The sequence below is a fragment of the Pyrus communis genome, chromosome 10 (genome assembly GCF_963583255.1).
Source record: "Pyrus communis chromosome 10, drPyrComm1.1, whole genome shotgun sequence".
Taxonomy (NCBI): domain Eukaryota; kingdom Viridiplantae; phylum Streptophyta; class Magnoliopsida; order Rosales; family Rosaceae; genus Pyrus; species Pyrus communis.
Window position 1 is genome coordinate 9972066 of NC_084812.1, and position 72089 is coordinate 10044154.

Consider the following 72089-nt stretch of genomic DNA (forward strand, 5'->3'; position numbering starts at 1 on the left):
TTGATGTTGAGGCTTTTCGATCCATCATGATGACGTGTATTATTCTTCACAAGATGATTGTGGAAGATGAGTATGATTATGATGCCGTCGATGAATACGAGCCGGATACGATGAACAACTCAAGAACACATATCTACTATGCTCATGACCGGACCGAAGATCCCGTGCAACATGAGCCGTTGGAACGGGATGGATGTCACAATCAATTGCTTGGTGAGCGGTACACTTCAGTGCAAGAGCCATACTGGCACATAAGCCGCCAAAGTGACTTGATTGAACACTAGTGGGGATTGCAACAAGGTGAATATAATTAAAATGAGCTTATGGTTGAAGAATAAAGTGTGTTTTTTTTTAAGTTTATGTAATTTTATTTAGTGTGTTTTTTTTTTTTTTTTTTAAGTTCATTTGGTGAGGTTATGTAATTTTATTTGGTGTTTTTTTTTAAGTTTATTTGGTGAGTTTATATAATCTTATTTAATGTGTTTAAATAAAGTACAAAAAATAAATTTGAAATTACATAAAGTATTAAAATAAATAAGAAATTACACAAAGTACTAATAATAAATAAGAAATTACATAAAGTACTACCTATAAATAAGAAATTACATAAAGTACTAAAAATAAATAAGAAATTACACAAAGTACTGAAAATAAATAAGAAATTATACAAAGTACTAAAAATAAATAGGAAATTACACAAAGTACTAAAAATACATATGAAATTACACAAAGTACTAAAAATAAATAAGAAATTAAATAAAGTACTAAAAATAAATAAGAAATTATACAAAGTTTGAGGAGCTAGGATATGTGGTGCTGGGATCTTCATTGCTAAGATCTGTGTAGCTAGAACCCCCTCGACTTGTTTCCTCATCCCTTGCACGCCTCATTCGTACCATGTCTTGTTTTTTCGATGTTCAAAAATATTTAGAATTTGGAGACATCCCTACTACAGACTTATTCATAGTGTCACGATCTACTTGAGCCGTCATTTCTTCTCTAAGCATTTGATTTTCTTGATTAAGTATTTCTCTTTGTCTCTCCTTAGCTATATTATGTCTCTCAGTAGCTGCTAATATTGCTACCATAGTTGCAGCTTTTGCCTCATCTCTAGCCACTTCCTGTGCAATGTTCAGTTCACTATGGCGAGCAAGTTCGTCCATATATTTAGTATAGTCATTTTTGGAAGAACTACCTTTATTCTTTGCTGCCTTTTTACCTTTAGGCCTGAGGGACTGATGAGTCGGCTAGGTCTCCAGCACTTCTTTAGGCGTCCATTCCGTATCTTCAAATGTGCCGCCTTCTTGTTCGGCCGTGTCTGCTTTTGGTGAACTGTGTAGACCCATGCTATGCATGACAACTTCTAGACCGGTTGCCACAATTCTATATGTGGGGCAATCTTTGACAATTTGCCAACATTCCCATTTGTTGAATGATTTGTTGTGGTTCTTCGCATTGTAGAATGCTTGTGCTTGTAGTGTCTATAAATGTGGGATAAGACAATATTATAAAATGTGGGTGTAACACAAATAAATAAAAATAAATAAAAATATTATCACCTGATTCGCTAAACTTGTCCCAGTACGCAGATTACCGGAAGCATGAGAGATAGCGTTTTTCCAACAAGTAAAGGATGCGTTGAGTTTTTTCCAACAACCTTGACTACTTCTGGTGCCTTTTCCATGTACATCGCAAAACGCTTCCGTAATTTTACTTCACATTTCTCGCTTATCCATCTCATTACCCATAATCGAGTCATGAGTAGTTTGAACCCAGCATTCACACAACGTAGCATCTTCGATGAGCTTCCACGGGTCTTTTTTTCCATGAAAAAATATACAAAAACTTTGGTTGAAAGTGTTGAAAATATTGAAATGTGGTGTAAGGTGGAAGATGATGGTTAGTTATTTATAGAAAAAAATTAAAAAAAATTAAAATTTTTTCTATATTTTAAAAAAAAATTTAATAATTTTTTATAATTTTTATTAACTTAATTAATATAGACCGTTGGATTTGAAAAAGATTGAAATCCAACAGTCCAGATGTTGATACGTGGACCAACAATCATATTTTTGATCATTTGTTTGTTTGTTTTTTATTTTTTTTGGGAATGAAAAATACCGACTGTTGATCTCGGATCGGACGACCCAACAATCGCCACGTCAACTAGTCGTTATGTTTGAATTTGATTTTTTTTTTTACCGTTGAAAATGCAACAGTCTATAAAACTAGCTGTTGGAAATCCAACGGCCCATAACGAGCCATGTGGCCACTTAAGGGTGCAAATTGGTGCGCTGCAACGGTGGGCCCTACGCCTTTTTTTTTTTTTTTTTTCTGTCGGGGACGCGCCCCCACTCAAGCGTGTATCACACGCGCCTGACACAAAAAAAATTTCAATGGGATTTGACGTTAGGCTGAAGCAAGCCTGACGTCAGATGGCCCGTCTCTTGGGTCTGTCGATTTTGGGCTACCTTATGGCCTGGCTTGGGTTGGATGCCAGCCTATTAGGCTGGGGTGGAGCAAAAAAAGGAAGCCTAGTCCATTTTTCAAGCTGGGTGCTGGCCTATTGGTCCCTAGTGGACTTGCTCTCATGGTGGTGGTGGATTTGCGATGGCAACCCATCTGTTGTGGTGGAGGCATTTGTGTTTCGAATTCAGGGTTTTTGTTGTTGGGCTCTCTCTCTTTAGGTTTTATGTTATATTTTCTTTTAGGCTATACTTTCATTTGGTTTGCTTTGAGCTTCCTATCTCTTGCATTAGCTTTGTTTTTGTTTTTGTTTTTTTTTTAATTGTATTAGCTTTTTTTAATTAATGAAAGTTATCTAATTTGACCAAAATAAAAATAATTAATTCCCTTTTTTCTTAGTAGACATTGCTTTAGTGCTATGCAATTCAATGCAGCATGTGGTTAACTGCATTGACTAATTGAAAGCCGATCTTCTGAGCATGCATTTTGACTTATTATTAACATCTCACGAATGACATTGCTAGTGTTACATCCTGTTGATACTCAACCAAATAAGACATACAATAGAGAATGAGAAAAACCAATTGAAAATACAACTTACATAGTTTTATGATGCATATTGTGTTATGAAAATTTTCTTTTATTTATTTTGATTTCACATAAGTGATTTGCTACCGTCCAAATTTTTTTTTATTTAGGACCAGTTTGGGATTGTTGTGCTTTTTTTCTAACAACTACTTCTATTGTGTTTGAAGAACATTCAGCTGCAAAAAAAAAAAAAAAAAAAAAAAAAACCAATTAAGCGTTTGATAAATTGTATTTTAAAAGTGTTATGAGTATGAAAAACAATGTAAAAACGTTTGGTAAATTTTAATGTAAAAGTGATATAGTTGTGTATAATGATAAAAATGGATATGATAGTGTGGACGATGACAACGACAACGGTGGTGAGGGCATGATTGTGATGGTAGTGGTGGTGGTGCCAATAGAGAGGTGTGGTGGTTGGGCTACATAGGTAAAAATGGTGGTAGGGGTAGCGACAACAACGATGGTGGCAGTTGTGGTGGCGGTGGTGGCATCAATGGTAGTGGTTGTGGTGGTGGTGGTCTGGCGGTGAGATTGTGGTGCGGTGGTGGTGGAAACAATAGTGGTGGTAATGACAATGGTGGTGTAAGAGGTTAGGGTTTGTAGTGGTAGGTGGTGGTGATCACTTTGTTTTTCAAGGATAAAATGTGTCTAAAAGAATTAGCAATGTAATTTTTCAAAATTAATGAGCATATTATAGAAATTAAAAATATTCATTTAATGTTCAACTCTGCTTTTTATTAAAGCAGTTTTAGAAAGCAATTTATGGTCTGCTTTTAAACGTACTGTTTGCTTTTAAAAATTGTTGTCTGTAGGTCATTGATTTTAAAATAAACAAGATATTTTATTTTTACCGAACACTTTTACTGCTTAACTTTAAAGTGAACCAGCTTTTGGCGAAAAAAAAAAAAAAAAAAATCAAAACTGGACCTTATTCCAATCGTTTCTTTTTTCTTCTAACAAAATTTCACTACAGGGAAATTGGGGAGGCATAAGTTTTGTTAAAAATGAATTCCTTTTGCATGCACAGGGTATGAGATGATGATGTAAAATGTATATGTAAAAATAATTTCTCACATTGTATCAAAATGAAAAAAAAAAAAATTTCTTGCCGTGGAAAATCCCCCAGTACTTATAGTGATAAAGCATTACATAAAACAATAATGATAATAATTTCTTGCATTTTTTTTCCCTAATTAAGACTTGACTTCTGGTGGTGAGAGCTGGATATGTATCACGTTAATTTTATGTTAATGCATTAGTAGGATGCTTTGTTTGCAATTCCTCTCTCGGTTTTTGCATTCTTCTTTAATGCATTAAGTGGCGAGTTTCTCTTCAACTTGGGCAATGACTGAACTAGATGGTATTGGTATCAAGGAAGAAAAAGTGAACATTCAATCCCCCCAGTAATACCGAGGTCGGTTAACTTGTGTTGAGCAATTGGAGCTTAGATTGTTTTTCATAGCGGGTTCAAATTCAAACAAACGAAAACAGTCACACCGAAAAATTAGTCAGCGGGGGCTCCAACAAAGAAAATTATTTGTTGGTGGGCTAGTACTTTTGTAACTTTGTAGGAGCTGAATAGTTCTTGGTTATTTTGACAGAGTTTGATCAGTTATGATTTTATATTTGTATTATTAGTCAGTCGAAGGTGGTTTGAATTTGAACACCTGTGACGGTAAGTCTGGAGCAGCTTTGTACTGAGCAGTGCCTTTTGTTTGGTTGGGTCTCTGAGTGTATTTTATTTGGTTCAGTTCGGTTCAGTTTTCATTATGTTTTTGTTAAAACCAAACCAAACCAACCATCAATTTGTTTTTTTGTTGAACCATGAATCTAGGGTTAAATCGACGCAATTTGGACTGTGCTACGAAAAAGGCCTGTAAACATTTCCTTAAGTTTCTGAGCAACCAAACAGAAGGATTATTTTCCTTTCCTTTTTTTTAGAAGAAATTGCTACGATGCTATATTTTGGTTAACTGTGATGACTTATTCTATAGAGGCAGGAAAACAGAGAAGTAAACATTGTACTGGGGAGTATAGAAGCACATAACATAATAGAAAATGAACATGTAAGAAAAATGAATCCTATATAGGATGTGGTAGCAAGAAATCTAACACAATGACCCTTTGAAACATCTTATTTCCCTCAATCCTAAGCCTGTTTCCCCATTCTTTTTTCACAGTCACCCTCGTAACTGAAACTTAAGAACTACCAAATTTAAAAAATAAAAATAATGAAAGAACATACGGAGAGTTACATGATCAAAGGGTAAATAAGTTTGCTATCACTGCTGCTTGGCCTTGCCACAAAGCAACGCGTTCAAAGGCATATCGTTCTCAGTATAAAGGCTGTGTACATTGTTCCAAACTCTGATGTATAATTGCTGCCCCAAATACCTCTTAGACCAGATTGCAGATCTTAAATTCCACATTCCCTTGTTGTCCAAGGAGACTAGCACAGCAGTCCAACCAAGTGGATATACCTGTAAGTTGTGTACACCAATTAACGTTGATCAATATAGAACGATAAAATCTCAGAAAGTACGCATAAACTGGATGAGGTTAAGTTCCTGTCAATTACCTGAACTGTGTGTCTTGGTACAGCATCGTCCAAATTGTAACCTCTCGTCATATTTAGTGTCCATTTAGCGGCAGAGCCATATCTATGAAGACCAACAAATATTATTAGACAAATTGTTACAAAAATATGACGTCTAGGCAATAATTTGTTATATATATGACAATTGGTCATAGAGCTTACCCAACAACATAGGCGCTGTATCCATCCAGGTGCCAAGATTGAAGTTTAGGCTCGGTGTTCTGGAAGACGATTTCCACAAAATCATGAAGGGCAGTTCCTATGACAGAGGCGCCATATACTGCAGGGCCTGGAGTAGGTGTGTCCTGTATCGTGTTGAGGTTAAACACGCCGGAGATGTTAAGCCAATCAGCGAGCTGCAATGGGGTCTCCGGATCAACATAGGAGACGTTGTTTACGGCATATCGAAGCATTCCATCAATCTTAGTAGCAGTATTGGCCAAAAGTAGTCTCCTGACAACTGGAATAGTTCCATAATGGAATGAGCCCTGTGGGTTAGGCCTGGCTGCATTTGCCGTCAAATTCAATCTTCAAGTACAAGAAAGGAAAAAAAGTTAATTCCATATATAATTAAAAAATCATTAGACAATAATGCTAGGCTCACCAAATTTGATTGCTAAATTAGATACTCAGACACTGTCACATCATTTGGTGAACAAACTTTATTCGCCAACTATACATATGCTTCCAAAAATGGAAATAGAAAAGTCCATAGGAAGTGATTGCTACCTGATTGTCCTGGCTTGCTTCATAGACCAGTGAATCTGATAGGTTGGACCAATTGGCAATGGTTTTGAAGCAGGGGTGTTAGAACCAGCGTAGCGGAGATATCCAGTGGTCGTGAGGACTGGCTTTATGAATCGGGTAGAGGCAACGATGTAATAGTCCTTGACTGAACCGTATAGTGTGACCAAAACAGCCACGGATTGACCTGGATGAATGTCAAGTGATTCATACACCTCTTGCAAGGTATTAGCTCCTTCCACTTCAACAAGTGTCATTGCATGGTTCTGAATCCTGAAGTTAATTGAAGTTTCTATGCCCACATTTGAAACCTTGAACTTGTAGGTCTTTCCTGAAATAAACCAACAGAACTTTGACTACAAAATCTTCAAAAACAGATATGGTATACAAACACTTTTGAGAAGGTCTAATGCATACCCTTTTCGCCAGTAAAGACTGTATTTTCAGGAAGCCCGTTGATAAGAAGACCATCAGGAAGTGGAAGATTTTTGCCAGAGTCCAATATTTGCTGCAATTCCTGAAAAAATAAGAGCATTTATCAGAAAGTTATTCTGTTATATGGTTGGTAACAATTACACTCCGAAGCTTTATGTTGCCAGCCTGTAAATATGGACCACTAACATGTCATGCTATATCCAAAAAAGAACATTTCCCTACTGCTAGCATCGACGCCTAAGAAAGAATAAACGAAGTGAGGAATATCTGTTACTTTATGAATTACATGCCTTGTGGCCAGTCTTGTACCAGTCACCAACAAGCAGGGTAAACTCTCCGTCCGGAATAGGATACGGCACTGGAATGACCGACCTATTTGCAACATTGAAACCCCCAAAACCTCCAGCAGCTCTGTGCAGTTTAGTTGAAGGGAAGTAGGAGTAGGTTCCAATCTGATCTTTCGTTTGAAACTTGTATGTCCAGTTTGTGTTTGGAGGAATCGGGCATTGGGTTCCAAGCACTCCGTCTTGCCACGTGGTTTTTCGCTGTCGGATTCCGTTCCTGATTTCCCACAGCAAAAGAAATAAGTCCTATGACGAGCCGTGCATTTTAAATCTACAACCATTACAACTGCCAATAAAAATCCTCACCATGTAATGAGGAAAGGCTCATCCAACATGTTAATCACGTTCACGATTATGTTGTCATTTGTCACAGCTTCAATATTTGGCCCAGGAAATTGACCATTAATAAGGATACCCTGCATAATTAACCACAATTGCTAGATTAATTAAGCAGAAGTCATACATACAGAATTATATAACAACATTATCTTCATGAAGGATCAAAACGCCAAATCTTTTGAGGAACACCCAACGGAGAAATGGTTCCATATGTTACGGTCCATGTATAATACAAATATGGATCTTCTGCATTAATGATGCAGAAAGAACTCAAGTAAACAAAAATTCCGACGAAAAAAAGCACGAAAGTGGTTGGCCACATTGTGTCAGCTCCTATATGTAGACCAAATTTCAGATTTCTGCACAAAAGAACAAGTTCAGGCAAAAGATACTAATTAGTACATATTGGCAAAAACTACGCATTCAAACTTATGGAGTATGTTGTACTAAAAAAAAAAAAAAAAAAAAAAACTTATGGAGTATGTACGTAGCAAGAAATTATGAAATACATACTCGAATTATTGTCAGTCCTTCCCCAAGACAGATGAGGAAGATTGAAATGATGAAGTGCAAGTGTATTAAATACTCGTAGCTTTGTGGTTGAGCTGTGCAATTTCAGAGATGGAAGGGATTATATATAACTGGCAAGTGGCAAGGGAAGGATGCAGCCGTGAAGAGCCTAGAGGGGCAATGCCAACGTGGATATGCGGATCTACGCGAAGACCGATGAAAAATCGAGGTTCATTTGCGGCGCACTTCATGCACAAGCAGTCAGCTACCTGCGTATGCTACTATTTCACAACTCATGGTTTTAGCTCACACATAATGGATGATTAATTATATTCATTATATGTGTATAGTAAGTATTTGGTGTAATACCTCTATGCTACAATTCATTTGATAGAGTTAATTAATTGGGAGGTTTCCATCGATTTACTCCCAAACTTGTAAGTGCTATTTTCTACACTAAACTTTAGTTATCTTAATAAATTTTTACAAATAGCCACCTCATACCTCATCGTTAGATTACTCAACATTGCATCCTAAATTCTGCCAATATTTGTCACGTGAATAGTGTTGGAGCTAATAAAGAGGGTGAAAACTTCATTTTTTAACACTAGGATGAGTTGCAAATATAAATAGGTTGATAGATTAGACCTGCGCAATTTGAAGGAAAATAGAATTGATTTGCATATGTGGATTTTAATAAAAGCGAAAAGTCATTATAGTCTCTTAAGTGGTTCATAAGATATACACGTGATGCATGGAAACTTTAAAAACTTAAGGTTGCAGAGGGAGTTGACTATTTACAAATAGTTCATGAGTACATTAACTAAAATGAAATCATGATGAAAATTACTAAACATATATATTTAATTTCTTAAATTATGTGAAAAACCGACCAATGAATGAATGCAATGTTATTTTTTAAACTTTTTGCTAGTGATGAAAATGTGTTGTGTACGTGAGGGTGGTGATGGTGGTTTGGACTTTGGACTCATGAATTCGTCGGTGGTGCGCGGTGGCGGGAAGGAAAGAAGAGATCAAGCGGGAGCTGCGCAGCTTAGAACGGATCCATCATCCGTATTAATTGCATTTAATATATGATCAGTTTACTTTTGGGATGATTATAATTATAATCTTAGGTTTCTTTGCCTGAATGGTCTTTGTGGAGTTGAATTATACGACTTCTTAGATCTCTCACTCAGAAACCCCACATGATGATGAAAACAAGCAGAAAACCGAAGACAATGGAAGGGCAGAATGGTCAATTTCCACCATTGTCATCTGTTTCTTCACAGATCACAAGTCTCTGGTTTCTCATTTCCCGCCTTGTTGGCCGTTGACAGTTGACACAGGTGCAACCAAGCAAGTTGAGCTTCATTTTCAAACCAATCTACACATTCTTGTTAGACGTTTTTAACTGAGACACTCGTGCTAATACGTGGTATTACTAATTTATTCACGTTACAACATGTGAGTTTAATTATTAATTATTAATATTATATCATAGATTTATTATTTATTAATATTATATCATAGGTCTATAACATATCAAGTATGTCAATAATTTATGTTATATAACATGAATTAGTAACACTGCGTACTCTTTGAATTGTTCTTGAGAGGTGAGAATAGGGCAACTTGTTTGAAATTTAGTTGATGCCATTCTCATCTTCAAGAACAAACCGACCTAAAGCTAAAAAATATGTCCGAGGTGGTATGGAGTGGATGTAGTGAGAAAAGTACAAGATACAAACACTGCTGGTGGGAAGCTTCATCTTACTGAGACTAGGTGGGAAGCTTCATCTTACTGAGACTAGGTATAGTGTATTGATCAAACGTATGTTTCTTACTTAAAAAAAAATACAAGTCAGCAGTAGCAGAAAATACGCGTATAAGGATGCTCTTTTCTTTGTGGCTCAAAATAAATAAATAAAGTGAAGATCCAACACACATCGATAACTTAGGACATTGAGAAGTATATCTTTATGACATTATTGGTTGTATTCTATCTATATTGTACAATGAGACTTACTACACATGAATAATGCTAGCTACCTTTTGTTTTGTTTAATTTAAATCCACAGTCAATTAACTACCTTATTAATGCAAGTGTGAAAACCCTCCATAGTACATGTGCTATAGAGTCAATGAAAAGCTTTTTTGATGGGCAAGTCAACTTTTATTGTAGAATTGGCAATGGATCCCGAGGAGAGATCTCATAGGGAAAACAAGAACAACATCGTCCAGTATTTGTTAAATAATGAGTTTTGGGGCCAGGAATTAAATTACACATGTCACATGTAATCGAATTCAATTCCAGCACTCGTGAAGTTCAATTCTCATCATGTGGCCAATCCAAAATACGGGTTATAGTCTTTCTCTATCTAGTTGGTGTTAAGCTTTTTTTCATAACCAATTAGTATTAAGTCTCTCTAGTTGGTGTTAAGCTTTTTTTCATAGCCAATTAGTATTAAGTCTCTCTCTCTCTTGGTGGCGGCAAAGCAGTTTAAGACCCCTCACATTGATAAGGTTATTAACCTATGATTATGAAGAACTAAAGGAAACAATGGAAGCAGAGGGATTGACAAGCAAGAAAGATGAAGAGAAAAGCTTTGTATCGTCGAAGAAGAACTATTACAATATGCAGTAAATGGTTCTCACAACAACCTTTTGTAGTAACTGATCTCTATTACAAAATAACTCAATTACCCTTTCGAACAACTTTATACTAACTAACTCAATCCATTTAACTACTTAATCAATGATATAATGCCACATAGCTCAATCACATGATGTACATATGGTTATTACGCCCCCCCCTTCAAACGAAGTTGAGCTACTGAAGCTGTGTTTGTTGCAGAATTCAACCCCAATCCGTCTTTTACAATGTTTGAGGAAAATTGGACTATGCAGTCCTTTTGTGAACACATATGCTACTTGATCATATGTTGGAATGTAGTGAACCATAAGATCTCCTTTTTGAACCTTTTCACACACGAAATGATAGTCAATATCGAGATATTTTATTTTGGAGTGAAAAACAGGATTTGAAGTCAGTGCCAAAGCTGATAAATTGTCCCAATATAAAGAAGCTGGTACTGATATGTGTTGAATGTCCTTGAACATTGAACAAATCCAAAAGACATCAACTGCACAATGAGCTAAGGCTTTGTATTCAGCCTTATTGAAGTTCTAGACACAGTGGATTGTTTCTTTGATCGCCATGAGATTGGATTTGCTCCTAGATATACAACAAAACTTGTAATTGATCTTCTGGTGTTAATGTCAGCTGCCCAATCCGAGTTTGAGTAAGCAGTGAGATTGAAATCCTTGTTCATTATATACTGTAGACCGTACTCAATAGTACCTTGTGTGTGTGTATATATATATATATATATATATCAAGATTCTCTTTACCATAAACATATGTACATCAGTTGGTTATGTCATGAATTGAAAAACCATTTTCACTGAATGAGCAATATCATGCCTTCTAATTGATGCTATGAAGTATTGTTATTCATCCCATTAGTCTCACATATCACTTGATTATCATCACTTATTGGAGAAAATATTGTTGTCATAGAATGGGATAGTGAACTCTGTGACCCTGCATGTCTTTCATTTTGCTATCGATTTGAAACTGGTATAGGTATGATGACAAGTAAAGATCTTCATTCATTATGTCTAAGCGTCATCCCATTACTTCCATAGCTGACCATTTTTGCAGGAAAAAAAGATTCATTAAAACACATAGGTTTGGATATGATAAATTTCTTGGTTTGTATATTACAGCAGATAACCCCTTTATTGCACTGTGAATATCCCAAAAAGACAAACATCACTAACCTTGGGTGTAATTTGTTCACATTGTATGGTTTTAACCATGGGAAAATAGCTGAACCAAACATCTTTAGTGACATTATATCAAGTGCTTTCTTATATAGAGTCAAATAAGATGAACTGAAAGACAAGCTTTTTGCAAGGCATCTTGTTTATCAATAGCACTGAATGAGCACATGCAAAATACCATAACTCAGAGGGCAAACTAGCAGCAGCAAGAAGAGTGATTGCAGTTTCCAGAATGTGCCTATGTTTCCTTTCTGCAACTCCATTCTGTTGAGGAGTGTAAGGACAAGATATTAATTGCAAGATATCTTTATCAACAAGAAAATAAGTAAAACACTTGCTTGTATATTCACCCCTCCATCTATTTGTAAAGACTTGATTGATGTACCAAATTGGGTAAGAATAAATTTGTAGAACTTGACAAATATTGTAAACACATTAGATTTATTGCTCGTATGAAAAATCCAAACATATCTTGTATATTTATCCACAAATTTTACATAGTATCTATATCCTTCTAGAGATTTTACAGGTGATGGGCCCCAGATATCAATGTACACTATTTAAAAGGAAATGTACATCTATCAATTCTAACTAAAAGGGGAGTCCTAGACATCTTGCCTTCAATGCAAGAAATACAAACATTATGCGTATTATCTGATTGAACTAAAATATTAGACTGTTTCAACATTAAAGCCATTATATCATAAGCTAGATGTCTTAGCCTTTGATGCTAGACATTATTCTTCACTACTTTACCCAAATATATTGCTGGATCCTTTGTAATGAACTATGAACCTTTTGTATTTGTAACCACAAGGATCTGGAATACCTCTTCAGGCCTACTCTTTCCTTAACTTTTCAAGCCTACTCCTCTCTTTACTTGGTACAGTATCTCCCTTATCTTCTTATCCAGCACAAACAATTCAGATTCATCACATAGAAACCAGCTTTTGTTGTCAGCGCACAAATGTTTCACAAAGAGTACACTTCTAGCAATGTTAGGTACATGTAGAACTTTAGTAAGAATCAAAGAGTGTGTAGGAGTCTGAAGTTTATTAAGAAAGTTGAGGTTCCACCATAAAACCAATTGGTAATATGGGGAGTAACCTAACCTCTTATAAGCCTATATAAGGTCCCTCATCCCATCAATGTGGGACTCATTCTTAACAAGCCCCCTCAAAGTTGGGCGAATTTTCAAGGCTAACATTTGGACAACACAACGGAGTGACGTGGAGCGCGTGTAGCCGTTTGACTTCACATGTTAGATAACCTGCTTTGATATCATATTAACCTATGAAACTATGAAGAACTAAAGGAAACAATGGAAGTAAAGGGATTGACAAGTAAGAAAGATGAAGAGAAAAGCTTTGTATATTTCGAAGAACAGATATTACAATATGCAGTAAATGGTTCTCACAACAATGATATGGTAAAAATTAAATCACAAATTGAACCCTCTTTTATATAATTGTAGTATGTGTAAGTAGGGATCGTTTTAGGCTGGGGATTAGAAGGGATGCTAATCAACACAAATTAGACTTAAAACACACAAAACTAAACTCAAATACACAAAACTACCTTAGACTGACTCAAATAACACAAAACAAGCACTAAGGGGTGTTTTGGACGAAAATTGAAGTAAATTGACATGAAATACTAAAGGGGGGGGGGGTTTGGTTAGACAAATTTTAAACTAAAACTAAGTAGGTTGCAGAAACTAAGTAAAGGTGGTACAAAACTAAGGTAACTTAAGAGGTGAAAGGCTAGCTAGAGGATTCTTCTCCACACATGACACATGCATACAAATGATTTCTAGTTATTATTCTTATAAACCACAAATGACAATGCCCCAAATTAACCATGAACTGCACAAATTAACCCTTAGATTTTCCTAAATTCATTGAATTGGACTCAGCGACGCAATCAAATTATTCTTATCAAGTTCTCTATATAAACTGCATGATAGAGATCAAAGATCATTAAGTTCTATGAAAATCATAAGCATTGACATGGCATTCGTAACTATGAACTGCATGATACTCTTGCTAGGAACTTACTTAACACAATCATGACTAGTGATTTCCGCTACTTATAAATATAAGTTCATAACTATTAGGTGAAATTCCCTTATATTTTAGCATCAAATTCATGCATGCAAACTAAGTGGGCCCCCTTAATCAGCATACAAGAATAAGTTATCAATCAAACATTTAAGTAAATTGCATTCACGATTTATGAAACTTGTAATCAATTCATATCACATATATGTTTATGGCTTTGAATTCACCTCTAGCTAAAACGAAATTAGTTCCACATGTTAACAATTAAACGAAACCAATCTAATTTAAACATTGAACTAACTACTAAGGATAGAATACACCTAGAAACGCTCCAGCAATCCAATAGCCTTGGATGGCAGGTCACGACACAAAGCTCATCTTCCTTGCAAGCTGCAGCACTATGTGTTTATTCCTCTATAAAAACACTCTGAAAATCTCTCCCTCTCCCTCTCAATGTTGCGGCACAATGTATGCATATATATAGGGCAAGCACGGCTCCAAATCCTGAAGGAAAGGGATAGACTAGGCAGACTTATAGGAGGAAAAGGGTTAGTTGTTTGCATGATTTTAGGACTCCTTAAATCAAATGGAAGGATTTAGAATAGGATAAGGACTCCTTTTGTAGCTGGAAATAATCTAAGACAATGTTGGATAAATTGGGATAATGTTTGGATAAGATGAGATAAGATAGGATTAGATAAGGTTAGTTTGGATAAGATTGGATAAGGTTCATTCTTTTCAACTGATTCCTTGCCTTAATTAATTCTTCCTGATTCTTTGCACATTCCTAGCACCTTTTAAGCACCAAAAATGTCCATTCCTTGTGCTTCATACGCAAGCTATCCATTCCAGCCCAAAACTACCCCAAATTACTCCAAAATGCCATTTCTTACCACTTTTGCCATTTGAACCTACAAACACACGAAAATAGCTTAAAACACTCTAATAAATATAAACTAACTGAGTAAATGCAAGGAAATAGGTTAACAAAGTCACACAAATATACTCCTATCAAACAACCTTTCGAAGTAAATGATCTCTATTACAAAATGACTGAATTATCCTTTCTAACAACTTTATACTAACTAACTCAATCCATTTAACTACTTAACCAATTATACAATACAATATGGCTCAATCGCATGATGTACATACGGTACTTAAAGGTTAATATAAAGTTTCCTCCAAGGCGACCATTCTAACAACTAACTACAATACTTAGAAACAATTAATATGATTACCATTTGACACTTAAATATGGTTCTTGAATGTCATTGCAATATTAGACCATCTGATAGTAATTGTATTAAGTATTTGTAAGTATCATAACCAAATTATGATCAAGTGAATCTAAATTTTTTTTATAGAACGATATATTTACATTAAGAGGCGAGGAAAAAATTTGTTTCGAACTCGCTATTTGACCTAATACCTCTTACTTACAAGTAAAAAAGTACCACTAGACCGTAGTTCTAAGTTTTTTTATCTTTTTATTTTTTATTTTATTTTTATGTTTGTCAATATCCATAGTTCTAAGAGTGTATTTGTTTGGGCTCACTAAGTTTCATTTGACTAGACTAGACTACTTATTAGTGTAATCCAGTGTTAGTTAGGCACAAGGATTAAGTTTAGAACCCCCAATTATCACAGGATTGCTAAGCCCGTCTTCTTGCTCCCCTGTCTTGCTCGTCCTTGTCTTGCTCCTCATCTAGTAAATTCTATATCTGACGATCTATGTCTTCGATTTTTTTTCTTTTTGTAGATTGTGAAATTATTACTGGAGTCCGATCAATTTTGTTGTTTTGGGTTTGAAATCTATGAAAATTTTGTGTAATATGTTATATATGTTCTATAAATAGCTTTTGGTGTAATATTTATATTGTATTTATTTTCAAGTAGGCCTTGAGTTTCAAGCATTGGATGTAAATTTTATCAATTGATACAATTTTTTACGGTGTGGTATTCCAAATTATTTTGGTATTAGATTTCTTTAGCTAAAAAAAATATATGATTCATTTTTCACTGATTTATATTATCATGCTTATTAGGCCGATATAGCATCAAATGTTTCACTACGTTAGTTCAGCTTAGTCTTTGAAGCAAGTCCAGTCCGAAAATCTGATGCAACAAACGTACACTTTAAGTGGCTTAGTGAATATAACTTCGAATTCAAATAACATGCTTTTAAAATAAAACAAATTGGATTATACTTCTTAAGCCCACCATACAAGTAATACTGGATTACAATACCCATTTGTAGACCATCATCTAGCTCATGTGTAGCCCAACTGTCTTATTTGGGCCATAGGATCTGCAAAAGTTTTTGGCACACCCTTGGATGATCCACTAAGTTTCTCTGATAAGACATAATTTTTATTATTTTTTAACAAACGATATTACCTATATTAAAGGATGATAATGTGATTTAAATTTGTATTTAACGAGAATCGAACCCAAGATGTCTCACTTACAAGTGAAGAGGGATACCACTAGACCGTAGTACTAAGTGACTACACAATTTCCTTTTTAATTACAATTCGTAATCAATTAGGCTATGTTTGGATAAGAGATTGATAAAGAATTTCCTTTAGAATTTGGAAATTCTTTATCAAAATATAGACTTAGAGTAGTTCAGTTATGGAACGGACATCTGTCCTTCAATAATAAGCTAACATATTATTAATGTATTTTTTAGAATATCGATGCACTCATTTTTTAATAAAGAGCAGATGTTTTGCATAAAGAAATTTGGCTAAATAGCTAAAATGGTCCCTGAGATTTACATAACACATTACTTTGGTCCCTGAGATTAAAATCAATAGAAATGGTCCCTGAGATTGTCCACCCTCCATCATTTTGGTTATTCCATTAAAAACTCCGTTAAGTGTCTCAGAGCTCTTGGCCAGAAGTTTGGGCAATTTTCAAAGCTTCATAAATCAATCGTTTCTTAACCAAATTTGACCCATAATATATCAAAATAAAGATAGGAAAGTTTAGGACAAGATTATACCTATTTGGAAGCCCAATTGTTGCCGGAAATGGCTGGAAAATATCCTCAAGGTTGACTGGTCCGCTGGAAAATTGGAAAACTTGCCGAAAACTGGGTAAACTTTAAACCTTCATAACTTCTTCAATACTAAACGAAATTGAGTGATTCACAAACATAAATCATACTTCTCAATGAGACAAAGAGAATGATATCTTTCTCGACGGTTAATTCACTGTGGTTTGGCCGGAAAACAGCTCGAAAGTGACTACCTCGAAAATAGTTTGTCACTTTCAAGCCATTTTCCGGCCAAATCACAGTGAATTAGCCGTCAATAGAGGTACCATTCTCTTCGTCTCGTTGAGAACTATGAATTTTTTTTTTGAATCACTCGATTTCGTTGAGTATTGAAGAAGTTATGAACATTTAAAGTTTATCTAGTTTCCGGCGAGTTTTCCAGTTTTCCCGCGGACCAGTCAACTTTGAGGCTATTTTCCGGCCATCTCCGGCAACCATTGGGCTTCCAAATAGTATAATCTTATTCTACACTTTCCTATCTTCATTTTGATATATTATGGGTCGAATTTGATTAAGAAACAATTGAGTTACGAAACTTTGAAAATTGCCCAAACTTCCAGCCAAGAGCTCCGTGATACTTAACAAAGTTTTTAACGGAAGGACAAAAATGATGGATGATGGACAATCTTAGGAACCATTTCTATTGATTTTTAATTTCAGGGATCAAAATAATGTGTTATGCAAATCTCAGAGATCATTTTGACTATTTAGTCAAGAAATTTTGTCAAATAGATGGTTTAATAATGCTCATCATGTTCATGATTCATGACCATCTCACTTATCAGGTTCCATGTGCTAATCATAATTAAAAAGGATTTAATGTGACAGATGATTAGTTTTCCTTTTTGAACAATATATATAACGTGCATCATAGTTAAAAGTGTTAAGTGAAACTGAACTTGCAAGGCAAGAAAGAGAAGTGTAGAAATTAGAATTTGATAGGATTTTAATATATTTTGAAATTTGGATATAATTAATTAGGATTTTAAAAGACTAAGAAATCATGATGTAGTTAAATTAGGATTTAAGAGGATTGTAAACATACAACCAAATCCACTGGTAGTTGATTAGGATTTTTAAAAAGTCCACACATGTCTAGGTGTAGTGAAAATGTCAAATATTTGCTAGGAGTTTAATATGTGAGGAATTTTGATGAATTTGAGGTGAGTGGTATACTAAATACCAAATGCCTCAAGCAATCCACCCTTCACCCCTAGGGTTTCATTTCAAGACCAGAAAATTCCCTCTGCATAAGAGGAACATTCTTCCACCAATTTTAGCCCTGCCTGAGATCCAGTGACCCTCTCAGAACCTATACATATCAGGTCTCCCAATTTCCCAAAAATTCCTTTCGCCACCCGTCCATTTTTGCATGAACATATTGCCAAATCCTGAAGAGAGATACAAAATTCTAACCACTCGGTAGGCTTGATAATTCAAGACAATTGTGAATAACAATTACAGAGAGATGGGAGGCCCTGTGTAATTGTAATTGTGATTGAAATGGACGTTACTTTATGGCAACCCTCTGTAATCAATTTCTTAAGAGAGACGAGGTGGGACAAACTTTGCTCAAGGGAGAAAGCCCGGCACATATGCTGCCTTTTGCAGTTGTGAAAGAACACAGCATGTATCTGCTAATGCACCGGTGTTTCTTATTTTCTCGTATCACCAACTGTCAACCAGGGCGGTCTTTAAGATTTTGGGTCCTGTGCAAAATTTATAAAAACGTCCCTCCTTAAGATAAGTCTTAAAAAATGTAGAACAATGTATTGACGTTAGAAAACAATCTTCAACAACCAAACAAGAAAACAAACTTCAAAAACTCTAACTTTATAGTTTCACTTGAATATATAACATTATTATATAATAATATTGAAAAAAATACCGCCTTTTATGGTGTATTATTGACACTCAAAATATCTTATTGTACTCTAAATTTTTGTATTTAGAAAGGAAAAAAATTACCCTTATAAGGAGTGTAAGATGAGATTTTAAAGTACTAACAAATTCAATTTTTGAATATAGAACATTATTTCATAACAAAAGCAATTTTAAATATAGAATATTATTACATATAAATATTAGGTGACAAAAATTTTGGGGGCCACTTCAAATTTGAAATCCTGTGCAACTGTACCTTTCGCACCCCCTCAACGCCTCCTCTGCTGTCAACTGACAATCATGGGTTCCACAATACAGATCATCAAGTGCAACGCACGAATCTGGCTATCATCAATAATAGATTGGATGCTCGTTGGTCTTTCTCCTGCAACCCCTTGTGTCCTCAGCGAGATAAAAATGGAAATCTAGCATTTAGAGAAGGCAACAGTCTTGCAAATACAAACAAAAAATATCATATTGTGTATGTCATATCAAGCAACAAAACGCAGAAAGTACCTCATGCTTTGAAGTTACAAAATTTGTATTAAACCTACCGCTGCATTGTGATCCTTATAACTGAATCTTATGGGACAATTTCGGTCTTCGGGGACTAAGACCTTTTCTTACAGTTTGAATCTAAGGAATCAGTGCTGAAGTAAATAGCATTAAAAATCTTATGGTTTGTTAAGTTCGTTAGTCATTTTCATGTCTCTGATTATCTGAGACTTGCAGATATTGCTTTAGTGCTGCAAGCAGGTTGGACACCACAGTAAGAAGACTTGCTCAGCACTCTTTTGATTAATCAGTCATGTCTATCGTTTTTTTATGTCGTTTTCACTTTGGGTATTGTTCGGCCTTGGATGTGTCTCACACACCTCCTCCTGTGTGTATGGTGAAAGTGATGATTAGCTTGAAAGATGCCTCATGCCTCTGCAGGGCCTATGATTAGGCTCCCAGACTATCTAGATGAATGTTGAGCGTACCACTATTGACCAAGTGGTGATTTCACACTTAACCCTATCCAAATTACGGGGTTTTATCCCTAAAAATGTGTTTTTGCCTTCTGCAAAACCATTTGCTAATGACCGCTATGCCTGCCTAGTTGCATAGGTTTGCCACCCAGTTTTGGCACGTCAGTCAATATCTTGACTTCTAGGCCGTGATTCCGTCTTCAGCCTCCTTTGCCTTGACGGTCTAGTGCTCTCTTGGGGCTTTCTATGTGATTGGGCTGCACTTCAGGCCCAATGTCCAATTTGGGTCCAAACAAGTATGTTTTAAACTGTGACATATATCCACTCTTTCATTATGTAAGCTCATTTAGTATCCAACAGTTGTCAAAAGTGAATCATGTTTTTACTTGGAGTGATGTGCACATATGCACCAATCCATAGAAATGCTAAAAAATCCATGAAAACTCTAAAAATCCTAACAGATCCATGAAATAAGTCCATACATTTGTATGGACTTCTTTCATCATAGAAATCTATAATAGAAATCCATATAGAATTGTAAGTCTATTAAAATTTTTTATAATCTCACTTAAAAAGTCTATTAAAAATCCTGCCAAATCCAAATTGACTACACCCCCTAAATTCTATATATCGAGAGAAATTATATAGCTGTAGCATACAATAATATTTTGTAAAAACGCAGACGAAAATTAATCTAAATTCAGAATTATACAACCAAGGGAAAAGAAACATCAAATTTGAATCTTCTCTTTTGCTTTCTTTGCTGCAATCTGTCTTCCATTTAGCCAAACCTTCATTGTCGATGCAATTTTCCGCTTCACATTCATGACTCAAGAAAACAGGCTCTGAAGAGTCGAAGGTCGCCCTATGTGTTTCGTCCAAGAGCTTTTCCACACAGCAATACATTTGAAGGAATGTTGTATTCGTTATAAAGGCTTTGAACTGGGTCCCAAACCCTGAGATAGAACTGTTGGCCAAGATACTGCCTTTCCCATATAGCAGATCTCAAGTTCCACATTCCTTGGTTGTCAAGTGACACCAAAATAGTTGTCCAAGAGTTTGGATACACCTTCAAAGAGAAAAAAGAGAAAATTATCTAACGAAAAGTCGAAATAAGCATGTACTAATCAGTAACAGCCTTTATTTACCTGAGCAGTATGTCGAGTAAGAGCATCGACGAGATTGTAGGTTCTCCTCTTGGCTGGCGTCCACGGTCCGGAACCATAACTGCATTTGTTCAAACAATAAAGATTATAGTCTACCCATTGATCTCGTAAGAATTTAAGCACAAGAAAGCACATTGGACATACCCAACAACCCAGAAATCATATCCATCTAAATGCATTGATTGGACGCTATTTTCGTTGTTTTGGAAAACAATTTCAACGAAGTCGTGGTGTGAGACCGGCATGACAGGGGCACCTACGAATGCAGAGCCATCTGAGGGAACGGTTTGGATGGAATTTAGGCTGAAGACTCCAGGGATGTTGAAGTAATCAGCAAGCTTTAGAGGGGTATCGGGGTTAACATAAGAGACCCTGTTGAATGCATACCGCTGCTTTCCATTTATCAATGGTGCTGAATTGGCTAACACAATTGTCTTTGTTGGTGTGACATGGCCGTAATGGAATGAGCCCTGAGGATTAGGCCTGGCTGCATTTGCTGTTAGATTCCACCTGTAAGAAAACAATGTTCAAAAGGGTCAAATTAAATCATTATAATCGTACGAATCTAATGCTCATTATGATTGAATTTTGCATATTTGTACCTGAAAGTTCTGGCTTGCTTCATAGACCAGTGTCTTTGATAAGTAGGACCGGCAGGCACAGGTCCAGAAACGGAGGCGTGCGAGTTTGTATAGTGTATCACTGAAGTAGCTGTAAGAACACGCCTAGTGAATCGTGTGGATGCAACGATGTAGTAGTCCTTTGGAGCCTGATTGAAGGTTACTAGGACAGAGACTGACTGGCCAACATGTATGTCAAGAGAGTCGTAAAAGTTCTGAATTGGGTGAGATCCTTCGCATTCAACTAACTTCAGTTTGTGGCCTTCAATCCTGAAGTTTAATGAGGTTGACAAGCCAACATTTGAGATCCTAAACATATATGTTTTTCCTGAAATCATAATACGAAAAACATAGTTCAACATTAATCATTTGAGTAAATGGTTAAACTGGTTCCCCAGAGAACTAAGAATAGTTCAAGTGTTTGAGGAATCAAAGATCGAGAGTTACCTTGGTCACCACTGAAAGTGTTACTAGTATGGCCATTTATAAGAACACCGGAAGGAAAAGGAAGAGATTTTCCAGAGTCCAAAGATTGCTGTAATGCCTACAAAAATCAAAACAAAATGAAAACACAACTGCATTAACATACAAATTCTTTTAGCTAACACTTTCAAAGTGCATGTAGAATGGCAGTCGTATGTTTTTCTTACCTTGTGGCTGGTATTGTACCAGTCGCCGGCAAGCAAAGTGAAATCTCCATCAGGGATTGGATAAGGGACTGGGATTCGAGGTCTTGCGTAAACATTGATCCCTCCAAACCCTCCAGCAGCTTTGTGAAATTGAGTTGATGGGAAATATGTGAATGAACCTATCTGATCCTTGGTCTGAAACTTGTAGGTGTAGTTTGAGTTCGGCGGGATGGGACAATTGGTTCCCAAAACCCCATCTTGCCAAGAGTTCTTCCTCTGTTTAATCCCATTCCTGGTTGTGAACAAAGAAAATTTCTTATTATGCAGATATCATTAGAATGAATGCAACAGCCAAATATTCAGACATTGAACAAAAGAACAGAAATGAAGAGCTAATCTCGCCTAATTCTAAACAAAGAAGTACATAATGGTTTCATTTGATGGCACACAATGTAGGGGAACATACTCAACAAGATTTTCAAGCTCAGATTTCTCATTAATTAAAATCTGGGAACAAATTTCTCCACTTAAGTAAGCTTAATGCAACAATTTGGCTTAAGTTTTTACAATTGCCCTTCTACTTTCTTTGAAGCTTAACCTAAATTAAATGGAAAAATATTGCTCCTAAACGGCAGTAGCCATTTTTTTTATCAGATACTGAACCAACATTCTTCAGAAAATGAAAGTTCTTTAATCTAAAAACAATGGAAAACAGTTATAAATATAAAAATAAAAATAGAAAAGGACAAGAGGTTAGTTGGAGGATGAACTCACCAGGTTAAGAGAAAAGGTTGGTCCAGCTTGTTAATAAGGTTGACAAAAATGTTGTCATTGGTGACAACATCTAGTGTAGGGCCAGGAAATTGGCCATTGATGAGAATTACCTTCAAATATCCAAAACCAAAAAATAAATAAATAAAGAAAAAACCCGAAAGCTCAAAAAATAGAACTGAGATTGCAAAATTGGCAAAAAACCCACAAACCTGTTGAGGGACACCAAGAGGAGAAAGAGTCCCATAAGTCACAGTCCAAGTGTAGAACTTATATGGGTCTTCTGCTTTCACCACAGAAGAATTCAGAAACACTGCCAAAACCCCACAAACCAAGTGGAGCAAGAAGCCTGCTTTTTGCTTCATTTTCCCTCTCCCTGCAAAATGCTCCCCCCTAAACCACAGATTTGAGTTTTGTTCAATTTATTTATTTCCTTTTTGGTTTGGATGGCATTGGATTGAGTAGTCAGTGATACCCCTTTATAGCAGCAGCGCGGGAAAAAGTGCTCATCAGATATGTCCTTTTACTTCACTTTAATTTTTTTAAACGAGAAAATTCCACATTTGCCTCTAGATTTTGGTTTAATTAGAGCTTAGTTTATGAACTAAAAGGTTATACGTATCGATTATTGAACTTGTGACAATGCAGAGTAACCAACTTTTCAGGCAATACTATTAGAATTTTCATTAGAATTTTAGGATTTAAAAGGATAAGTAATGTGCCGAATTTCTAACTTAGTTATTCCAAAATTATTGTTGTTCGTATTTTGACAAATTCAAAGATTAATATGCACAAATTTTCTGTCTAAAGGCCAAAGTTACAATTAAACTAAAATGCTCTAATTAATTGTTATATTAACAAAACTGCTTTTTCAAAAAATAAAGTCTAGTTTGGTGAAAAAAATAAATAAATAAAGTCTGGTTTTATAATTGTGTGAAGCCATCAATGTTCTGGTATTGGGCACAAAGACGCGTTTTCGCGTGATGATAATTCTCGTTTGCTTAGAACAAAAGCCAAGTTTAAACCCATCATTCAAGAACTAAAGTGAAACAGCATGACACACTTTCTTCATAAACCCGCCTCTAATTGCGCCTTTGATGTTGCAATTATATTACTTTTTCTCCTTTCGGTCTGTTTTTCTTTTTTGTCTAGGGTTTTGTTTTCTCATAAATATTGAACATTAAAGTTTAGGGTTTGCTCTTTCAAAAGAAAACACTTTAGGATTTTCTCATAAGTATTGGATAATGATAGGTGGTATATTCATGATTCCACCCCTATATGAAAGAACAATTTGCTCAGCCAAGTAAATGTAACCCACTTGTTTCTTATGAAAGTTTTTGTAGTTTTGTTGAGAATGCAATGAGATCCTTAATTGGTGTCACATTCAGCTCATATTGTTTTGTCATTTTTTTCTCAATTTTCCAATAATTCTGCAACTTTGGGAATGGCTGTGGCCGGTAAGTCTGTAACAGAAACATATATATAATTGCAGCATAAAAAAATAAACCTTTAGGGTTAATTATCCACTCTCCGCTAATATGGGTGTGTGACTGATTGTAGCATTATAATGTATAATATTATATGACATGCATTAGCTGATCAGACAATGTACCAAGTCATGTGTTAATTTACCATTACAATAATCGATGTACTTAACAGTTAGATTAAATTGATCTTGCAGTATTTATACTGATATATGCTGGTAAAAAGTTGGAGCATTATTTTGTCTCTATGGAACATAAAATGAGTTGACAGGCCATTTATATATAAGAGGCAGCTAGATATACTTGTCATCCCAGTACCATTCAATTTTTTCATGGGACTTGTGTTTGGGCAGGAAATTTCCTGGGAAGGGTCCCTGGCTCGAACACACAACTCCTTGAGAAGTTGGCACTTTGGTTGTTTGTCGGGATGCTGCAAGAGGAGGACACAATTAGTTATGAAAGGTGCATTTGTGGAGCCTTAGGTGTAGGCCTTAAGGCTCACAATCAAAACTAACTAAGTGCGAAGGCGTGCCACTGCCATCTCTGTATGACAGACGTAGAACAAGTGTATTTAAGCCGATTACTTGCGCCCAAGTTATTCTGAATTCTTGTTATCAAAGGATTGTCGTAGATGGGTTAAGTCCACATTAAGTTCTTTTCTATGCCTTGAGACTAAGGACTTTTAGTTCGTTATCTTGTATGCTTAAGGGGTGAAGGTCCAGATTTGATTAAGTCATCAGTTTAATCTATTTCAATCTTCCTATGATGATAAAAACCATTAAATGAACTAGATCTGAGAACTGATGAGGCTTTGAGTCATCAAAAGACCGAAAACTTGAATATAAACTGGGGAATGGATTATAACACCAGATCTATTAATTGAAAGACAAAACGAAGAGAGTCGGGCAAGATTTCACCTTGTCGGGCAAGGTTAAACATCTTGCAGTCTTTTCTCTTGACAGATATGAAAGAATTATATGTTAAATGGGATGACTGGAAAAGAATTTATACATGGGAGATCGAACTACATCATTTAGGAAAATGAAGCAGAGCTTTTACATAGACAAGGGATGTCTTTCTAAGGAAATATAAAGCTAAAAGGGTGCAGAATCTGGACAAAGCACGACTTTCTGAGTATTTGCTTGACTGAGAGGCAAGTTGTATATTTATTTGTTTGATTGGTTGAGTGTCCTTGTCTTTGGGCCATTTTCCTCCTTTTATAGACGAATTAGCCCGACTGCCTGTAGCTTTGTTCTTGCCTGAAAGCAATTAAAGGGTAGTGACTTATTAGTAATTTACTTGTATTGCCACTAAAAAGTACTTTTGGGCTAAGAGTAGGTTGATTTCCATCAGTTGTCACTTCTCTCATAAACACCTAGCCTTTGCATTAATGGGGGAGCGTCAATTGGTCTTGAGATGGAAGGTCTAGGTTTGGTGCTGGGGTCCGGGCAAAACCTCTTCTTATTCAACTCTTTTAGGCTTTCTCTCCTCTAAACCCAAAGTTAAACATTAACCCAAACAACTTGTCCTCTTCCCTTTGCTTTTGCCAACATGTTATATATATATAATTGGGTTTAATTAGTATGTGCATGACATTCTTGAATAATGCCGAGTCCAGCTCATAATTAGGGTTAAATTAAGGTATAACTTGGTTCAGTTTAACGATGGATTGACTAAGGCCATGGATGAACAAATCAAATACAACATTAGAAGCTGGATCAATCATAACATGACCTTTCCAGGTCTTGTTGAAGCATATGCTCCGTATATATCGGCAACTTCGTGAAGTTCCATTCCCTATATTGCTTATTGGGCTGCATATACATGTGGTACAATTACTAACTGCATCCAGACTTTTTATATAGTTTCATATAAAAATTTAAAACTAGCTTAATTATAATGCAGTGTACAATATAATGAAGTTATGTGCATGCGCATGCACAAGATTTTATCCCACTGGCTCTCTTGCAAACCCTCAAAATGTTTAGACTATAAATTTGGCTAAGTCAACCGATCCCCTGTGGGAAAGCAGCTAATTGGGTAGGTAGTATAGCGGATATAAGAGTACTGGAGAAATATAGATTCAGTGATGGTATATCCAGCCCCATATTTTTAAGCGCAGTCCAACCTTTTCAACTTGCTTAAATTTAAGCCAAATCTTTTTTATTTAAAATTGCTAATAAAAATAACAAATATTTACACATCTGGCACGCAGCGAACTGACCATTTTATCCAGTCACTTATAAGTAATGTCTGATTATCTGTATTTTCATAAGTATAATGTTTGGTTATCTGTTCATCCTTAATTTAAACCGAAAAAAGTTGAAAAACTGTAGGGCGGAGACCCTCTAATCCTGTCACCCATGTGATATTCAGCAATTGCCTGGGCCAGGTTAAGTCGGTACCACTCAGCTCTTGGCAGAAAACAGAGAAAACGATGAAAATAAATTAGGAAAACGGTGGTATTGCTACCACTCGTATTGCCACTGTATAAAAGAGAGACAGGGAGAGGAGATACGGCTGTGGGATTCTGATGACTTTATCCGCAAAATCTTGCAAGGGGGAAATGCATTGGTTGGATTATTATTTTGGATGAATCAGAATAATGACAGTAGTAGAAGTTCTACTACCACATTCGATAAAACATAATATACAGGTTGTTGCTAACCAATAGAACTAGGGAGGTGTTGGAACAAATTCAATATTTTATGAAATAAACTATAAAAAGGCATGAATTGGTTGAAGCAATAAGTGACATTGTACATTAGCTTTATGATGCTTAATTATCGTGATGCCGTGATGGAATAAAAGTGTTCGAACTGTTGGGAACGACATGGACCACAAATAATGATGGAAGACAAATCACTGCCGTTGGTAATAAAACAGAGAAATTTTTAGAAGAAAGAAATTTAGGAGAGAATAGAGGAGTACTATTGAGAACATCTTAATTACCATCCAAGTTTGGTTTTAATGCAACAATTCGTGTTAGAAGATTTTATATGTTTACCATCCTAATTAAGCCACAAACTTTGATACACGATTCTTTATTTTAATTTTTTTTTTTCATACAAGCAAATATTGGGAAAGCAAGAATTAGAACTCAAGACTGAAACTCCCAATAATATTCTTACTATCTAGCGGTTGAAAATGTAGTTGATAAAACAAAAATAGCTTAAAAATTAAAATGGACTTTGTGTTAGTTCACTTGACCAATTTAATTCTTGTGCTTTCCTTAGGTCTATTCTATTCCGACATATATCCAATCAGGACGTGTCGGAAGATTTGATATCAAATAAACATCACCGATAATGTTCATATTTACCACCTATTACTAGGTGTGAAGTTTTATCATAAAAAATATCAGTTATATTAAGATTACTTAATCTTTCATATATAATGTAATACCCCGCAATTAAAAAAAAAAAAAAAAAGTTAAATATATGTACGTGTATGTGGGTAATTATTTTTACGTAATGATTTTATTAGATTTCTTTTATGCAAGAACTTACTTTCAACATGCAAAATAGTCTCAACATAAAATCCTTTTTGCTACAAAATTATTTAAAAATAAATAAATAAAAAAGCTACAAAATTATTTATAAAAAAAAAAAATAAAAAAAAAAAAAAAAAAAAAAAAACCTAGCTAGTATTATTTCATGTTTATATGTAATTCGAGATAGTTTTAGTTTGAATTGGAGAAGGGGATTACGATGAGTTTGACTTGATTTTTCTAACAAATGCTAAGTAGCATTTTGCCAACCATTAGAGAATAAAGAGGAGGGGTTAGTCACTACTCTAAATAGGTTGAGGTGGGATTCTATATCTTATAGAGTATGGATGTGGCCTTTGGGTATTTGTCCACTTTGCATGATAATTTTTGTTTATAACTAACTTAACACATGTTGCTTTGTCATATGAACACATCCTATTCTCAATGATTAACTTCACATTTGGTGTGCTTCTATTGGAACACATATTAGGGCTAATGATTAGCTTAACATTTGCTGTTTTTCGATTGGACCACATACCATGGCTAATGATGAGAACAACACTTGGTGTCTTGCTATTGGAACACTTGTGCCATGAATCATGAAGAAAAGAAGCAAGCAAGGTTAATCAAAGGGAAGGAATCCAAGGGAAGAAACACAATCATTCACTATATAAAGGAAGGAGGAGGAGAGAGCAAAGAAGGGGGAAGAGAAGAGAGCAAAACCGTCCTTCTCATATCAATTTTCTTACATATGTTTGCCAAGGCTTTTAAGTTATTGTCATGTATTTATAAATCCTCATTACCTAGTGAAATACAAATACAAACACAACCCTAGTGGACGTAGCTAAATTGGTGAACCACTTAAATCTCCGTGTTCCTTTGTCTAATTGCAATAAATTTGAGTTGAACAAACCATTTGTTAATAAAACACTAAGTTTTTAATAGAAACATAATGGAAAAAGAGGATCGACTCAAGGAGGAATTGGTAACATATTGCTTATCATTTACATTAAAGATTATTACTTTGTTGTTAATATTATGATTATATTACTCTTGTTACTAATCAATTTGATTTATGTTGAAGCTTGCAAGCTTGTTAGATAAAATGTGAGTATTGATATCTAGTGAACATGACATATACATAAACATTCATGCAAATCAAGAAAAATAGTTGTGTTGTGTCAAGTGCTCACTTGAGTAAAGTGTTTGAGTTATGAAGATATTCAAGGACTGGAGAATGCCTTGAATATAAATAATGAAATCTTGTATATATCAGGCATCGGGGGAAGGGCTTGAATATACAATTGGGCGTCGGGAGAAGTGCCTATATAAATAAAGTGGAAATTGAGAATTTAATTCTGAAAATTGGGCTTAAGGGATGGATAGGAGTTAACTCATATTCTAAGTTATTTGGAGCCAAGTGGTATAAGCATGGTATGAGATGTGCAGGCTTGGATGACTTAGGTATGTGTTAGCGGGATTAGAAGGGAGTGAGTACATTCATCCATCTCATTTGCATATATTTTCATTTGAAAAAATTATTACATTCTAACTATTATTTAATTGGTACTTTTTGTTGTGAAGTAATTTGTGCACTATTGTTATTTCGTTGCGTATTCGATAAATTTTATGTAAGATTTCGTTATGTGATGTATGTGTAATCGTTATAATTTAATTTAATTTAATTTTCCACCATATCTTGGTTGTAGAGTTTATTTTTATAGCTAAGATATGGCTCACACCCTAACTCGTGAATAGTCTTTCGCGGGTCGGGACGTGGCACAAATTGTATGTTATTTTGTTATAATTATGATGTGAGACTGTATTCTCTCAACTTAGTTGCACTTAGTAACAGGATGTACCTAAGAAGATTTGGTTATATTCAGAATATACAACATCACCGACAGTGTTTTCATACTTACCACCTATTACTAGGTGTAAAGTTTTATCACAAAAAAATCGGTGTTGAAAGTACTTAGTGTTCCATATAAAAAATTGTATGTTATTTTGTTATAATTTCCAATGTGAGACTGTATTCTCCCAACTTAGTTGCATTTAGTAACAGGATGGATACAAAAAGATTTGGTTATATTTGGAATATACATCTCTAGTTGTGAACTCTCTCAATAAGGTTTTATCCAACCCAGTGCCACCACCCCTTTTTTTTCTTTAGGGTTTGTTTGGATGAAGGACTGAAAAGAGGGCTTGGGCTGGGCTGGGAAGGAGAAAGATTTTGAAGTTCCAATTTAAACACCTTGTTTGGACAAAAAGAGAGGGGGGTGGTTTGGTCTAGAAGGCACGGGATTAGATTAGGGGATTAAACAGGGGCTTACCTAAACAAAAATACACATAGACAAAACCCACCTCCGAAGGTGGGTTTCCGCAATCCCACAGCACTCTCGTCTCTCTCTCGCTCCCTACACTTTCGATCACTCCCGTTTCATCCATCGTCTCTCTCTTGCATTGCAACGTTGTCTTGTCTCCTCCGACATCGTCATCATCGCTACAACGTCTCCTCCAGGGTCGTCCCCGTCTTTTCCAGCGACTTCAAGCCCTTGTCTTTATTAGAATTCCACATCGGTGGGTGAAAAACAAAAAAACAGACATGGGTTTAAATATCATTACCCTACCTACTCTAACAAATAGTAAGGTATTTTGTGGTAAAACCTCACACCTAACAGATTAGATAGGTGGTAAAGTGAAAACAAGTTTGAAATCTTAACATAGAGCCGACATTTGAGTTTCAATTGTTAATTTGTGGATCTTTATGTGTAAACCACTAAATGAGATTACACGTGAGGGGGAGTGTTAGAATCCCACATCGGTGGGGGAAAAGATAACTACTGGGTTTAAATATGATTACCCTACTTTAACTAATACTAACGTTTTTTGTGGTAAAACCTCACACCTAACGGATTGGGCAGGTGGTAAAAGTTGGAAACAATATCAATGTTGTTAGAGTGGGCCCCCTGGGCCCGTCGATCTAAAAAAATTCCAACATGGTATCAGAGCCCACGGTTACGAGCTGTGCAAGCTAATGAGCTTGTCACAAGGAAGTGTGGGCTTGGAAACAAGCTTGGACTCTTAACATAGAGTCGGCATTTGAGTTCCTAGAGGTTATAGTGGGGTAATCCTATTTAAACCCATGGTTTTCTTTTTCACCCATTGATGTGGGATTCCAACAGCCTTCTTCTACAATCTCAAGTTCAAAATCCCCTGTAGCGATTGAATCGCTGAACCGACTCAACACTTCCGATTTGAGCCGAGTTGTAGACCCAAGAGCAATTAAATCGCCGATTCGACTTGGGTCGAATGCGATTCCAACTCAATCAAACGTCTGCAACTCCATCCGCAACAAAGTTGAAAAATTCCAATCCGTTTTCTTGATGAAGGACTTAAGGACGACTAAGGAGCATGCACGCGGTGATTATAGAGTGCCTAGGCGTCACCACTCTTGGAACCAAAGTTAGAGGTAACTCTAATGTAAAAGTACCATCATAGTAATCCATGTAGCCACCTTCATTTTGGCCAATATTTAACATTATGATGGTCCCTATTACTTGAACGGAATGATCGAGTCGATTGAATGGTTACTGCGAAGCCACGTGATATATTCCGACAAACATGGAAGAGGATCAGAACTATGCTGAATTTCAGAGTTTCTACAATACCTTCGCAGTGAATATGCGGTACTCCTTTACTTGAAAAGCAATTTTGTGGCGGCAGTGGATTGAAATAAACTATATGTGCATGCATATGACCAACTAAAGCAAAACTATCCGTGCATGCCGAAAATACAATAAAAAAGCTTCGGTTTTAGACCTTGACTTTTGAAACGGTTCAAAACTGTGATGTAGAAGACCATTCTCATTCAAAATTTGTTAGTTGAAAAAGCTTTTTGCTTTTGAAGGGAGTTCCAAACTGATGTAGCTGTAAGTCAGTGAACAACATAAGAAATACAACAAAAATTTCTTGAAAACTATTCAATTTTCGAAGAGAATCGATTTTCATGATTGAAAGTCTACCAGTGTGTCCCGATTTTGGACGTCAAATAGTTTTCAGTTCAAAACAAACTTAAAATCCATAAGAAATTTAAATCTGTTTTCTTGTTGACTGAGGGAGGATTGAGGCTACATGCAATGATTTAGAGGGCAACTAACTATTGTCACTAATTGCGAGCAGGCGGGTGTCGCCACCCATGAAACCACAGTTAAAGATTACTCTAATGTAAACTATTTCAACTCATTTGTTTAGATTTAAATAATTCAACAAGGCTAAAAAAAAAAAGAATAATGTGCAATGCTTACAAAAGAATGAATGAGTGGTGGTGAGCACCAAAAAGTGTTGTAGCCTGTGACACGTCCGACAGACTTTGGTAGCGCATGCGACTAGTGGTGTGGCCATTTTGCTGCAAGCGAAAATTTTATAGCCATTAGCACTACCATACCAATCAATGCAGTCACCTCCGTTTTGGCCAATATTTAACAATGTGATGGTCAATTAGCTTTTTTTATGACAGAAGCGGTAGAGTTTCATTACGACAAACAACCAGTTACAAGGATGCCAGATGGATACATATGCTTCAGTGACTAATTTCTTGATATGAAGGTAATTAGCACAGAACACAAATGATTTTAAAACTCATATACGGCTACCACACAAAACGCACCACTAGCACTACAAGAAAAATGAGCTTTGGGTACAAAACTAAGGACACAATTGAGAATTTTGTGTCTGTTTGACCACCAAAAGGCTGAAACAGTTCCCATTCCATAGAGGGCACCATCTATGGTGCCCAATGTAAAAAAAAAAAAACAGTAATAGGCACGAAAACCGTGCCGAGTGAGGTCAGATGACAACTTTTTTACTGAAGATGGGCACAAAAAATATTTTGTGTCTACAAAAATTGTTTGCCAGCAACACTATAAAAATTGTTTGTCAGCAACTTTTTTTAACTGTATTAGAAGTCCTTCATGCAGTGACACATAACCAACAATTGTGTCCTTAAGGTCATTGGTCTCTGTGCCAAAGTGTAATGGGTCTTCAGATAGACAAATGAGTTAATAATTATAAATTCCTTTTTATGACACTAATATTAGAAATTGTGTCCAGTAAATATTAATAAATAATAAATCACTCTACTCCCCATTAGGTATAGACAAATAACTTAATAATTATAAATTCTTTTTTATGACACTAATGTTAGAAATTGTGTCTAGTAAATATTAATAAATAATAAATCACTTTATAGCAAAAGAACATGTTAGCACAATTATGAATTTGTGCCTTTATTCTAGTATAAACTAGTGAATATGCCCGCGCGTTGTTGCGGGACTTGAATGCACCAGTCTTAACTCCATGAATAAAACACATTTAACCTGAATAAATTAAACATAATCCTGAATGAACAGAGCTATAGATGAGTGAACAGGGTCGGTAAGATAAGCAGCTTGGTTTTTATATACATTTCAAAAGATATTACACACTTCAAAAGATGCTTGCATCAGGTTGGACACCAACTGACAACAAAAAACTAATCCACTTGTGTACACATTATCTTGATTTTTCTTGTTAATGCACCTTAATTTCCTTCTACTAAGGGGCATTATGTTCTTTCGAGAGGTGGTGCGTCTTCATGGTATTCCTCAGTCCATTACTTCTGATTAGGATTCCAAGTTTCGTAGTTACTTTTGGATAACTTTATGGAAGATCTTTGGAACAACATTGAATCGGTGTAGCACTGCCCATCCTCAAACAGATGGACAAACTAAAGTGACTAATCGGACTTTGGGTAATATGATTCATTGTGTCTGTGGCGATAAACCCAAGCAATGGGATTTGGTGCTTGCTCAAGTCAAATTTGCTTACAATAGTAGTGTGCATACTGCAACCAGCAAGTCACCATTTTCAATTGTCTATACTTTGATTCCCCGTTATGTGGTGGATCTTATAAGGCTTTCTCGTGGCCCAGGAGTGACTGTTGTAGCTGAACATATGGCTGAAAGGGTTCAAGCAGTGAAGAACAAAGTTGTTGAGAAACTTCCTTAAACGAATGCCAAAAACAAGGCTGTTGCTGATAAACACCGACCCTCCAAGATTTTTCAAGTAAGTAATTCGGTCAAGGTGTTCCTTCGAAAAGAGCGTTTTCCCATTGGTCAATACAGTAAGCTCCAACCTCATAAGTTTGGCCCGTACAAGATTATGCACAAAATCAATGACAACGCCTATGTGGTGGATTTGCTGGCGTTGATGGGGATTTCTCTCACTTTCAATGTTGCTGATCTGCATCATTTCCATCCTGATAATGTTCCGTTATATCTTGATCACTCGAGCATGAGTTCTTTTCAAGGAGAGAAGACGAACATAGGAATACAGAAACTGCTTGATGATGCGAACAGTTTAGAAACGTCCCTAGTCATTTAAAGGGTCTTTCCTGATCAATGAGGATTTATTGTTGCTTGTCTTTTCATTTTCTTGAAACAAGTCTTCATAGTCTGTTCATTTGCTTTGTAATGGACAGTTTTGAATTAATACAAATTCTAAAACGAGAGCTTCTCTCACAACTTCTAGAATTCCAGAGTTCTTTCAAGAGAGACCGTTCGTGATCCCTTTTCTTACAACTTCCGCTGTGTCAGTTGGTTGTTCAGGTGCCATGGTTACAAGTTAGTAGGTCCCTGTCACTGCTGTTAATGGTTAAGCCTCCAGTTTTCCTTGTGGTTGTTGGAATGGGAAGGTATGAAATTTGCCCTATTTCGTTGTGTTTTTCTGTTATCACGAGATTAATGCTTTAATACTATAGTAAAAATGGGAATTTATGCTCCTTTAGTTTATTTCAATCAAGTCACTTTTAGAATTAACAATTACCATGCATCCAATTCTAGGACACTTGTTGGGGAGTGAGTTTTTTTTTTTTTTATACAATTTGTAAGTGACCCCACTTCACATACTCTGGAAGTAGCTAAACTTGGTTGACACGCCCCGATCCTGATATTCCTCGAATACCAGGATAGACACGTGCTGGCCGATACCCGAGGGTGACGAAAGCCATTTATTGAGTGCAAATACTGAAAATAAGGGGTAGATAAGGCTTATAAATATAAGAGAATAATGAATATGCATTAAAGGAACGTGTTCAGAGCATATAACTAACTAGAATACTAAAAGAAATAATATAAAATTGAATGAAACAAATGATGGATCCTACAGTGACAGGACTCGAAGATGCCAATGCGGAAGTGCCTTGACTCCGGGATTGTATGCCTCGATTCTAAGTCCTAAAGGGGGCGCAAAATAAACAGGAGTGTACCAAGTTGATATATATATAATAAAACAGTTATCAACGTACTAACCCCCAGGTTTTATGAAAACACATATATATCATGATAAACATAGGTTTTCCGAAACCTAGCATGCCGTGCAATGTCTCAATTCATAACTTATATATATAATAATCACTAGTGAATGTCCAATATCTCTCTAGGCCCCCTGCTAGCTCCCCGTCTCTGAGCAGACATTCAAAAGAAAATTAACCCCAGGCCCCATGCCAGCTCCCTGTCCCTATGCTAATAGCCAGAGGAAACACACTCCAGGCCCTATGCCAAAACCAAATCGTCGCCCGGGATGGACCCAAATCTATCTCTTCGTCCCGTAGCGGAATAGGGACTAGTAGGTAAGTACAAAACCATTGAACATACATGTATTGAAAAACAACTTCATAGTATAAAGTCATCCATCATCTATACTATAATGAGGTGTTCTAAACATGTTCTAAATATCATATCATCATTCATCAGATATTCTATAAGAACACGGGTTATAGAAAAAATAGTAATAATTCAAAATAGCCTCAGTAAGCATGTCATCTCAAAGCGTTTCATAGAACATAATTGTTAAATCATGCTTTTTCATATAGTAATAATTCAAAATAGCCTCAGTAAGCATGTCATCTCAAAGCGTTTCATAGAATATAATTGTTAAATCATGCTTTTTCATGTATGCATTTCTACTATTAAAACATGCATTTTTAGAAGAAAGTCCACTCACAGATACTTAGCTGCCGAAGAGCCATGCAACTACCGGAGACAGAACGCCACAATAAATTGTCCTTAAGCACATAAAGGGTACAATTAATCAAACTTTACTCAAACCATTTAATTTGGGAAAACGGACGTCAAAAACAAGTCCAGGCCATCGAAATTAGCCTAAGAGGGGTCCCAGACGAAAACTTGAAAAGTCAATGTTGACCGGTCAAAGTCAACGATGACCGGGTCAACGGTCAGACCAAGTCCGAGTCAACAAGTCTGGGCTTAGATTCGAATTGGTCTTGAGTTTTGGGCTTGGGTTCTGATGGGTTTGGAACCTGGGCTAATGGGTTTGGGCCGAAAGTCCTAAGTCCAAGGCCTAGTTCTAGTTGGGTCTTGGGTTGGGGAAAAATGGGCTGGGCTCCCAAGGGATTCTGATGGGTTTTAATAATTGGGTTAAGGGCTCTGAATTGGTTCCAGGTTGGGCCTAAAAGCCCGTGGGTTTTAGGTTCTTAAGGGTTTTGGGATGAGTTTCAAAGGGGTAAAGGGTTGGGCTACCCAAAAGGGCTGGTTTTTGGCCCACCAGTTTCATGGGTCGCCGAACCTAACGAAGGAGAAGGTCAGATTTCAGCCGGAAAATCGAATAGATTTTAAACGTTAATAACTTTGTTAATACTCAATGAAATCGAGTGATTCAAAAACGTAAATCATAGCTCTCGATGAGACGAAGATAATGGTACCTCGCACGACGCTAACTCGCTATGGTGTGGTTGGAAGACACCTCGAAAGCCTCAGAGGTCGCCGGAAACTAGGTAAGATTCAAATGGATATAACTTCTTCAATACTCAATGAAATTGGGTGATTCAAAAAGGAAAGTTGTATTACTCAACAAGATGAAGAGATTGATACCTTGCACACCAGGCAACTCGCAGTGCTTGTCGGAAAACTAGGGAAGCTTTCTCCCGTGAGGTTCCTACGTCCAAACATCGATAACACTTCTTAAAACCACTTCCCAACATACATTAAGACATGATCTACAACTTTTGGATGAGGTTCAAGGCTTACCTTCGCTGGAAGAGGAGGAAACTTGCCAAAGAACTTCGATGAACAGTGTAGGCCGAGAGAAAGGGAGGGGTTCAGGTGTTCTCTTTCAATTCTAAGCTCACTAGGTTGTTAATGGAGATATTGATGTTGTTGTGGTGTTGTTTGTTGGTGAGAAAAACCCTCGGAGGGGGCTGAGATAGAGAGAGCCGAGAGGGAGTGATAAAGGAGAGTGAGGGAGAAGAGAGAACTGAGAGAAAAGGGAGGGAGAGACTAGGGACACAAATCAGGGGTGGGCCCCCTTGGGCACACCATTTAAGACCCAAAAACCATTTTTAAAAGGAAAATATTCCCAAACTGAGTAAAAATACAAAAATACCCTTTTTGTTCCGTAAATCCGAGGACAGGTTGTTACATTGGTAATGAATTTTTTAGGCAAGTCAGATGCTTTCTCAAACATGAACTTAAAGACATATAGTAGAATTGATATAAAAGTAATGATGTTTTTTGTATGTTCTTAGGGTGCACTCCTTGTCCAATGATGTGTAATTTTTGTTACATAAAAAAAAGGTTTGTCTCTTCGCAAAAATAATAATCCAAAAGTTATTATGTGATATTTTGATTGCCTTTGTATCCAATATCTTTAAATCCCGTGGTGTGTTCAAACTGAATAGATTTGTTGGACATTCTTCGCCTTAAGACGAGCTAGACTTATTGTGAAATCTCATCCCTAGATTTCACTATTTAAAATTACATATTTCGTATTATTAATTTGACGCGTTTATATTTGCAGCGCATAAATTTATTTAAGTAAAAGGACGAAATTGTCCTTATTGAATTACACATAATTTTCATGGACGTATTTGATCCTTTCATAATTTTTCTGATTTTTTTTACATATTTGGATAGTACGTGTCGATACGAACGCGTGACCACAAACGGATTGCAAATGAATTATATACAAGCAAAGGTTAAGGGTAAAATGGTAAAATTGTCCCGTTTGGCTAGAAGGCTCCAGAAAATGTGGGAAGATTCCCGTTATGTTTTTTTAGCCAGGTCACCACAGGGCAGAGGAAGGAGATTTCCCTGTACTTTGCAGAAGAAAAAGGTTTGAAGATGCGTAATGCTGCCGTTGCTACTACGGGGGTTGGCTACTTACAATTTCAGGGGAAGAGAGTCTTACTGCGGTTTGGAGTCTGAAGCTTAGATTATACACAGGTACCTTTTCCATAATTTTGTGTGTGTGTGTGTGTGTGTGTAGAGACTCTCCGTTCCCTTTCCGTTGATTAATAGGGCAGATGGAGAGAAAAGTGGAAAGAAAAGGAATACGAAAGAGATGATGAAAGATGACAGATGAGAGTTAAGGAGATTTGTCAAATCTTGAGACTTAAGATGGAAAAGGGAGCTGTTGTACTGATGGCACCATCGGTACAACAAGCAGGTAGTTCTAGTGGCCTAAATAGTTTTTTTAAATTGAAGGAAAGCTCTTGGCTGGTTCTTTTACGGGTAGGAAAAAAGATTTCAAATTGTTACTTTTCTTATTTATTTGTGAACAATTGACGGATGCAATATGTAGAGAAGGTAACGACATCCAAGTTATATAGTAGCATTTCGAGTTGTGGATTGGCCACCTTTTTTTTTACTAAAACTATTTATAAGATGCCATTCTTTTTCATAAGAAACAATTTGGTCTTTCAGTACAAATGTTGAAAAGGCATATACGGTAATTGTCCAGTGATCTGTTTAGGGTCTTCTTTTGGCTTAACAAGTTTAGTGATATGTTCTTGACATCTTATAAAATCTATGTGTGGGTATGCATTCGAACTAAGGTTTAACATTATCAGATCTTTTACGCATCTACTATATATTGTCTGAGTTATATGTATCAAGTTAATATGATCTATTATGGAGTTGGAAATTATATTATTATGTCTACACATGGTTTAAAATGTCACTCTTCTTATTTACCATGAAGACAGCATGCATATGGATATTTGAACTTCACTTGCTCCCAGATTTTCTAAAGGTTATACTTATTCAAACATTCCCTTGTTCCGACCAAACCATTCTAGATTAACCAAAATGACCGTTGGGATTAGTAGTGTGAGATTAGTTAGTTTGAATGTATTGTTGAGGATCAAAGTTCATGTCTTGCATATAGTGTTTTGGTTACACTTGTGTATTGATGATATATGTGAAATGTGATTTGAAGTGCTTGTTGAATGGTTTGATGAAAAGTAATTTGACGTGCATATTTGAAATGAGATTTGATTTGTATGATTGGCTTGATGGGACAAAATGTGAGGGCTAGTAGTTGATCATGAATCCATTGTCATGGGGTTTCTTGCTTCGAGACTTGTTTCATTGAGCTTCTATATTTTGAGTACTTGATTCATGCCTTGTTTCTTCAAGCCATTGATTTGTTTCTTGGCCCTCCGCTCGGTTCTATTGAGTGATCCAGAACTGAGTATCTGCAGGGGTTCTGTTGAGTGGTCCGGTTCCCTGCTCCGTCTGAATTTTGTTGAGAGGTCTGGAATCCCTTGTGATCCACGATTCCGTTGAGTGGTCTGGAATCGTATCCACTCGGATTCCGTTGAGAGGTCTGAATTCCCTTCAACTCTGTGGTTCCGTTGAGTGGTCCGGAATCCCCTTTGGTGTCTTGGTTCCGTTGAGTGGTCTGGAACTTGATGTTGATGGATTTCGTTGAGTGGTCCGAAATCGCATCATTTGATTCATTGGTTCCTTGGATTTGATTTATTTGAGACAACTTCTGAGATGTAGGCTTCGATTGTACTATGTCGCTCTAGCCCCGCATTTTAGTGTATTGTATGTATTGTTGATTGATATGATTATGAAGTGATGTTGGTTTTGATGGTTGTCATTATGACTAGACTCATTGACCAGTATGGCTAGAGATTATTATTTTGTTTTGTTGAATGTTCTTTGAGTTGCTGCAGGCCTGAATTGTGGCATTATATCGAGACATAGTGGTTTATGTGACAAATACTTTAGTGTAATGAATGGTGAACTACGAATGGCTTGATCTCTTGTTATGGTACGTAGGCAGTTTAACGAGGAGGTTAGATGTAGTCATAAATATACGAAAAATTTCTATGCAATTCGTTTCTTGAGTTATGCCTTGTACATATCCTGGAGGCGGGATATGTTAGAGATACGGATGCCGGGTGACGTCACGCGTCGATTTTGGATGTATGTCGGGTTCGGGACATGACACTTATATTATGGGTGAGAAGAAAAATTCGATTGATGAATTTGAATTTAGTCGTCTCTAGATAGCGTCTTAATAACTTGATGGGTTGAATGAATTGGCATCTACTTTCAAATTCTACACATCAGCTTGTTAGTCTTTCATGCTCTTGCGATAAAGGGCAACTCTCTGGTGGCAGTCGATCAGTGTTTTCCAAGAAAGAAAATGCCAATGCAGTTCTCCTTGTTACAAGCCAGGTGAGACATATGTACATCTATCCTCTCAGAACCTTGCACATTTTTCTTTTCTTTCTAGAGTTTACTTTCTCTGACCACTATGAAATATGTTTGACCTCCAACTGTTGAACTTCCCATCCTTGGTGAAAATGTGACTTGGTCTGCGATCTCTTGTAAGCCAAAATGACATTATTTAGGATAATTATCAACTTTTGTCATTGTAAGTAGCAATTTACTACAAAGAAGTATCAACTTTTGTCTTGCTTATCCACTTACTGATGTCCAGAATTTCGAGGTATGGTGATGTTCTTATAGCTTATATTTCAATTGCATACTGTTGGAGGTTCTATTCTTATGTAATTGACTTGTTTTACATTACTATAATCATTAAATTATTGAGTTTACTAATGTTGTTGTGTAGGAGGATAGGGAAAAACTATTTGAAGGAAAACTTAAACAGAAATGGAAGATCTTCTCCTGATGCATCAGTCCAAAAATGTCTGCTTTCAAGTTCTTTTTGCATTAGAAATGAAATATGTAACATTATAATATATGTTTCTGAGATTGAAAATGTGTTGTAGGCCTTGTACATTTTATGAAAAAAAAAAAAAAAAAAAAAAAAAAAACCTCAATTCAGTTTCAGTTTTTTTAATTTTGATTTTTTTTATATTTAACTCTTTTTGGCACAATTATAATATAAGTGTCAATATGGCTGGAAAAGGTCTTTTTGATAAAGTTGTTAGAAACAGGTACAAATAGTGGTTCATTTGTGACTGCCTCATTGAGCACCAAACAATCTATTGTACCCTTTTAGCAAGGGCAACGCCCATAGAAGGCACAAATACAAATATAGTTCCTGCACTGTTGCGATTGGTCTAGGGGCACATATAATTTATTGTGTACAGTGGCCATATTTTTTGTAGTGTAGAATAAGGAGTCTCAAAGCAAATATGCCTCATAGACGAGAAGTGACATACCAAGCGCTGGAACCTTCACAAAAGCAATCACAAAACAACGAGGCTACAAAATCGCTATAGCGACACAAACAACTTGCCGAAGCAACACTAACAAAACATAAAAACTACATTAAAAAACAAAAGAACTGATGATGTGTCCACAATAGAGATGCAGGTATAGAATTGGCAGGAGGTGTGGGTAGTAGAGGCACGAGACGCTAGTTGTAGCTGGGACAACGCACAGAGGGGTAGGGCAAAGGATGGTGTTATATACACTCATTTTTATTTTTCACACACCTCTTTTAATTTTTAGTTGTCGAATCAAACGAATTAAAGACGATCAATGAACAAAAATTAACAAAGTTGTGTGGAAAATAAATGTGAAAAACAGTCTGTTTATTGAGTTGGATATTTCGTCTTATGGATTGGGCTCACAAAAATCCTATTCCTAACTTGGGCCTACCAGAATATAATTCCTCTTATGGAAAATCCTAAAACAAGAGTCAAACTTTTTCCATGACGTTAACAGATATCCCATGCACTGTTGTGTGCTCCCACAGTCCAAGGCTTCCACGGCTACACGCAATAAGTGACATGCAAAAGGCTTGCATGGTTTCCACGTTTCCAATGTGTAGTTTCTCTACGTGTAAGCCCCAAAACAATCCTTAGCTCTTCAAGCGGTACCTCTCCCAAACCGCTTAAAAATAGAACATTTCAAACTACAAGAAAGGAATTAATACTCAAAAACTAGTGTGTCCATATCAACATCATGGCTGCTACATCTCAATCTTCAGACTCTTCACTATCCAAGTTAGGTAATTAAGTAAGATCATAGATGGTAAATACTTAATTAATTAACTTTTAAGGCCTTAATAATTGTCTCACTCGTTATTTTGGTATGTAGATACTGTGAGAGATATACTCCTGTGGAGGAAGAAGAAGCAGAGTTTTCTGGTTCTTTTGGCAGCAACAGCGACATGGATTTTGTTGGACGTCTATCAATTCAACTTCCTCACTGTAATTTCATACGTTGCCATGTTTATTGTCACTTCGTTGTTCCTTTCGGGCAACTTGCTTAGGCTTCTCGGCAAGTAAGCTGAGCTTCCTTATACTTTTAACTTCCCCTTTGTTTTTGTTTCTTTCTTCAATAATTGTTTTATGAGTTTTACATTTGGTTTGCTTATTTCCAGAGAACCTCCAGATTTGTCAAGAGTTGGAATTACAGAGAAGTCCGCTTTGGAGATGGGAAACACCATTCGTGCTTGGGTTGAAGAAGGAATTCGATGGATGTTTCAGGTGGCTGCGGAGAGAGAGTGGTTTATATTTGTTGGAACTGTCTCTGGTTTGTGGTTGCTCTCCCGTGTAGCAAGATGCGTTGATCTGCTTACCCTTCTTTATATAGGTAATAACTCGTATAAGGAAACTTCTTAATTCACTTGCTTACAGACACATATATACTTATGTTATTAGATTGCGTATTTGGACCGTTATTAGGTTTTTCAAGGTGGAAGAGAATGTATCCAAATTAACAGTTTGGAACCACAAGCACTTTAATATAGCAACAGAATTCAGGCTAGAGAACATTACCTTTTATTATTATTATTATTATTATTATTATTATTATTATTATTATTATTATTATTATTATTATAGTATCTTCACAAATTAATTTCATTTCTTTCTAGTTGATAATTTGTTATTTGACTTCGACAAGAGGTGATGAAGAATCCCGCACCCTTACTGGACAAAACTAGTTCAACTGTATATTATGCACATATTAGTAATAGTAAACTAGAAAAAAAACACCCCGACATGCAATAGAGAGAAAGAAACTCTTACATACCTACTTATGATGTTCTAATTGATTCACAGTTGTGAACTCCATTACCATTGGTTTTTCCTAAACTCTTGGGTTTGAAGTGTTTTCCTCAAAAGTTATCAAGGTTCACATACTATTAGTATTTATATGCTAAAACAAATGAATACATTGCACGTATTTAATAATCCTAGCTAGGAATACGAGGATGAATAATTGGGATGCTAATTAATGTTGCGCGCGTAGGTGTCGTTATGGGCATGACAGTTCCAGCAATGTATGTGAAATACGAGGACAAGATAGAGAGGAGTGAGGAGAAGTTGAAGGCACAGTTGAAAAGGTACTATGACACGCTTGATGAGAAGGTAGTCAAGAAAATACAGAACAAGGTGACAGTCGGGGAAAAGAAGGTGAAGAAGGTTGAGTAGCTGTTTAATTTGTATGCGTTGCTTGGGAAGTAGTATCCGCAGTACAGTACTCTACGTATATTTCTCCAAGTTAGTTGTAACTTGTGATTACTTCTTGATCAAGAAACAAGACCACGCATGCTTGATCTTGTCTTTCCGTAGTATATATGTATATTCATGTTATTAGAGTCCATGAGCAACGGGCCTCTAACAAATCAACAAACAATGTTGGTAACTGACATCAAGAGTCTTAAAAAGCGAGGGGTTTCTAAAAGGCAGTTAGATTTTACTTTCAAGGTCGAATATGCTCTGTTTAGCTGCCTCTTAGAAGGGAGAGAGCAACTTGTATGCACGGTACACTGTCACAATCTCTGTGTCCTTCTAATGATGGAAGGACATAGATAAAAATCAACACACATCGTGTATTATTGACCCCGAATGTCAGTGTGGCGGTGTATCCGTGTCATACAAGATCTTCGTTGGAACAGGACATATTCCTGAAGTTGACAAGGTGTGGCCATGTATCCGCACATACAAGTTCCTTAGAAGAGGACATATCCCTGAAATTGACAAGGTGACACTCGGGGAATTAGGTAGGAAAAGAAGGTTCCGTAGCTGCTTAATTGCATGGGTATGCTTGGAAAGCTTCTGCACTTCAAAATTTCTTGAATCTTGAACTTGTCAGAGCTTAGTTGTAATTTAACTGTCACCAATACTCTTGTCAATTAAGTCCTTGCTTTGATATTGTCTTTTCATTGGTATTAGACCAAGTCCAAGTCCAAGCGTAGGACTTTTCTTTTCCCAAGTAAATTCTGAAACTTACAATTCTTTATTTTATCCCACAAGAAACGGATTCCTATAAATAAATCAAGCATAAATCCTCTCTCAAACCAAATATTAGAGCTGCGAAATCTAGTTCCAAAAGGTACTAATGGAAAAAATTCTTCTAGATGCTACAATAGGACGCGCACTGGAGGCGCTGCTAGGAGCTGTCTTGCAAGCCAGAGAGAGAGCGCATATGTATGAGTCTATTCTTGCACAGTTAGAATTCACGATTCATACAATAACTCCAAAAATCAGTGAAATCGACCGTCTTTCTGACAAAGATTTCCCAGACGATGTCATCCATCGAATACGCCTACAGCTGATTCGAGGGAAGGAGCTAGTTGATAAGTGCTCGAATGCAGGTGGCTGCGACTTCTGCAAGGGGCAAAGGTACTACAAGAAGCTCCTCGAGTTGGACGAGTCTCTTCGGAGGCTGATTACTATTGATTTGCAAGTTAAGGTGGCATTGGATGTTGTAAGGATTTCAAACGAGATGAAGGCAATATGTAGGAGATGGGATCAAATGGATGTGAATGGAGGAGGTGGGAGGGGTTGGATTTTCAATTTAAGTAGAAGTAGGGTTTTGGGTAATAAGTTTTCCGGACTGAAGAGGTTTGTGCAATCTGTGAAGTCAGCACCAAAGAGAATCCTTATAAATTTGGTTACATGTGGGGCAATAACAGGTCAATAACAGCAGCTTAATTCTGTCCAAACTCGGAGATATGCAATTGATAAGTAACATAATGAACTCAATAATTTCAAAGGAAAAGAAAATATCTTTTTTTTATGTATTTATGCTTACAACATGCTAGGATAGGAAATAGGATTGATTGTGTAATAATTATATATTCTGTTTGGGGTTGATGCTGTTGTTGTTGTTTTTAATACAAAGATAATTTACACTAATTAAGGAGCAAAAGATTTGAGCTGAACCACCTAATGAGCCAATTATAATTGGTATTGTAAATCCAAGAAAATTTGATTTGGGCGCGTATGTCATCAAAATTTATTTATTTACACTTAGATATCCAACATATTATGTTGTAAATTAAAATTACATTGTACTAAAACAAGTTTATCCAAACAAATGTTCACCGTTGCTCTAGTAAGAAAAAAACTCCCATCAACTAATACATTGAGAGAGGAATCTTATTCATTAGCAATACAAACGACCTGCTTACCAAAATTCCGGCCATAGAAAATTCCGACCAGTGCAGCGGGGGCATTCTCTATCCCTTGAGCAACATCTTCAACATAGACCAACTTCCCTTGCCGCAAGTATTTGATACAAAACTCAACATACTCTGGATACACGTTAACGAAATCGGTCTCCACAAACCCTTTCATCTCAATCCGCTTCAGGATGAGGCTAAACAGATTGTGCACACCCTCTGGTTCGTCAAGATTGTATTGTGAAATCATACCGCAGAGTGCGATGCGGCCATGAGCTTTCATCTGCAAAATAACTTCATCAAGCATGCGACCACCAACATTGTCGAAGTAAATGTCAATGCCTTAGGGGAAGTACTTCCTTAATGCTGAACCTAAATTTTCCTCCTTATAGTTGAACGCTTCATCAAATCCCATCTTTTGCTTTAAGAGATCAACTTTCTCTTTAGTGCTTGCACTTCCAACCACATAGCAGCCGATCATTTTCGCAAATTGTCCAACAAGTTGACCAACTCCTCCTGCTGCAGAAGAAACATAGACACAATCGCGTTCCTTTGGATAACATATTTTGTGAAATCCAACGTAAGCTGCAACTCCCGGCATTCCCAAAAAATGCCAGCATAGTATGAGAGGGGCACATCAGTAAAACTGATCTTGTTTAGCCAGTCCGGGGTAGTGATCAAACTGTACTCCTCCCACCCAATCATCCCCCAAACAAAGTCACCTTCCTTGAACCTTGGATGTGTGGACTCCATGACCTTGGACACACCATATCCCACAGGGACAGAACCAGGAGTGAAGGACTGGATAATAGTCCCGGGATGAGCGACCTGATCGGACATGCGGTGGCGCATGTAAGGATCACAAGAGAGGTATAGGTTCTTCAGAAGCACAGCCGGTGAGGAATCACGGGAAAGGCTGCAGTCGATGAAAGATGATCTCAACCCAAAGTCACTCTCTTTGGGGTACCCACTCACAGACTGATTCAACACAATCTGTTTGTTGGGAAGGAGATTTTTCACCATCTTCCTCTTCGTCTCCTCCTCCTCATTCATCTTTCTTTCTTTCCATTTTTTTCATTTTTTTTTCTCCTGGCAAAGCCTTCTTGCTCTCGCATATAGATATATGAGCATTGATGGTGTGTGAACGGTTCGAATCATCCACACACATGCTTTGGTTTCTTCCACATGAGCCTTGGTGTCTTTCACATGAGCTTTGGTCCACACACATGCTTTGGTGTCTTCCACATGAGCCTTGGTGTCTTTCACAAGAGCTTTGATCCACATGTGCTTTGGTGTCTAATAAGGTCTTCAACATTGGCTTTGGTGTCTTCCTTCCATAGACAGATTATTATATGGGGCCATCCATTTACAACAGGAAGAAAGTTTGTATTGGGTCAGATTTTGTGTAGCATCAAAAAATGCAGAAAGAATTTTATATTGGGTCACTTTTTGTGTAGCAAGTTGGAAAATCCTTGGTGACTTGCATCTAGAACCGTTCATCCTTGCAAACAAACAATAGTTTGACATGAATGTAAACCTTTTTTTTTTTTTTTTTTTTTTTTTTTTTTTTTTTTTTTTCGGAATTTTAATAGTTAACCTTGCTGTTAAATTGTTATTTGTAGTTAAATAATGATTACGTAAGGAGCCAAACATTGTTCATATTAATGGAGAACATTCAGTATAACATCTTCGCATGTCAATGTTGAAGATGTAGAAAATTCAGTTCTAGTTCTTTCCACTCAGAACAAAATGTGGGAAGCTCCCAGATTGCACAGACGACATTATGCCTGTTTCTTGAGTCTTACTCCAATCAAATGCCTTACGAACAGATTAGTAGGTGCTTTAAATCACCAATAATGTCGACATGACCAGTTCCCGTCCTCAAAACAATGGAACCGAAATGAATCCCGGACTATAATTTTTCGGCTAGCAATCTTGGAAATAAACTTAATCGCAGTATGACAATCCACAGATGTTCTTATTTTCTCAAAAACATTGATCGGTGTTCCTGGCGGAGTAGAAATAATGCCAAATGCAACAGCGAGCTTCTCACTGTGGTAGGAGAGGTTCTGCTCTTTCTGCTCCTCTTCAACATCATGCCGCACGAAATTCGTGTCAGAAATATACCCTTGTTCCTTCATCCTCCTCGAGAGTTCGTGCAAATAGTGATGTATTTCATCATATCTAGGGTGAGACATATCTCCCACTAAGAAAACATGCACCTCTTTCTTGATATCGACCCAGCTCAAACTTGGTTTCCTTATAAACCCACTTTCTCCATCATCTTTTTGACCTTTGTTACTTCATCCCACATACCAACAGTAGCATAAATGTTGGCCAGAGTAATATAAGTAGTTGGATTCTCAGGTTCTATCTCAAACAACGCATCTGCAGCTCGCTTTGCAAGTGTGAGGTTTCCATGAATTTTGCAACCACCGAGTAAGGAATCCCACAAGTGCTTATCTGGTTTCGTTGGCAATTCATTACTAATATTCTTAGCTTCTTCAAATCAAACTGCTTGGGCCAGTAAATCAGCTCCACAGGCTAGTGGTCTGCGGTATGAGTTAACCCATGTTTTGCCTGAATTAAATGGAAGTACTCAAGTCCCTTATCAACTAAACCAGCATGAGTACAAGCGGAAAGAACACCTACAAAAGTAATGTCGGGCTTAGGACCTGAATCAAATAGCAACTTAAACAACTGAAGGCTTTCATTAGATTACCATTCTGAGTAAATCCAGCAACCAGGGATGTCCATGTAACCACATCTGGGCGGGCCATCCCATTAACACATTAATCGCATTCTCAGTGTTTCACACTTTGAATACTTATGAATAAGCACACTTGCTGCAAAAGACAAGGGGTCAAATACCCGTGAACCTGCTTGCCCAGATTCTCAGCAGTATGATGAGCACAGGCATTAAAACCCCTGCAAAGGTGAAACCGTCTAATGCCAGACTTCATCAACTCCGAGAACAAAGAAATTCCCTCTCCCTTCAAAGTATCTGTCAATCATTGTTATCCACGTAACATCTCGATTCACTATCTTACAAAAAATGCGCCTCGCTTCCTCTATCCTCCCACATTTCCCACACATATTCGATAAGGTACTCCAAACCACCTTATCCGAGTCCAACCCAGTTCACATTATATAGCCATGAATCTCCTTCGTTCTTGAACTCTGAATGGATGCCGAAGCAGCAACAACACTAGACACTGAACTTATTAGATTTCGAATTATCACTCCTCTGTGTCATCCTATACAACCGCAAAGCCTCCTTAGGCCAATCATGGCAAACACACCCCGATATCATCACAGTCCAAGAAAGATTCTCTCTCTGAGGCTTTTCATCAAACAATTTCCTAGCCTAACCAAGCTGCCCCACTTTCGCATACCCCGATACCATCGCAGTCCAAGAAATATTCTCTCTCTGAAGCATTTCATCAAGCAGTTTCCTAGCCTCACCAAGCTGCCTCACTTTCGCATGCCCGGATATCATAGTATTCCAAGAACACAAATTCCTCTCAGGCATTTCATCAAACACCACCCGAGCATCAGAAATGCTCCCACATTTCGCATCCAAGCCGATAAGACGGTTACAAATGAACAGCCCGGGCACGAAACCGGACGCTCTGGTGTGGGAATGGACCACTTTGCCCTGCCCAAGAGCTCGTTGCTGAAGGCAAAGCCGCACGAGGGTCGAGTATATGGAAGCAGAGGGTTTGTCTCTGTGGTTCAGCGACTGAACTGCTTCCGATAAGCCCTTTTGGTCGTAGAGAATGCCGATTGCCTCACTACGCGGTCTAGTTCAACAACATAAAATCAACGGTCAACTACATTTTGAAACCTCTACGTTTATTTTCAAAAAAGTACCACGTGTCTTAATTTTATTACAATCATGATGATGTTTTGAAATTATTTCAACTTATGTCCTCCATCTATTTAATTTAATTATATAATCCTCGATAAGTTGATGATGTGCCATATGTGAGAACTATTTCCAACTTGTATAGAACCTACACTTGTATCATTGGGAGCAAAATGTGTGATAGGTTGTTTTGTAATTCCAAGTTATTTAAGGGAAAGTCGAAGGCCGAAGCTTCAGATTACTAGTTATGGTCCCTATGGTTCAAGTGTGCCTTCCAAAACAACGTATCGGTCCCACACTTATCACATCTTCAATTTAGCAAGGGACTAGTTGGTCAAAGTGACAAACATAAATTGTTAAGGTCTCAAAATCTCTATGTGTAATGTGAAAAATTATAAACTTGTGACCCATTTTTGAAACTCATTTTAAATCTGAAGGGTGTAGAATTTAATTAGTCCTAAAATTAATATACTAAGAATTTATATGAAAATACAAACATGAAAAGACTGACATAAAACATCAACAAATTTGGCGTACTGAAATAGTTTGAAACGCCACAATAACGATAAAAGAAACATAAGTTCATAGCGCTTAGAAGTTGCTAATGCCTTAGCTTCTTTCAGTGCGGGCACTAGTGCCTATAATCCTTAGCTTCTTTCGGTGCTGCTACTAGTGCCTAAAATTGTTGGACCACTACTCTAGATTTTGCAATTGTAGCTTATGCTTGTGACCATGAGTTTCGTCATGTTTTTCATTTTTGTTGTTTTTTTTCCCTCTTCGAGGGTTTAGGCCTTGTCCCTCTGCATGTATTATTTTATTGTTATTTAATAAAATCGGAGACATGAGACAAGGTTGTTCTATTGGAGAATTAGCTTTTTCTAATTGCTTTAAGCGATAAGGAAGTACCCTACTTTATAGTTGATAGCTAATCCTGATGTTTTGGTTCTTTTTGACCGTTTTGTGCTGGTTTAGAGAGTAAAGCTACTATTGTCATTCGACGACCAAATCTTATGTGTAGTGAAGTTCAAGTCGCCTAATCTATATCATCCTTCCAACTAGGGGTGGACAAGGACTACTACACACCGTGCAAAGGATCTTGTTAATTTTGTTGTATAAGAGATCAAAGCGGACTTCTCGAGCCCTTGAAGAGTGTATATTGTTCTCATGTTGTAGAATAGTATGTTCTAAATGTAGTGCTAATTGTCTCTTGGGTTGTAGAGTTTAAGAAAGCAGGCTGCTTTGGACCCGGAACTGCTGCCGCAGTTTCGCTATTGGTTAGCATTTCGACCACTTCAGCCATAGATGGTCTCAAAGCAATTGAAGCATGCGTGCAAAGAATCTGATTCGAAGCACATTCGAAGTTGTGTAATTCTTAATTATGTAATTTGGGAAAGTACATAAATATATAAAGTCTGCCCTTCTTTTTGTTAAAAAAAAATAAATAAATAAATAAATTTGGACCTGTGGACTTGGCCCAAACCGACTTGTTTCTAACAAGTTAGGTTAGGTTTGATTCCAAATTTTTGAAATTTTATACCAGGCCAGGCCCGTCTCTTTACATTTTCAAATAGGTCTGGCCCGGTCCTTCCAAATTTAGACCCGGCCCTTCTTCGAATTAAAAAATAAATAAAGTTAAGTCTATGCTCTCTTTTTATTGATTTTTAATTCTTCATTTGTCAATAGGATTATTGGAGTTGGTCCGTAATTCAAAACCAAGGACGTGATTACAATTTGTTGGATGTAAATACGACTTTGGGATGATTTGGAATATATTATTGTTTGTTCATATCCAAAATTGATCATTGAAATTGAAAATCAATCAATTTAATCTCTAAAAATGAGTGCTACAAATTAATATGGTATTTTCGTCACAATTATGTCAAAAAATCAGTTATGTGTTGATGTTGCACATAATTAGATTCCACAAGTCTAATTAAATATGTACACACCAATTAAAAATATATTTAAATAAATAAAATTTATCATTAAAATTTTTAAAAATAAAAATAAAAAGAATCATCATCTGCCTCCCTAGTACAAGGATTTGGGTTTCCAATACCTTAACCCTTCAAACTAGAAATAAAAAATTTCGAAATCAACATCATGAGCTTCACTGTTGTAACCACCAATAAACACGGCAGAGGCGAGCCCCCCACCACCAAGTTCATCTCCCGATCCCAAAAACCCTGCCTCCAATTCCCAATCGGCAGCGTCGCCCAGTTCTTCAAGACCGGCCGCTCCCTCCGTCTACCTGTCCTGCATCCTCGAGTACCTCGCTGCTAAGAGCAACTCCAACATATCAAAGACTTCCTAGGGCAACCTATTATTGAATCCCCTTGATGAACAGTAACTGCATTTAATGAACAGTAACTGTCTTTTGCATCTCTATCCCTAAACTGAATAGTCATGGTAATAGGTAATAAAATATTAGTATTTTTTATTTTTATAAAATAATAAAACATAATTTTATTTGTAATTTCTGATAGGATTTTTAATCGGTCTCGTTGTACCACGTGTCATTAAATAACAAATTACAACCCAAAGTATTTGAGAAAATATAAAATTATGGTGTAAGTTGGAAGATAATGATAATATATTTATAGAAAAATTAAATTTTTTTTAAAATTTTTTTTTCTGATTTTTTATTATTTTTTGCTAATTTTTTACATTTTTTATTTTTTATTAATTTTATATCGTGGCTGACGTCATCCTAACATCAGCCATGCATCACCGGGCCCTCAGGCTCTCGGGCTGTGGAATCGCTCCTGGCCTGTCCACTGGGCCTCCCCCGTGCCTAATCCCCCGCATGGGCTGGAGAAAGGGAGGGAGGCTATTGGGTGTTTTAGGTTGCCTGTCCACTGGGCTAAAGCCTCCGGTGGAGTTGCTCTAAGGGACGCTGTCTCAAATCATTTCCTCTTTTCTCTCTATATTTTTTTTTATTATTTATTTAGAGCATTTGTTGGATTGGTGAAGAAGATTAATATTGGAAAATTTTATTTGGACCTATATTGTCACATCCCGGTCCGGGACGGATCACTTACCGGGCCCGCTCCATCACCGTAGCACGATATTGTCCGCTTTGGGCTTACCATTCCCTCACGGTTTTGTTTTTGGGAACTCACGAGCAACTTCCCAGTGGGTCACCCATCATGGGATTGCTCTAGCCCTCTTCTCGCTTAACTTCGGAGTTCCTATGGAACCCGAAGCCAGTGAGCTCCCAAAAGGCCTCGTGCTAGGTAGAGATGGGAATATACATTTAAGGATCACAATCCACCCCCCTTAAGGGCCCGACGTCCTCGTCGGCACACCATGGCTAGGGTTAGGCTCTGATACCAAATTGTCACATCCTAGCCCGGGCGGGACCACTTCCCAGGCCCGCTCCACCACCGTAGCACGATATTGTCCGCTTTCGGCTTACCATTCCCTCACAGTTTTGTTTTTGAGAACTCACGAGCAACTTCCCAGTAGGTCACCCATCATGGGATTGCTCTAGCCCCTTTCTCGCTTAACTTCGGAGTTCATACGGAACCCGAAGCTAGTGATCTCCCAAAAGGCCTCGTGCTAGGTAAGGATGGGAATATATATATAAGGATCACTCCCCTGGGCGTTGTGGGATGTCACAATCCACCCCCCTTAGGGGCCCGACGTCCTCGTCGGCACACCACGGCCAGGGTTAGGCTCTGATACCAATTGTCACTCCACCACCGTAGCACGATATTGTCCGCTTTGGGCTTACCATTCCCTCACGGTTTTGTTTTTGGGAACTCACGAGCAACTTCCCAGTGGGTCACCCATCATGGGATTGCTCTAGCCCCCTTCTCGCTTAACTTCGGAGTTCATACGGAACCCGAAGCCAGTGAGCTCCCAAAAGGCCTCGTGCTAGGTAGAGATGAGAATATACATTTAAGGATCACTCCCCTGGGCGATGTGAGATGTCACATATATAACCTCTTTTTACACTCAACTTAAATTTTAATTGTGAAATGTCTTTGTTTTTGCCCTATTGCATAATTATGAGCAAGTAAACAATAACAATAACAAGGAAAATGAGATTTATCAATATGCTCACACCCAATAATCATACCCTAACCATTATGTAATTTTTATTCTACATTCTGTTTTTGTGACATCCCGTCTAGAGTTTAATTTATTTCCTAACCTGGGAAAATTATGAATATGCCCCTGATGGGCAAATGGAAATCCTATGTGGAAATCCTTCATGGACATTCGAGTTCTTACCACTCCTTGTTCCTTTGCACATATTTCTAGTGGTACGTGTTCTTATGAACACATGAACGTGAACAGGCTTAATTCGGAAGATTTATGCAAGTTTGCCAATGAGGGGCAAAATGGTAGTTCTGCACTCTTAGAAATTAATTAATTACTTGTTTATTGAGATAACAGTGAGTTGTCGGTATTGCCGGCTGCAGATCGTAATATCGATGGCTTATTTGTTAGAGTCATTAAGCAAGTGGACAAGTAGGTTGTTTACGTTAACATTTTATTAATTAAGTCTCGTACATAATTAATTATTATTGGGCTTGACCCAAAGTCACACACACATATATTCTCTGAGTACTCGATAATACAAACAGGTCGGTGCAAGTGGAACCAAATTCGGATCTATAATAAAGATTTTATGAAACACGGAATACTAAGGGCAAATTGGTAATTTTATCTTGAGAGATATTTTGTGTTTTGTTTCGTGAGCCACATGGGGCCCACACTAGTTCTTTTCCTCTCTCCCGTGTTCATTTCCAGAAGTCTCGAACCTCTATCTTGCTACAACCTCACTTATTCTCCCTCTTTTAACTCTCTCTTCCTCATCACTCATTCTCCTCTATAAAGCTAAGGAGACCACACCACACTCTCATTTCGACGAACTCTAAACCACTGTCACAACCGCACCATCTTTGTGAGTTTCACGAAACCAGGAAATAGGGGGAAAATCGCTACACTCCCTCAATCTCTCCATTCTTTCTGCCCATAAACCTTATTATCTCCTTATATCCCTGCAAACGCAGAGACACCGACAACCACCGTCTCACAATCCCAACGAGCTTCACACCATGAACTACCACCTAAACACTCTCTGAAACTCTCTTCTCTGCATTCTCTCTGCAACCCTCATCTTTGTGCTGCATAAACTGCCAAGTCGAGAGACCTCCGACGAAACTTCATTTTTCCAAGTAGGGTAGGCTTCGAAATTGTCATAGGATTTTACTTTTACGACCTGATTTCATTCCAAAACATGTATGTGAAATTTGGGTGTCCCTTGGTACAGTTTCAACGCAAGAGAATTTATTCCCAGATTTTAGAAGGAGGAAACCGTGGCCATCAGGCCACTTTCAGATCATTTTTTCGGCTAATGCCGACCATAATTAGGCTCCATTTTGGCATAGATCTATTCTATGCATTTCTAACTTCGTTTAGGTTCTTGAATCATTGATTTTGGTTGAGAAATGAGCTTTTTGGGAGCTCTAAAAGTTGGGTCTGCAGGCTGAGTGAATAAAGATAGTGCACTTGGTACTCGACGGCGCGCGGATGTGTGTGTTGCCTCCTTGCGTAGACACGTGGCGGCACATGCGACGACATGTAGAGGAGCTCGAGGTCTGCCCTTAGATTTCTCGATGCGCCGAATTCGAATTCAAATTCAAATTCAAAATCACTCTTTGTTTTCCAAATTCGAGCATTTTAAAATAGTTCATTTTATTAGCCAAATTCTATATGAAAACATTATATATTTATGTAAATGGTTTTGTTTCTAAGTGAAACGCATCGAAAGGACTTTTGATGCCTACGAGGCAGGTTCGACTCGACGACATGATTTGTGAGTGGGTTTTTTATTTTAAATATTATATATTTATTTAGTTTGCATAAATATATATATATATATATATATATATATATATATATATATTCTATAAATAATTGCCTACGTTATGCTTCATAAGAATTAGCGGAATTTATGAAATTATCTTAAATTATATGAGATGCACATATATGCGTATTATTATGGGACGCCTTAATAATATTTACGGCTATAATTAGTATTTTATTAACTAGAATTATCGAATTAATGTTACATGATCATATTTATGTTAACTGCTTATCGTGCATGCTACATGGGTGTTAGTACTCGTTCGGGCCATAGCTAGTCTTCACGTGTATGTTCATATCACATCGATACGCTCACTTTGGATCCATTGTAGGTGTCAATCATGTCCTAGATTGCTATAGGCAATTAGGACTCATATGTGACGCTCATAGTGCCAGTCTTCACGTGATTGTAGTACTAAAACGTAAATCATTATTACACCCAGTCATGTTCATATCAGAATATCTCTGCATGTGCCCGTGTGTCAGCATATGTTGATGAACGCCCGATATTATATGTTCGTTTATGCAAGATATTGTGATTACTGGATGTTATATGCAGAATATTGTAATTTATCGTATTTCTGAAATATTGCTGATTACGGTAAATGTTTTTATACTAAATGTAGACAACATGAATTAATTAAGCTTCTCTTGTGTGCCTTATTATAATATTAGTATATCATACTGATATTATTAGTCTTTGATATGCAATCTAAATTTTAATTTCCTCTACTTCCTTTATACGCTACGCATTTCTCTGCTGCTTCCCGTCTTCTACCTCCCTTCGGCGATCAAATCCAATGATCCAAACCCCCCAACTTTTCTTACCGCACCCCAAAACCCAATCTTCCCACCCCCCAAAACCCTCAATACACACCCACAAATTCCCAAATGGACCCTCGCTGGCCTCCCCACATAGTCAGCAACCCCAAGGTCCGACAAGTCGGATTCTTCACCTTGCCCAACCCCATTACCTCATCCTCGCCTCCCTTCATTAACCAGGGCAGCGGCGAGTACTTCTTCCGGATCGACGTCGGGACTCCAGCGCCCGATTTGTCTTCACCATATCCGAGGTTGTTTGAGGGAAGCAAAGCTGGAAGCTGGCCTTTAATGACCCCTCCAATTCAGTTTCCTGAAGCCCCGCCATGTTGAGAAGGTTCTGATCCAGAACATACGAAATCCCAGGTTAGCCTTGCGCTTTTTCAATTTCTTGGGCTTGCACAGAAGCTTTAGCCATTCAATGGCGTCGTTTTGCATTATGACTCACGCCCTGGTTCAGGGAAATCTCTTTTGGCCCGCCTCGCTGCTTTTGCAAACCCTCTTGCTTCGTGGGTTGAACCTAAGTAAGGTTTTTCAATCTCTGTCGAATTCTTATAGGAAACTTGAATGTTCGTCGAGTGTGGGATTTAATTTGTTGGTTCAAGGTTATGTGCAAAATAAGAGGGTTTTGGATGGTGTTTTGGTTGTGAGGCTGATAAGGGAGTGTGAAATGTTGCCAGAGGTGAGAACTTTGAATGCCCTTTTAATGGGTTGGTGAAAATTAGGCATTTCAACTTGGCTCTACAACTCTTTTATGAAATGATCAATGTGGGTCTTCGACCCGATGTTTACATGTATACTGTCGTGGTTAGGAGCTTGTGCAAATTGAGTGGGAGAGAGGGGAGGTGAAGAGATTAGAGGAGATGGGAGAAGGTGGGTCGGGGAAGATAGGTTTTAGGGGTTGTGGGGAAGGTGGGGTGGGTTTTGCGTTTTTCAGTTTTTTTTTTTTTTTTTTTTTTTTGGGGTTAATCTCTGTTTACTGCCCTGAAGTTTTGTGGTTTTCAACATTTGGTACATGAAGTTTTTTTCATCCCAAAGTCATTACTCAAGTCTTAAATTTGGGATAGTTTCATACATCCGTTAAGTTTTCCATGAGAACTTCTGTTAACTGATGACGTGGTGCCCACGTGGATAATAATTGAGCGCCATGTGTCAATATGGGTCCACTTTAATATTAAAAAAATTAAAAAATACAAAAAATAAAATAAAAATAAAAATAAATCCCCTACCCATCTTCTACCTCCCCCAACCCCCTCATTCCCTTCTTCCCTCTGGAACCCATCTTCTACCTAAAAGCAAAAACCCCAACTTGACGCACAAATTATCATTTTGAAGGATTGGAAGGCGGGAGGGTTGATGGGCTTGACCGTTGGAGAATGCGCACTTTCCTACTTCAAACTGAATCTCCTTTATTTTCTTCGTCACGAAATCCTCGTTCTCAACCTTCTTCATCTTCTACTTCCGCAGCCATGGCTTCACCTTTTTGCTCAGCCTTCTTCATCTTCCCTGCAATTTCCTTCGAATCCCTACCCTCGCCCGTCTTGAACTCCGAATATGCATCTGTATCCAAATCCAAAACCCTAGCTTCATCTCCACCATCGTCCTTATCCCTATATCTCAATTCGACATGGAACTTTCTCGGCACTCATTTGTGGTCGTCGTCGATGTTAAAGAGCTCGGACATAGTGTTTCGGGCCTTGACATTGTACAACTTGTGTTGGGTCTAGTTCGGGGTGTTGGTCGATGACGATTCGGGTTTCATTCTAGAACACAACTTGCTTCTCCAGAGCTCATGCCCAGAATAGGGGTTATAGGTCGAGGGTTCTTGGTGAGCGGCGGCGGTGGAGTTGAGGCTTGCAAGGCATTCGCTGAGGCAGAGGGCGCAGAAACCGATTATGGGTTTAGTAGAGTGGTAGTGAGGTGGAGGGAGGGATCAGAGGAGTGAGGGAGTGAAGGTGCAGAGGATATGGGTTTGGTAGGGTGACGATAAGGTGGAGGGATGGATCAGAGGAATGAGGGTGCAGAAGAGAGAAGGGAGGAAGGGTTAGGGGAGGTAGGAAATAACCCAAGTTTTTTTATTTTTATTTTTTTTTTATTTATATTTTTTATAATTTTGTATTTTTCTAATATTAAAGTGGACCCATATTGACACGTGGCGCTCAGTTATTGTCCACGTGGGCACCACGTCATCAGTTAACAGAAGTTCTAATGGAAAACTTAACGAAGGTATGAAACTGTACCAAATTTAAGACTTGAGGTATGACTCTTGGATGAAAAAAACTTCATGTACCAAATATTGAAAACCACGAAACTTTAGGGTAGTAAACAAAGATTAACCCTATGTTTATTTTTTATTTTTTTTCATTCGTTGAGAAGATTCAGTTTTTAAAAAAAAAAATGTGCCACATGGCACACAGGTGGTAGCCACGTGGCACAATGCGGCTGCTATGTTAGCTCTTAACGGATCAATGGATGGAAAATGTAACGGTTTATTTTTATTTTTTTTTTCCTTTTGTTGAAAAAATTCAGTTTTTTTTTTAATTTTTTTTGCCACGTGGCACAAATGTGATTGCCACGTCAGCTCTTAACGAATCAATGGATGAAAAATGTAACGGAGGTATTATATTGAAATAAAATAGTGGGTGAGGTATGAAAGTGAAATTGTTTAAAGATGTTGTATGTGATTGTAATAGACCTCGAACCTGATGTAATTTTACCCTTATAGTTATTTATAGGATGTATAAAAAAATTTGGGGCTCTCGAAACTTGGGGCCCTTAGGCGACCATCTTCCCCGACTACTCTCAAGGTCGGCCCTGCCTAAGTACAGAGAGAGATTATGTCGGATCAAATAAAATTTCTCATTAACATATAATCTTCTTCTTTTTTTTCCTCTTTTATTTTTCAAACTTTTAATTTTACAAAGTAAAAATTGTTTTTATTATTTAAATATTTTTAATCCACTTGGAAATATTTTATTAGACACCTAGTTATGTGCCACATTAATATATAACAAAATTTTTGACAGAATTGCGATGAAAAGACAATATTGATTTTCGACATCCATTTTTAAAGACTACATTGATTGATTTTCAATTTCGAAGACTATCTTAATAGAGTGAGTCAATTTAAAGAACTATTTGTGATAAAAACCTTTTAGGTTTCAACCCAAAAATTAAAGTAGGTCTAAGTGCAGTTTTTTTTTTTTTATTTGTTCAAACGATATTACATTAAGGGGTAGAGAGTAGACTTAGCCTCACAATGAGTTAGTAATAGTGTGGTTCAAATTTGTCTTTTGGCGAGAATTGAACCTAAGACTTCTTAATTACAAATGAAGAGAAATACAACTACACCATAGTACTAAGTGACAGTTAGCTGCAAGTAGAATGAATGGTTAAATTATTAAGGAAAACTAATGAAAATGGTTTGAAAACTTTGAGTTTTAACGATAAGGACAAATTAAAGGATAAAGTGGATAGTACCATGATTGATTTTTTAGTATAAAAATGTGATTTTTTCGTTAAAATGAACAGTACCGTGAGTTTTTCATTAAAATTCTCATGTTAATAATTTATTGCTCATCGGTTCAAAACTTTCGTTTGTCTTTAAGTCTATGCTTTTGTTGCCTATCGAAACTTACCTTCACAATTTAATAGGATAAGAAACAATATGGTTGTGGGTTATGTTTGTCACTCTCGCCATGAAAGCTTCCCACACATGGTGACGCAGTTTCTTGGTTAATTTCCAAGTCTCCCTCCACAGTAGTCCATCAGCTACTGTTAAAGTCAAGGCACTCCAACTCCGCAATTTGTATTAAACTTCAATAGTAAGTATTTCTATGCTACAACCCAGATAGTTTTTTTTTTTTTTTTTTTTTTTTTTTTGGTAAAAGAAAATATATCATTTCCAACAAAAACACAAATACATAAAGGTCCAAATACACCAAGTCAGAACAAGAGAACAGCAGGACCAGAGACCTTAAAACTAGTGCCCAAAGTAAGCAAAAGGCCCAACGCAAAAACCAAACAAACAAAAAAACCGAAGTAATTTACACCCCTGCTATCACCATAACACCTCAGATTCTCCACTATCTTGCAGCCTAAATTCTGATCAAACAAATTCCCAAGAAGGAGAAAACACATAGCTCCATCATCCTTGAACCAGCACCAGACGATCTGCCACCACAACACTAGAGAAATTGATAGGGAAGCCCATGGGAAAACCATAGGCATCCGTGCCAACAAAGGTACACAAGTAGAAGGTGGTGGTGTAAACACCCGAGCTAGAGCTCTACGCACCTTTAGGCAAATCCGCGTCAAAACGCGTTTAGGAGATATAGTAGGAGATTGAGATTGGTGTGAAAACAAAGGGGGATGGAGCATAGTAGAAAGAAATAGGAGGAGTGGGAAGAAATAGGAGGATGAGAAAAAGAAAAAAAAACAAGAACATAGTAGAAAGAAATAGGAGGAGTGGGAAGAAATTAGATCTCTGAAACATGGATGAAAGGGAAGTAGGACAAGAAATTTGAAGATGGAAGTTTAGAACTGCAAGGAAGAACACCAACAGACTGGATGGAGAATCAAAATTTAGCAGGAGAATTAAAAGTAAAATAGAAGGGAAAAGAACTAGAGGTTGTCGCCAACCCCGGCCAGGCCTAGGGCCGACTGCTGAATGAAAATCAGATTGGGAAAGCTCACACACAAACAGTGCGAAAAGTTCTCACAAAGAGAAAATAACTCTCACCATAATAGGAGAGAAACTTTTTACAACCCAGATAGTTTGGAGAAGAAAAAATATTTTTGTTTATCCTATCTTGCACGATCACCAACAACGTAAGAGAAAATCGAACATTGTATTGCTTGTTTTCTGAATCTCTTTATTTTGGATTCCAAATTTAAGAGGGTCTCACTTTTCTATTATCAACCATCCAACTTTAAAAATAAATAGAGGCTAAGTTAATGGTTTTTTTTTAGAGAACTTTAACGAAAAGTTTTCGGTATTGTTCACTTCAACGAAAAACCACAATTTTACACTAAAAAGTTAATTATAATATTATTCACTTTACCATTTATTCAGTCATTTTTGTTAAAACTCAAAGTTTTCAAGCCCTTTTCATTAGTTTTCCTTTCTTTTTATTGATTTTTAATCCTTCCTTCTGCATGTATTCTTTTATTATCGTTTTTTATTATTTAATAAAATTTGGAGATAGGGGTATTGTGAACTGTTGTTCTACTTGGGAATTAGCTCTTTTTAATCGTTCTAAGCAGGAAGGAAGTAGCTTATTTTACGGTTGATGTGGTTTTTTTTCACCGTCTTGTACTTGTTTAGAAAGTAAAGTTACTATTGTAATTCGATGACGAAACCTTATATGTAATTTGACTCGCCTAATTCATTATCATAATTCCAACCAAAATAAATAAATATAATCAAGTCAATGGTCTATTTTTATTGATTTTTAATTCTTCATTTGTCAATATGATTATTGGAGTTGGTCCATAATTCAAAACCAATAACTTGCTTACAATTTTATATTACGTTGTCATGAAGCACGCCAGAAGTGAATTTGACTTTGAGATGATTTAAATTATGTTATGGTTTTGTTCAGATTCAAATTGGATCCGAATTTTTTTGTATTTTTTCTTCAATTTTTCTCACATTTTCAAAGATACATTATCTCGTGAGCTAGGAGTGGGGGAGCTTTTTAATGGGGCGGGCTAGGAACAGCTTTCAGTGTTCTCTACGACGTCGTTAAGGAGGTGAAGGAAAGGACGTCCATGTTCAAACCCGTCCCTGGATGCTGAACTCTATTTTGATATCCTTGACGGCGATCTTGATTAGTAGTGGCAGGCCTATGAATTATTTTCGAGGAGTTAATGAGTAAAAGTAGCACTGAACATTTTTTAAGAGCACAGATGTCAAATATTAGCGGAAATTTCCTCCCGTATATGTTTTTTCATAAATGAACGATTGAGATTTAGAACAAAGTTCATTTCTAACCTGCCATGAGGATTGCAAGACGACAAAAATGTATAGGCTCTCAAGTACATAATATGGGCTAAAACTTTCCGATGCGAAGATTTTTCGGTGCAGTTAGAGCATCTTTCTAAGAGAAACTTTAAATTTTTTGTTAAACTAGTAATTGAATAATGTCTAAAAACTATTTTAGCTACTCTGTTTAACTTTTTATCTCCAACAATACTCTATTTTAACAAACTTTGAATATTTTATTATTAACAATTCGAACTCAACTCACTCATTTTCTAAAACAACCTTTTCTCTTCATTTTCTCCTTGCCCAAGGGTCTAGTTCTACCCTTGAATTTTATTATTTTTTTAATATTTAGCAAGTGAATAGTTACACTCTAAGAAAATTGTTACACTCTAAATTTAAAAAGTGACTGTTTATTTTGTTATAATAGAAGCTCTTTTTTACAACATCTTTTAGAGATATTTTTTTGAGTTTTGCTCTTTAAAATAAAATTTTGATTGTTTTACAGCCAAAAATACGAAATTCCAATCCAAAAAATATAGAAAATAAATTTAAAGGGGTAGATCAGTAAATTGATTATATGGTAGGAGTTAAAGTTACTTTTTTGGGCAAAAACTTAATCTTGTTACTTTTACTAGTTCTTTTTGAAAAAAGAAAAACCACCGTTGGGGTTGTTGAGTTGGAAGTGAACGGTGACCGGGGAAAGGAAATGCAATTGAAGGGTTCCAACTTGCGACTGCTTGCGAGTGAACACACACTTTTCAGAAAAATGGGTTACTAGTTCTCTCCCTCTATAAGTTTTCTTTTGTTGCTTACTTTCGCATAGATGATTATATATTTATATATTTTAAATTGCGATTTACTGTATTTTATGTTAATGTAGATCTTCAATCCATATGTCATTTAAATGCACCAGTGGATCTATGTACAAGATTCCAGTGGGCTATAGCATAGGGAGAGTTTTATTTTTTAAGCTTAAATACACTAATTATTTGGGCTATTTTAGGATTTTCAATTGTCATAGTCCACATAGCAAATGAAAATTCTGATTCTTATGGCTATTGTTAGGAAAAATAAGAGTTAATAAGTGTTAAATAAACTCATCACTTTAACTGTGACAACCCGTCCCTAATTTTACATTTTTATTAATTTTAACTGTGACAACCCGTCCCTAATTTTAAAACCGTGAATTTACAAAAATGCCCTAGACGTAAGGACTTTGACTTCCGTTGACCAGCGGTTTGAGAGATGTGGGAATTATTCTTTTAGTGTATCCTTATAGTACTCGTTGGTACGAACGCATAGGCGAAAGCCGTTTGCGAGTTCGGATTATAATAGTATAGTTATGAACGTTTGAAAATGGTTATTTAAAGTTTAGTTATAAATTATTTGAATTCCCACCTTTGTGTTTGTAAAAATGACCAATTAGATAATGGAGTGAGTGACCAATCAGAATGGGAGGAAAAAAAAAAAAAAAGAGGGCAGCAACCAATCAGAGAAAGGGAGCGAAGCTCCTAACTTTTCCTTCCCGTGCACAACCCAAAACCACCTTCACGACCTTCCATTTTCTAAGGCCGATTCCGGCTAACTCCGATGGAGTTTTTCGATGCCACCACCACCATCTTGAAGCTCTCATTCCCCTCTACAAAACCCAACCAAGAACGACCTTTATAAACCACCAAATGTGGTGGGGCGAAGCCACGAAATCCGACTCGTCAAAACCATGTCCGGCCACTCTTTTCAATTTTCCGGTAAATCGGCAAAGCAATGGCCGATGCCAACACTTGGGCTTTGTAGCCCATAATCCCAGGAGAAAATCCCAACCAACCTTGACCCCGTTGGACCACTGTAGACCATGAATCGACGCCTGGAAGCTTTAAGCACCCACCGGCTTTGTGGGAAAAATTGACCATCTTTCGTCCACTTTTGGATTTCGTGGCAGGGATGAAAGTTGTTCCTCTCTTTGATATCTTCATTTTTATGAAATTTGAGAATTTTTAGAAATAGTGGAATTTTTTGGCGAACCATGGTGGCCGGCCACCACGGGCGGCGGCGCGTGTGGCGGCGAGTGGGCCAATACTTCACCTGACCTTCCTAGGCTAATTTTGAAGCCCCGATTCCATATTTGACATCTGTTTAGTGAAATTATGATGTTTAATATAGAGTCATAGTTGACCACCTAGTTGGCCATTAAGAGGTCCTTGCATGAATTGACGATCCGACCATTGGATCATAACCAAATTTTAATACATTATAGTATGTAATATTTGAGGATATTAGAAACTTACGGATTGAAAATCTGAAGTATGGATCTTCCCAAATTGGATTTGTAAATTCATGAGATAAAACGTTGACCGCCACTTGAATTGGCAATTGGCGGAGATCCAACCGTTGAATCATAATGAAACTTTAGTATTATGTTCTAGAAGTATAATATGGATCTCTAGAAGTTTCAGATCGGAAATCCAAGATGCAGATCTTCCGGATTGAGTTACGTAGGGTTGTGGACCTACCGTTGATCTTTGACCAAAGGTTGACTTCTGGTCAATGGATCTCAAATCATTCTAGAACATCCTTGGGATGTGTTTTATGTAAATTACAGGTTCTATGGATAAGAGTTCTGAGACGTGACCGAGTAATTGTTCTAGGTGAGGATCGTTCGTGACGTCTCGATATTCGTGCTTGGGAGTTGTATAGCGGACCTAAGGTGAGTGGGTCTTTTCCCACAAAGTGGGAGAAAAACTTGTGTAGGGCTTGACTAACCACTGGATTTCGCTAAGTGACACTATAATCCACTCAAAACTCGTCATATAACAAGTCTTAAATATAATCTTTTATCATTCTTTTATATTTAAAATTCTCATAATTATTTTTCCTACAAATTAATATATACCATGGATCAATCTAATGTTTTCCTCTTTCTTTTTTTCTTTTTTTTCCTTCTTTCCCCCTACTTTTTTTCTTCCCAAATTTCCCTCCACTTTGTTTTGTCGTTGGTCTTCACTGTTTCTCCCACTTCTTTCTCTCTCCCAGTTTACCTTTTTTCTCCCCAAAATTTCTTTGCTTTCTTTCCCCCATTGTTTCTCTTCTCTCGCTAAATACAAAAGTGCATGCTCCAAATTATCGAGTTGATTGTTTCGCATTCTATTTGTTATATTTCACTTTGTTTTGATCGTAGTAACTTTCTATTTTCACGAAAGTACATCTCTACCAAATATAATTAAGTACTTTAGATAATACTGTTTGAAAATTAAAATGTGATCAGAACATAAGCTGTAAAAAAATTTGATATCCAAGGTGAATCTAAAAGTTATTTTGACTAATTGTCAACTAGCAAGATCATATAAATAAAAGTCTCACATCTTTCTTCAACGTATCCATTTTCAATCCATGAACTATGTGCATTTTTTTTAAAAGAAAAAAAAATTATAAAGAAACCAAACACCTCACCCTCACCCAAAAACCCCCAATTAAAAGAAAGAAAAAAAAAACCCTAATACGCGTATATGTGTGTGGGTTATTCATGTCAAGTTCACATGATCAAATCAACTATTGTATAAAGAATGAGAAAAAACTTACATAATCTTGGTTGCTTTCCATGATAACATTGGAGAGGTTGCATAATTTTATTTTTATTTTGAAGGAAAGAAAGAAATAGAACTGGGAGAGACAGTGAACACCAACGACAGAACAAAGTGGAGGGAAATTTGGGAAGAAAAAAAATAGGGGGAAAGAAGGGAAAAAAAAAAAGGAAACATTAGATTGATCCATATTATATATTGATTAGTAGGAAAAATAATTATAAGAATTTTAAATATAAAAGATTATATTTAAGGCTTGTCACATGGTGAGTTTTGAGTTTATTGTAGTACCACCCAGCAAAGTCCAGTGCCAAGCCAAGCTCCACATGTGGAGCCAAAAATAATCAAGAAAAATATGGAGGCGACACGTGGATTCTTGGGTTAAAAAGACAAAATTATCCTCGAGGCATACCGGAATTCCTACGCGCAAGCAACGAACAACCACCGCTCAGTCAAGGTCAAAAGTGATCAAAATAGGTATTTATTCAAAACCTATTTCATCCATCCTCATTAAATCCTTTCGACAAGGTAACCTCCAAATATTCATTCAAAAGAGGATTAATTACTTAATTTAATTAATTAATTTTCTAATTAATTTCCTAATTGATTGCAAGATATTATGGTGACATAATATCTTATTACACCAAAAAAATCACCAAATGTGGCCGGTTCCCACCTCTCCAAAGGGGGCCAGCCACACCCTTATAAATACCACTTCATTTCTCCAAAACCTAAGTTCAACTCTCTTGCAAAATTCTCCAAATTTCTCTAAACACATTCATCATGGGCGCGTGAGGCTATTGGCCTTGACCTAAGGTGTTAATTGTTTTGCAGGTGCATTTTTGTCCAAGAAGAAGAAGGCGGAAATTTGCATCCACAAATTGGTGCTTTCCTTGAGAGTCCTGATCAAAACACTCGGAAAAAGACTCTCGCATTCAAGGTTTTTTCGTTTTCTTGTTTATTTGTAGATTTTTCGTACGTTATTATTCTTGGAATTTTGATTTATAAAAATTCTTAAATAAAATGTAAAAGAAAAGTACAATGACTAGAAACTCGGAAACTACAACGAACGGAACTTTCTATGTTCAAGGATTTGGACCACAACGATCCACGAGGCTAAACACATTAACAAGTAGAGCGGTACCTCCACCACGAGGCCCCACCGTGGCAACCACCACGAAGGCAACCGTAGCAGTCGTTATCGGTAAGGCTCATAGTACCAAGCCCTCGCCCCAAGCCGTGCCACTTCAAGCTTCAAGGGCCCAAGCCCTAGTCGAGCTAGCCCGAGCCACTTAAGCTCAACGTGTTGCCAAGCCAAGCCTTAGCCTCTCACTCACGTGCGCCGCATGTGATCCAACCCATTCCTATGGCCCAACCAACTTCCGTGGTGTCCCAATTTCCCAACTCAAATCTCGCACCTAGAGTCTACCTCACTTCCACTACTCAAGGAGATGCATTCCGTCCAAACTCCTCCAACCCAAACGGAGAACAACACTTGTCTTGACAAGTCGTAGAGTTAACGAGCGCCCTCGCATAGCAGACGACCTTGATGAATCAGCTTTTGCAGTGTACCGAGATGCAACGTGCCCCAGATGAGGTGTCCTGAAGTAGGACAAGGGCAGATGAAGAACTTCTCCAGCAGTGTCCTGGCAAGCAACCACTTGACCAGCCACGAACTTAGCGTTTAGCCAGTGTACATTCCCGACTGGGCCCCCGAGATAGCGTATATTCTCGTCTTAGTGTGCGGAGGAGCGTGCACTCTCGACTAGGTCCACAGACGAGCATAAACTCACGGTTGGGGCCACACTTCGATAGTCAACATGAGCAACCTTCCAGGCGAAGTGTTTATTCGCAGCTAGGCCCGTAAAAAGCATCATCCTCCTTACATCGGAGTATGCAACACGAAGGACGGAGATAAGCAGTCACTCAATCTGGCTCAAGTTCAACCAGTAGCCTACGAAGAATCCTCTCGCCTGCTAGGAACGAACGACAATATAAATAATTATCATGTTATTGTTTTATACAATATAAATAATGCGTGTTATATTTCAAACTCTCGAGTCTTAAGATATTTTGTGTCGTGTTTTTTTTTTGTTTGTATAATTATCATGTTATTGTTTTACACAATATAAATAATGCGTGTTATATTTTCTTGGATTATACGAAACTAAATGTGTTTTAACTGCACCTAATATGTTAATCATCCATTTGGTTATATCTATAAGTTTTTTTTTTTTTTTGTGTTGCTTACTTTGGTAAAGATGATTATCTAAGTTGCGATTTAACGTATTGTCAAAGTATAATCAGTAGTAATAATGGTTAAATATTCAATCAATTACTGCTCATTGGTTCAAAACTTTCGTTTGTCTTTCCTTATGCTTTTGTCTTCCTTCGAAACTTGCTTTCACAATTTAATACGATAAGAAACAAAATTTTCTGTGTCACCATATGAAGGGAAACCGAAATATTATGGTCGGCCCCTCTACCAGCAATATGGTTGGTAGGTCACCTCTGTCACCATATGAATGTTTCTCAAACATGGTGATGCAGTTTCCTGGTTAATTTCCAAGTCTCCCTCCACAGTCAATTGAACTTTATTTGTTTATCCTACCTTGCTTGATCACCAACATCGTAAGAGAAAATCCAACTTTGTATTGCTTGTTTTCTTAATCTCTTTATTTTGGGTTCCAAATTTAAGAGTGTCTCACTTTTCCATTATCATCCATCCAATCTAGAAAATAAATTGAGTCAGGGGTCTCTTTTCATTAATTTTTAATACTTCCTCTCTTCTGTATTCTTTTATTATCTTTTTTATTATTTAATAAAATTCAAAGATAGGGATTGGGAACTGTTGTTTTATTGGGAAATTATCTCTTCTAATTGTTCTTAACGAAAATTAAGTAACCTACTTTATAGTTGATGACTAATCCCAAAATCTTGATTCTTTTTTACTGTCTTGTGCTGATGTAGAGAGTAAAGATGCTATTTTGCATTGCCGTCCACAAAATTGGAAAAATAAAAAGATGCAGGCTTCATCATATCAAAAATACAAGTTGCAGGATAATTTTAATTTAAAATTTAAATTATTTCAAATATTATTTTTATTATATTAAAATTTATCTTTGGATCATTGCATTGTAATTATGCTCTTGTCGGAGGCCATGAGTGTGATATTTTGGTTAGCGGAAGCTTCTTCTTGATTAGTCAATGGCAAAGTCAATATATACTTTTCGGAGTTTCCCACAAAGCGGGTTTGCAATTTGTTCTTTTCGGAGTTTCCCACAAAGCAGCTTCGCAATTTGTTTAGTAGGTCAATAAGGTAGGTAAAAGTAATAGTCACTGTATTCAACTCAATAAGGTAGGTCCCGCGTTTATCACATTTTCAATTTAAAAAAGGATTAGACAATCAGGGTGATAGAAAACATAAATTGATATGATCTCAAAACCTCTTGGTGTACTGTGAGAAATTAGAAACTCGTGATCCCTTTTGAAACTCATTTTAAACCTGATCGGTGTAAAATGTAGTTTGTCCTAAAGTTAATGTACTAGAATTTATATGAAAGTAGAGAACATGACAAATCTGACATGAAATGTCAACAAATAGGGCGTACCAAAATAGCCTAGAACAGCACAATAATGACAAAAGAAACATAAGTTAATAGCGCATAAGTTACTAATGCCTTAGCTTCTTTCGGTGCAGCTGCTAGTGCCTATAACCGTTGGACCACTATTCTAGATTTTGTGGTTGTCGCTTATAGTCATGACCTTGAGTTTCGTCTTGTTTTTTATTATTGTTGTTTGTATTTTTCTCTTCAAGGGTTTATGTTGCGTTCCCACGCCTATATTCTTTTACTATTGTTTTTATTATTTAATAAAATTCGGAGATAGGGGATTAGAGGATATTGTTATATCGGAGAATTAGCTCTTTCTAATCGCTCTGAGTTGGAAGGAAGTAGCCTACTTTGTTATTGATGACTAATCCCGATGTCTTGGTTCATTTTTATTGCCTTGTGCTGGTTTAGAGAGTAAAATTATTATTATAATCCGACGACCAAACCTTATATATAGTGTAATTCGACTTGCCTAATCCATTATCATCCTTCCAATCCAAAAAAAAAAAAAAAAAAAAAAAAAAGAAAAAAAAAAAAAAGAAAGAGAGTGAAGTCAACGGTCCCTTTTTATTGATTTTTATTTCTTCATTTGGCAATAGGATTATTGGAGTTGATTAACATGCTTGCAATTTTAAATTATGTTAGAGATGATTTAGAATCTATCATTGTTTTGGTCACATCCAAAATTGGATCTGAAATCTTATTTACTCCTCGCAAGCTACAAGCAAGACTCATGAGATGATTCAATATATGAGAGAGGGTATAGTTATTTTTTACACAAGGAAAGCCCTGCCCTCCGGCAGCGATCGGAATTTCAAAAATTCTTATACAAGCAGGTTTTCGACTCGTTTCTTATTGTTGGCTGCATACAGTTTTCCAACTTCTTACCCAGTATTGGAGCCTATAACTGGGCCTTTGATGCTCTAGTCACCACAATGTTCTACGTAAATCGCCAAATGAAATAGTTTTGGTTTTGGTAAGCACCATAACCTATCCGAATCAACGGAGTTGCTGGCCAAGTGCATTGTTTATGATTGAATTATTAATTATGTATAGTAATTAACCTAAGTTAAAAGAACATATTTTCAATCACTACTATGGGAGAGTTCAAGTTTGTATCAAATTACAAATGCAAATTATTTCAGAGCACATATATTAGCAGAATTTCTATTGTGCACATATATTTTTGTTTTTTCATAAATGAACGGTTGAGATTGACAGCAAAGCTCACCTCTGATGTGCACCGAGATTGCAAAACAACAAAAATGTGTAGGCCCTAGTTCGTAATATGGGCTAACTTCTTTTGGCGCAAATTAGATTTTGGTTGCAGTTAGAGTATTTTCAAGAGAAACTCTAATTTTTTTTGTTTTTGTTTTTATATTTTTGAAAGAAACAATATTATCTAAACTAAAAGGGGAGGAGGTGGGCTAAGCCTCACAATGAGTTAGCAATAATGTGGTTCAAATTCGTTTTTGGCGAGAATCGAACCTAATACCTCTCTCACTTACAAGTGAAGAGAGTTATCATTAGACCGTAATACTAAGTGGCTAAATTTTTGTTAAACTAACAAGTGAACAATTTCACAAAACTAATTCAGCTATTTAGTTGAACTTTTCATCTCCAACAACACTTTGACAAGAACATTTTATTATGAACAATTTAAACAAAGCCCACTCAATGTACTCATTTTCTAAAACAACCTTTTGATTCTACCCATTTTCTTTGCTCAAAGGTCCACTCTTGAGTTTTATTATTTTTTTAATATCTAACAAATGAATTGTTGCACTCTAAAATTAAAGAGTAGTTGTTTATCTCTAAGATGATTTTTTTAGTTTGACTATTTATAAAAAATTTTGGATTGTCTTGCAAAAAAAAAAAACGAAATCAATTACCAAGTGTGAAGATGACTTTTTAGAGTTTGACAATATTTTAGGAGTCGAAAAAAACTTTTTTGGGTAAAAATTTCCTCTACTTTTCCTAGTTCTTTCCAAGTATAAATATGTTATGAAGGGCAGAGAATGGCCATGAAGAATGATGAACTAAACTGCCTCTTTCCCTGAACTCTTCCCTTCCTCTACAGTCTTGTTGAAATTGCGATTCTCAGTCGGCCTGAGCCGACTGGGTGTACTATACAACGCGCTTCAACTCTGAAATTTCTATCGAGCTTCAATGGTAATTATTTCTATGCTAAAACCCAGATAGTTTCGAGAAGAAAATTTACTTTTTGTTTATCCCATCTTGCTTGATCACCAACGACGTAGGATAAAGTCCAACTTTGTATTGCTTGTTTTCTGAATCTCTTTATTTTGGGTTCCACAGTTTCTAATCTGTTACTGTTTTGGGAAAGTGACTCAAATCCAATATCGAACAAGTTTCGCCAATTTCCCTGTTATTTTATGTCGTCGTACATTTTATATTGAAACTTTTGTAAGTTTTTTCTGATTTTGGTGTTGGTTTTTGTTGTGAAGAATCAAGGAATGAGTGGAGCAGGCGGCCTTATCGGCGGGGCTGCTCTCGGAACAGCGTTCAATGTGCTGTTTGATGTCATCGGTAAGCTGATCACAAAGAATGTAATGTTTGCACCCCACCTCAAACTCATCAAATCCAGGTTAGACTCTTTGGCACCATTGTTGAAAGATATAGAAAAATCCA

At 36.8% G+C, this 72089-nt stretch overlaps 4 protein-coding genes and 2 pseudogenes across 4 annotated transcripts; 2 read left to right on the forward strand and 4 right to left on the reverse strand.

Moving 5' to 3' along the window:
* Positions 1 to 5161: 5161 nt before the first annotated feature.
* LOC137748854 (L-ascorbate oxidase homolog) lies at positions 5162 to 7834 on the reverse strand. The gene is made up of 8 exons (XM_068489042.1): positions 7692 to 7834; positions 7480 to 7593; positions 7120 to 7390; positions 6812 to 6911; positions 6380 to 6725; positions 5813 to 6178; positions 5633 to 5714; positions 5162 to 5534 (listed from the first exon to the last, which is right to left on the reverse strand). The coding sequence occupies exons 1-8, from the start codon at positions 7832 to 7834 to the stop codon at positions 5337 to 5339; spliced, it is 1620 nt and encodes a 539-aa protein (XP_068345143.1). The 3' UTR covers positions 5162 to 5336.
* Positions 7835 to 20448: 12614 nt separating this feature from the next.
* LOC137748341 (L-ascorbate oxidase homolog) lies at positions 20449 to 23470 on the reverse strand. The gene is made up of 8 exons (XM_068488483.1): positions 23249 to 23470; positions 23040 to 23149; positions 22287 to 22557; positions 22084 to 22180; positions 21619 to 21964; positions 21161 to 21526; positions 20999 to 21077; positions 20449 to 20919 (listed from the first exon to the last, which is right to left on the reverse strand). Exons 1-8 carry the CDS (start codon positions 23399 to 23401, stop codon positions 20716 to 20718), a joined length of 1626 nt encoding a protein of 541 aa, XP_068344584.1. The 5' UTR covers positions 23402 to 23470; the 3' UTR covers positions 20449 to 20715.
* Positions 23471 to 42241: 18771 nt separating this feature from the next.
* Positions 42242 to 43716, forward strand: LOC137746856 (reticulon-like protein B13). The gene is made up of 4 exons (XM_068486869.1): positions 42242 to 42287; positions 42377 to 42563; positions 42663 to 42874; positions 43535 to 43716. Exons 1-4 carry the CDS (start codon positions 42242 to 42244, stop codon positions 43714 to 43716), a joined length of 627 nt encoding a protein of 208 aa, XP_068342970.1.
* A 910-nt stretch (positions 43717 to 44626) lies between these two features.
* Positions 44627 to 45211, forward strand: LOC137747828 (RPW8-like protein 1). Its single transcript, XM_068487970.1, has one exon. The coding sequence runs from the start codon at positions 44627 to 44629 to the stop codon at positions 45209 to 45211; it is 585 nt and encodes a 194-aa protein (XP_068344071.1).
* A 305-nt stretch (positions 45212 to 45516) lies between these two features.
* LOC137748336 (2-alkenal reductase (NADP(+)-dependent)-like) lies at positions 45517 to 46802 on the reverse strand (annotated as a pseudogene).
* Positions 46803 to 47451: 649 nt separating this feature from the next.
* On the reverse strand, positions 47452 to 52615 carry LOC137747830 (pentatricopeptide repeat-containing protein At4g37170-like; annotated as a pseudogene).
* Positions 52616 to 72089: the final 19474 nt, after the last annotated feature.

Coding starts and splice junctions, on each gene's coding strand:
- LOC137747828 (XM_068487970.1), top strand. CDS start 44,627: ATGGAAAAAATTCTTCTAGATGCTACAATAGGACGCGCACTGGAGGCG.
- LOC137746856 (XM_068486869.1), top strand. CDS start 42,242: ATGGCTGCTACATCTCAATCTTCAGACTCTTCACTATCCAAGTTAG. Junction 42,288..42,376: donor CTCTTCACTATCCAAGTTAG/GTAATTAAGTAA, acceptor TTTGGTATGTAG/ATACTGTGAGAGATATACTC. Junction 42,875..43,534: donor GCTTACCCTTCTTTATATAG/GTAATAACTCGT, acceptor TTGCGCGCGTAG/GTGTCGTTATGGGCATGACA.
- LOC137748341 (XM_068488483.1), bottom strand. CDS start 23,401: ATGAAGCAAAAAGCAGGCTTCTTGCTCCACTTGGTTTGTGGGGTTTTG. Junction 23,150..23,248: donor CTCTTGGTGTCCCTCAACAG/GTTTGTGGGTTT, acceptor GGATATTTGAAG/GTAATTCTCATCAATGGCCA. Junction 22,181..22,286: donor GGTACAATACCAGCCACAAG/GTAAGAAAAACA, acceptor TGATTTTTGTAG/GCATTACAGCAATCTTTGGA.
- LOC137748854 (XM_068489042.1), bottom strand. CDS start 7,834: ATGTGGCCAACCACTTTCGTGCTTTTTTTCGTCGGAATTTTTGTTTAC. Junction 7,594..7,691: donor TCTCCGTTGGGTGTTCCTCA/AAAGATTTGGCG, acceptor GTGGTTAATTAT/GCAGGGTATCCTTATTAATG. Junction 5,715..5,812: donor TACAGCGCCTATGTTGTTGG/GTAAGCTCTATG, acceptor TGGTCTTCATAG/ATATGGCTCTGCCGCTAAAT.